Raw genomic sequence first — 71,722 nt, 5'->3', positions numbered from 1 at the left:
AAAAACCGATCTTGATAGTACGTATCTAGATCGGTTCTTAGTCAAAAACCGATCTAGATAACAACTATTAAGATCGGTTTTGTTAAAAAACCGATCCTAATAGTTTCTATTTGGATCGGTTCTTTAAAAAATATAAAACCGATCCTGATAGTATCAGTATCGCCTTCAACAGGATCGGTTGGATTCCGATACTGATATGTGTATATAACCGATCCTGATTCCATATTTTCCACTAGTGCAAACTTTTCAAATAACCAATTTTCTCATCAAAACACCACAATATCGAAAATCCCCACCAAATCTTAACATTATTTCTTATATCCCTTTTATTTATTTAATTTTTTATTTAATTATTTTAAAAATTGATTTGACCAATATGTTCTTTAATTTTAAAAGGAGGTGTTCTTTACTTATAATTGTCTTCTTTCTCTCCTATATTTTATAATTCTTTTTTTTTTTTTTACTTCTAATTGTGAAGGTTTGAAAACAAAAAACAAAGAGTGGAAAAATAAGTGGACCAAAAGAGGAGCAAGGAAACAGAGACATTCCATTTAGATTATTGACAATAACAACGAAAAGAAAGCCAAACGGTTTTGAAACGCATTGTGCTAAGACAAGACAGAAATGGATTAGTGTTTCGCTAAGACAAGATGGAAACAGAGAATTATGAATGGAGCGTCTCTGTTTCGTTTATCTCCATTCGTCCCCTTATTTCCCACTCTGTTTTTTTTTTTATATTTTCAAACAAAAATATTTAGAAGTAAAGGATAGGAGGAGAAATATAGAGGAGAAAGAAGACAATTAGAAGTAAAGGACAACAATTTTGTGGGGATATAAGAAAGAATTAAATAATTAAAAATAATTAAAAGGATATAAGAAAGAATGTTAAGATTTTGTGGGGATTTTGAATACTCTGGTGTTTTGATGGGATATTGGGTATTTCCAAAGTTTGTATAGATACACTAGAAATTTTCTCTTAAATCTATGTCTCTCAACTTTCCTTAGAGAGACAAGGTGTGCGCCACTGTTCTAAGCTCGTAGTTCAATAGTTTTACTTTTCACATAGAATGTTTATTTTGATTTTTTAACAATGATTGAGTGGACAGACCATTATCCTTGAGCAAAATGATATTATATATATGGGCTGCCCCACATTAATCTTTTCATTCTTTTTGTAGCATTGTTTAATGCCATATTGCCATACTAACTCCGCAAAGGTGCAAACAAAAAAAGTGACCAGCAACAGAGTATGGACTGACAGACTCTCACTGAATAGAGATCATTTTCAGTTCAATTCAATTCAACTCACAAATTTAATGGCGTCCGGATTGTTTTCTTCCATCCAATCCCTCTCCACCATCCTCCTTCAGGCCATTCGTGGCACCCCTTCCACTTCGCACCAGCGCAATCCACCATCCCCTGTTACCGACCAACACAAAAATGTTAGAGATGATTTGGAGAAGCTGAGTCGGATGCTTAGGAGGATCCAGGCCGTTCAACAGGACGCTGAAGAGAGAGAGATTCATGACAGATCTGTTCGACTTTGGCTGGAGGAGCTGAAAGGTGTGGCCTACCAAGTAGAGGATGTGCTGGACGAATTCTACTACGAGGTACTCAGATCCATCGTCGAGAGAGGAGATGCTGCTATTGAGGCCTACCATAGGGATGAGGGTATGCTTTTAATTGTATCTTTTGGTACCTTATGCCCCTTTCTTAAGTATATTATTTGGTACTTCCATTATTGCTCACAAGTTGTTCGATGAATTGTCCGGTGACTTTTAGCACACTTCTTTTGTTGTACTGTCTCTCATATATGTATGCTAACTCATGTGAGTTGAGTTGTTTTATGTTTAAATTTAATGGCAATAGTGTCTAAGTGTTAAGATGATGAGATACAGCTGCCATTGCTGCTTTGACCTTGTATGATAAACTAACTAACATGTACATATGTTTATTATCCACACAGCAATCAAGATTTACCCTATGTTATCTCTTTAATTTTTAATTTCACTTGAAATCCCTTCAGACCTTCCTCAAGATATTCCTGATTTCTTCAAAATATTGTGTCAGACAGCTCAGGATCACAATACTTATCATTGAAACCAGCTGACCTAAAAGTAAAACCTCAGATATTAGGTTGATCTGGATGGAAAGCTTCCAAAGCCTAGAATGGTAAAATATGCCCTTTTAATAATTATGTCTCATTGTATTTATTGTTGAACACAACCTGTTTCATGAACAGTCCGAGAAACAGTCATAGTGTGTGGAGATGTTTTGCATTTATCTCCATACATCACTACCCAGTTGAACTTCAACTGTGTAAAGGGTACAATGCTTATTGGCATAATTATAGATATAGGACTACCCTTTTCATTTTATCCAAATTTTTTTTTAATAATTAATTGTTGTGGTAAATGCCTTTTTTTTTTTTTTTTTTAACCTCTAATGGCATTTGCTACATGTGAATTCGTTATAGATTTCTCTTTGAACTCCAACAGGGAATAAGAGCAAAGTTGTAGAGAAGTACCCATCATCAGCCCTTGCATCTCCTTCATCTTTTATTACAAAGATCTCTATTCCGAGTGGAATGGCTGAGAAAATCAAGTGTATTACAGAGAGGTTTGAGGAGATATCAAATGATCGCCATGCTCTTCAGTTAATGGAGGAGGATGGGACCCGACTAGTTATTGGTCGACAAATCCGATCACCAACCAGCTCTCATGTGGATGAGAGAGCTATTTTTGGTAGAGAGAAGGAGAAGGAGAATATCATTAGCATCCTCAACCCTTTAAATGATCCAGAATTTATGGTTCTTCCAATTATTGGGATGGGTGGGTTGGGCAAGACCACGCTTGCTCAACTAGTTTACAATGACTCCATGTTCTTGCAGTTGTTTGACAGGAGAGCTTGGGTGTCAGTCTCTGAGAATTTTGACCTAGTACGCCTGACTAGAGCAATAATTGAATCGGTGAGTGACAAACCTTGTGAGTTTTCTGAGCTAAGCAAACTCCAAGATGAACTCAAGAAAAATATAAGAGGTATTGGTTTGTTTCTCGTGCTAGACGATGTGTGGAATGAACATACAGAACTGTGGGAACACTTTCAGATTGCTTTAAAAGGTGGTAAAACTGTAAAAATATTGACAACAACCCGGAATACCTCTGTTGCTGAAATCATGCAAACAACATCTCCTATTCAGTTGGGTTTCTTACCAGATGAAAAATGTTGGTCTCTGTTCAAGCATTTTGCTTTTAACAATGGAGAAGCAAGTGAAAATGGAAAATTGCTTGAGATTGGTTATGATATTGTCAAGAAGTGCAGAGGCTCCCCTCTGGTTACCAAGGTGCTAGGAGGCATTCTCCGGTATGATATGGATGAAGAGAAATGGAGAGAAGTTTTGGAAAGTGATATATCCGAAATAGATGAGAGTGGCAAAATTTTTACCCCATTGCAGTTAAGTTACCAGAAATTGCCGTTACATCTCAAACCATGCTTTGTTTATTTAGCCATGTTTCCAAAAGGTAAACACATTGATAAAGACCATGTGGTTAGGCTCTGGATGGCACAAGGTTACATTAATACCAATTCAAGAACTAAGAAAACATTAGAAGAAATAGGAAGTGAGTACTTGAATGAATTGCAAGGCAGATCACTCATTGATTTCTGGGATTACGAAATGTGTTACATTCATGATTTAATACATGATCTAGCAAGATCCATTTCTCAAAGGACAAACCAGCCTGTTTTAGAGGCTGACAATCTATGGATCAGTTCATACAAAATAACCCACCTATACTTAACTTGGGAACATGAATTGTCAGATTTTTTAGCATCCTGCAACAATAAGGTTATTCGAACATATGTAGGGGAATGCCACATAGATGATTCGGCCATTATCTCTAAAATTACTTATGTGCGAGCTCTTGAGTTGAGGAACTGTATGCTACCAGACACACTCAGCGCATTGAAGCACTTGCGTTACCTTTTTATTAAAGATGATAAGATAGAAAGCCTTCCTGAATCTTTATGTCTTCTTTACCACCTTCAAACTTTGGATATGGATCTCCATAATATTCCAGAGTTACCTGAAAACATCAAATACCTTATTAACCTTCGGTTTCTTCGGTTGTGTAGTGGTAAAATCAAGCAGTTACCTGAATCCATATCCCTACTTCACAATCTGGATACATTATCCATAGAATTCTGTAGCAAACTCGAAAAGTTGCCCACGTGCATAGAGCATTTAACAAATCTACGTGTTCTAAAACTATTTGAGGATTTTGTATGTAACCTGCCATCTGGAATTGGTAAATTAACAAATTTTATAACTTTAAATGGGAAATTTGAAGTCATGGGAAGTGACATGACCCGGGGGCTGGGAGAATTAAGGGATATGAATAGGCTTAGGGGGGTGATGTCCATCTCAGGGCTAAAAAACATTGGTAATAGCAAGTACTCTAGGAAGGCCAATCTTGTATCAAAGTCAAATCTACGCAAGTTAATTCTAAACTTTGAGGAAGACGATATTCCTTGCAAAAGCTCTTTCAGATGGCGATACACATATCCATTTTTCTACATAGCTCTCAGTTCAAGTACCAATGCAAAGATTGAGAATAATGAAAAGATACAGGAAGGTGTACTTGAGAGCCTCCAACCTCATGGTAACCTCACAGAGCTTGAAATATTAAATTATAGAGGAAGAAGAGTTCCTTATTGGTTGCTTGATCCATCATTAATGTGCAAGCTGACAACTCTAACTCTGCACTTCCATATGGAGCTTACTTTCTGGCCTCCATTGTTGGATCAACTACCACATCTCGAATCTCTCAAAATAAAAATGAGTGGTGACACCGTTACAAACGATTTGTCCAAGCAACCTGCAGCTGTAGTTAGTTTTTCGTCATGCAAAGAACCTTCATTCAAGAACATGCTCAATTTAGCGGACTGGCAAGCAGGTGATGAACCCTGCCTTAAGAAACTCACCATAAATAATTGCTCTAAATTATGGAAAATAACTATTCCACAAAAGGTTGAGGTGTTGGAGGTAAAAACATGTGGTTGTCAAGAAATCAAGTTCTCTTCACCCTCGGAACTTAAAAAGGTTTCAATCTTTAATTGTAGAGAGTTGATCACTATTTATTACAAAAGTGGGAACTTACCTTTTCTTCAGAGTATTTCACTTTCTGGATGCCCCAATTTGTCGATGCTCTCGACCATCCCCCAAGAACTTAAGCAGCTGTATATAGCCGATTGTGGCTTGCAAGAAATAAACTTCTCATCACTATCTAAACTTCAAAAGATTTCAATCTTTCATTGTAGAAAGCTTCTCTCGATTTATTACAAAATTGGGGACTTACCTTTTCTTGAGAGTATTTCACTTTCTGGATGCCCCAATTTGTCGATGCTCTCGGCCATCCCCCAAGAAATGAAGCAGCTGCATATATCACATTGTGGCATTCAAGAAATCAACTTCTCATCACTATCTAAACTTCAAAATATTTTGATCTTTAATTGTAGAGAGCTTGTCTCAATTTATTATAAAATTATGGATTTACCTTTTCTTGGGAGTATTTCACTTTCTGGATGCCCCAAATTATTGATATTCTCGGCCATCCTGGAAGAAAAGAAGCAGATGGATTCAAGAAATAGTGGTTTTCAATCTGAGATTCAAAATGTTTCATGGAGGAGAGTGTCGCTATTTAATTGCCCAAAATTAAGGATTTTCTCAGCCATCCCAGCTGTAGAACTTGATATGCTGAAGATAATCGACTGCGGTATTCGTGAAATCATTTTACCATCAAGGTGTCAACTGTTAGAAATCCATAACTGTCAAGAGCTAATATCAGTTCATTGGAGGGATGGGGACTCAATTTCTCTTCCGCAAGTAAAATTTATTGATTGCCCGCAGTTGAAACTCCTAAAAATTCCAAAAGAAGTTGAAGAACTGCAAATAAAATCTTGTGGTACTCCTGAGATCTTTTTTTCCTCACAATCTATGGTGCGGAGTGTTCATATCTTTGGTTGTCGAAAGCTGTCCTCGGTTCATTGGATGGATGGGGACGTACCATTTCTCAAGGACATCTCTTTTGAGGGATGTTCTGAGCTCATATCACTTCAATTTCTGCAAAGAGATCTCCCATTACTTGAGAAATTTGCCATTAAATCTGGTCCCCAATTTCACGACGTTTTAACAATTCCATGTCAACTGAAAGAATTAAAGATAGTTGACTGCCGTTTTCCTGAAATCCACCTTTTTCCACAATCCAAGCTTCAGCGCTTAATCATCCATGAGTGTGCAAACCTTACTGCAATTAAAGGGCTGCACGTGCATATCAGAACCTTAAAAACCTATACCTAACCCTAGCTGCTACAGTGCCGCACCGCTCCTCTCTTCTCTTCCGCCACTAGGTCTTATCTTCTTCTAGAGTTGGCCGGCCACCAAAGGTAGCATCTTTGTGTTGATTTGGCCGGCGTGGGGGGCCTCTACCCCACGATACCCGAGAAGCGGCTTTGGATCGAGGTTTGATCGGGTTTTGAACTCGAATGTTGATGAGATAGATCAAGATCGGGTCAAGAAGAAGAAGAAGAGAGGGGAGATGATGTGGATCTAAAATCTTGAGAGTGCAAGATCGGGTCTAAGGTAGAAGTAGGAGGGATTCGGACTAAGATTGATACGTGAGGCGTAGATCTGAGTCTGATCAATGTCAGAGGAGGAGACCGGGAATGAGGTGACCGGGAATGCATTCGCAAAGGCTTGTGCGAAGCTAACCCCTGATGAGATGGCTATCATGGTGCGAACGTTGGCCGTGTACCAAGCTCCTGTTGACAGCAAGCCAAGGTCATAGATCTTGTCACGTCGCGTGGAGCACGCTCTAGAAGTGAAGGATCTAGAGGGGTACTTGACTGAGGAGGAGAGCCAGATTAGGCTCCAGGCTGGTGCAGGTGGAATTCCAGAAGTGAAATCAGCACTAGCGGTCTGCAACTTAGGTAACACAGGGTTCAAAGGGGAGACTAGGAAGTGTTATAACTGTGGTGAGGTAGGTCAACTTGAAGCAGACTTGTCCTAAGCCACCCAAGGAGAGAGATTCAGGTGGAAGGGGATAGTCTGGAGGTCAAGGTCGTGGCCGTGTAGGTGCAAAAGGAGGCTACCGAGCAATTCTGAAGGTAGCAGGGGAAGAGGAAGAGGCTGATGTGGGCTTTACTGAAGAGGAGCAGACACTCTTTGAGATGCTTAAGAGGAAGCAGAAAATTAATGGGAAGCGTGTAGTAGATGATGCATTCACTTCACCTTCAGACATGGGTAACTTTGCTTCCTATACTCACACAGCCACAGGTACTTGTGAGACACATGCTCTTGCCTCTATTTCCACCATTAAATTATCAGAATGGATAGTCGATTGTGGTGTAACCCGACATGTGACTGGTACTCCTGGAGAGTTCTCTTCCTATACTCACCTAGTAGTCCCAGATAGTATTCAGACGGTCGATGGTACAGTCCAGCCCGTGGTTGGTAAGGGTACTGTGAGATGTACCGATTCAGTGACTCTGACTAATGTGTTGCATGCTCCTTCCTTTCTCGTAAACCTGGTGTCCATTAGTGCTATTATTCGTTAGCAGAAATGCATCGTGATCTTTGATATTATGAAGATGGTCTTTCAAGAGAAAGGGACAGGTCGGATACTTGGAACTAGCACATGGCGTGATGGGTTGTGGTACATGGATAGAAAAGGGATGGACACAGTGCTGACATCTGTGGTCGATAGAGTGGGGGCAGGAGGATCTGGGGTGAGTGTGGAGGATGAGTTGCTTTTGATTCATCGGTAGATGGGGCACTCTTCCTTCAGCCTACTGGAACGTTTGTATCCATCAAAGTATGAGAAAGCTGACAAACAGAAACTTGTGTGTGATGAATGTGAGTTTGGGAAGCATACAAGGAGTTTGTATGTAAGCTCAGGAAGTAGGAGTTCTCATGCCTTTGATCTGATACACTCGGATGTATGGGGGCCTTACTCCACAACTTCGATGAATGGGTATAGATATTTTGTGACTTTCATCGATTGTTATTCTCGTGTCATATGGTTGTACTTGATGAAGAACAAGAATGATGTACTTGGATTTCCATAAGGCGGCTCAGACTCAGTATGTATCAGTTCATGGGATACATCATCAGACCACGTGCCCTTACACACCAGCACAAAATGGAGTGGCGGAGAAGAAGAATAGACACTTGTTGGAGGTAGCCCAGTGCATGATGATCTCCATGAATGTTCCGAAACATTTGTGGGGACAAGCAATCATCAAGCCGCACTATTGATCAACAGAATGCCATCTAGAGTGTTGGAGTAGCAGACTCTGTGTGTGATGTTGAAAAGAGATAATGGGGGTATTCTTCCTCCAAAGGTATTTGGTTGTGTGTTCTTTGTGAAAGACAACAGATCAACAGTGGGAAAGTTGGATTCCAGAGCGGTGAAATGCATCTTTGTGGGTTACTCTAGTACTCAAAAGGGATATGTTTGTTGGAGCCCGGTAGAGAGACGATTATTTGTCAATATGGATGTGATATTCCGAGAGAGTGAGCCATACTGCCCCTTGAGAGTGACCTCGCCCTTTGGTGATTCGCTTGATACTGGTAGTATGAGGCGAGAGGGGGAGAGTACTGATGGTGAGAGGCTGGTACATGTGGGGATGATGCCTTGCCCTGTACATGTAGGGATGATGTCATGCCCTGTTTTGAGGAAAGAATCGGCTGAGGAGCTGGGACGATTGGCTGAGGAGTCAGGAGAATCAGCTGAGGAGCTGGGAAAATTGGCTTAGGAGCTAGGACAATCAGCTGAGGTGCCGAGATGATCGACCGAGGAGCCTGAAAATGAGGAAGCTGAACCCGAGGGTGGTAGAAATCAGACTGAGGGGGAGTCGAGATACCGTGAAGTGTATGTGAGGAGAAAGAAACTGGATGAGGGAGCCGTGCCTACAGTGCCACCTGTGCCAAGTCCTCCGTCCCTACCTCTTGAGACACTTACACCATCCACCTCAGACTCAGAATACATAGGTGATATAATTCATCTCTCTACTCCTCCCACTCCCCTATCGATAAGAAGGACTCCTCGCAAGAATACAGGCATTCCTCCTGACCGATATGGTTTTTCGCATGAGATTGCCCAGTTTGTCTCTTACTCACACATATCACCGGTACATAGAGCGTTTTTTGCATCATTAGACATTGTCTCTATCCCTAAGTGTTGGCAGGTTGCTAAGGGAGATTTGAAATGGAAAGCAACCATGCTAGAAGAGCTCGGGGCCCTCGGGATATTTTTTAAGATGACAAAAATAAATTCTCATACAAAATGACAAATTTTTATTAAAAAGATAAATCAATGAAAAAAATATATATATTTAACAATATTCATGGATATTAAAATAAAATTGGATCTAAATACAATATAGAATGAATCTCTCGTCTCTCAAAGTGGTCGCCTGCAGTCCTTGTGTGGGATCCAAAATAAGAGAAGAAAGAGGTGCCTTGTGCCTTAGCATGGATCATGTCATAGAATGAAAATTTTCTTCTTTTATAACTCTTGTGTGTGCCTATATCTAAAAGTAATTTTTTTTAAAAGGAGTGTTTGCAAAGAAGTTCATACTTCTACATCTTATGATGATGGTTAATTACCTGTGGAGGAAATATGACAGAAATAATATTCTAAACAACATGTTTCTAAGGTAAGCTTACTTGAGATATAGTTTGACAGTGAGATATAGTTTGGCAGTGAGATATAGTTTGGCATGTATATGTCATTGGTTGTATCAAGCAATATTTATCATGATGAATACAACCTAAACTGATTGTTCATTGTAATGCTTAATTAAGATTAGCATGTTGCCTCGATAATACAACCTAAACTGATTCCAAAAGCAAGTACAGTATTAGCTACAAAAAATTTACCATTGGTATGAATCTGTACCGGGCTCTACACTAATTCATGATCCTATATAACTTAATGAATGTTAAAATTTAAAAAAATACTTCTAATCATGGTCAAGATGAGATCAGCTGACTGTAAAATCAGAAACTTCTTGGGGCCATTTTCGTTGCTGAACTTGTGGAGAAAATAATCCATTAAAGAGAAAGGTGCCACTGCTTGCATTCTAAATTTGAGAGTACTAAGAACCAAAAGCTCCATTCTTTGTATAGTTCTTGCTTCAAACAGAAATTTGCATCACCAACCTATCAAATTGAGACCCAAATTATAAAAAATTCACAAAATAGTAAAATCAAAATGCAAAATAGAATGGTGCAAGTCAAAGAACCTGCTGCAAATCCAAGAGAAGTGGAATCAGAGTTTCTTCCATTTTGGATGCCAGAAATAAACATGCAACTGTAAAGAGCTGTATCATCCAAGCATTACCTTCCTACAAAACCGACGTAACTTTTTCGATGTAAATGGGGTGATTTTTTATGGTAAAATATGTAAAAAAGTGAAATATTTTTGAGGTTCTTACAGGTATTTCATAAACAGAGAGAAATCTATCTAGATAGTTGACAGAGAGATAAGCATTTGATGTCCCAAAATTGAAGTATGCATGAGGTTTATCATACAAATAGATTAATTAAATTTCAATTCATCATTCAGTGCTACAGTCTGTGATTTTTTATAATTTTTTGTGTTAAAAGCGGTAACTTAGATCCTTAAATAATCAAGCACAAATAAGTTCTCTGGTAAAATCAACATAATTTATAGGAAAAAAATTAAAAAACACCTTCCAAATCCAAGCAATGGCGTCTCTCCTAATGGAGGCATCCAGTTCCCCAAGGGAATATGATCAAGCTCTCTTTGCAAATCGTGAGCAACGCACTCCTCGGACTGGAGAGGAAAATCGACGAAGAAATTTCCATAAAGAAACCGCCTATTTCCTAAAACCAACCCGGTCCCAAGCAATCAATCTCTCCAAGAGAATCCATCTCATGGTTTTCCTGATCGCCATCGACAAAACCCAAAAAAATTGCTATTATCCTCTGCACAGAGGAGAATAGAGGCAAAGCAAGAACTGCACACTAACCTGCGCAAATGAGTCACTGAGAGAATGCGCCGGGTCGGTGGACACCACCAAGGTGGGATGGCCGTTGTTTGCAAACTTCAACGCATGAGAAGCCGCGCAACTCATCTTTCCAACACTTCATTTTCCTCCCAGCATGTAGTACTTCATCATCATGCTAGCCGCCATCTCCTCAAACCCCTTTGCCATGTTGGCTGGGGTCGCAATATATAGCCCGAACTAAACAAAAATTCAATTTAAACAAGCTAAATATATCTGTAGATTGAAAAAAGAAGAAGAAGACAGAATTAGCAAAAAATCTTACCCTGGAGTTGTAGCAGTCGAAAGTCTCGAGGTGGAGATCTTGCCATATAAATAAAATTAGAAAAACCATCTCATAAAACAGCAACAAATGAAGCCCCTGTATCTGTTCTTGTCAGCCATATCAACAAAACCAGAAAAAATAGTAAATCAGCAATCAAGACCTCACAAGTGTCCTTATCAGAAAACCGTATCAGTATCACAGACCATACCAGAAAAATCAAAAACCATACCAGAAAAACCAGAATTGCAGGAGAAATATTGAAACAGTTGTAACGCCTATAATTTTTACCACGATAAATATTGAAACAAAATTATTACTCTTAATCAACCTCATTATTAAATGAGGAAAGCTATTGTTGGGATACCTTTCTTCATGCAGAGAGTAAGGCCACCTAACCCAAAATTGCATGTGAAAGGAGCAGAAATTTTGATGCAAGTGTTTGCAAACCAACAATCATCATTTAACAAAGCAATCCTAATATAGTGCTTGCATTTACCAAGAAGTCTTACAAAGTCTATTTAATATCAGCATCCCTAATATAATGATATAAACACATCAAATGTACTTAATACACTGAAAATCACAAAATCTTTGCTTTCTGTTCATCAAACTTACTATTTTACAACCCTATTCGTTGTTTTGCCTTGTGTTGATCAATCATTGCCATGATCCATACTATGTAATCACACCCAAAGCGTAATTTGCATAGCATTGAACATTTTAATGAAAATTCATGGCAAAATTAGAGATAACAACAAGTTTACAAAAAATCTAAAGAAGCAAAAAAAATCTAAAACAAGGCAGTTTGACATCTTACTTTGAGATGGCGATAGTTGAAATGGAAAGAACTGAGAGCGTTTAGGAGAGTGGAAATCGCGGCAGCATTATGTCGCTGGAACCTTCCTTCTTCTTCTCCTAATCACCGGAGGCGGAGAGGCAGCGGTTAAGAGCGAGGTGGCGCAAACCCTAGGCCACTGTCTCCACCAGAGTCCGATCAATCAAGAATCGTTGTTCGCTGTTTCCTTCTCTCTCGCTCGCTCTCTCCTTCCGATCAGAAAAAGTTCGCTCCGAAGGTCGTTCGCTGTCTCCTCCTCTCTCGCTCGCTCTAGGTTTTTTTTTATTTATTTTTTTGGAAGGGGATCGGGGAGGGAGACGATCGTTCGCTCTCCTTCTCTCTCGCAACTCTAAGTTTTTTATTTTTCTTTTGTTTTCGGAAGAAGGGAGCGGGGAAGGAATCGGGGAGGGAAAGGGAAAAAAAAAGTTGCTGGGGGTGCAGCAGAGCGTTCCAGCGAAAAAATTTACAAATCTTAGATTTAATCTGCACGATTTTTGATTCAAATTGAACGGTGCAGAGCGAAAATGGATGTGGTAATACGTATGGCTATACATGTGGCGGGTCCAATTTGAACTAAATTTAGACCTCTACACATATAAAGGATGTATTTAATCAAAGAAAGGCAGATTTTTTGACTGGAGGTTTCAGATTCAATCCGAATTTACATAAATCAATCCCGGCCATTGGAGTTTCAGGACAGCCTAATCAATTTAAGATGCATAATATAGAGGAGATATATATTTATTAATCAATGAACTTAGAAAAGAACAATATTGAACGCAATAAATAAATACTAATTTAATCATATATTTTCAGAAATTGTCTATGCAATATTAGTCGTGTTCAAATATTTAATTCATGTAATAAATTCTACAATTATGTTCTGAAAATTTATTAGAAGTTAATATGGTATATATGTACATTAATGATTTCTACGTGCAATTTTTATCGAAAGGTGAATAATAAAGAGACCTAGAACTTTTATATTTTGAGCTTTCTAATTAAAATCTGAATGTATAAGTTCTACATATGCATAGGAACAAAATAAACTCACCAAAATAAAAAGTCTAATATATATAGATATAGAATTATAAGTTAATATATAAAGAAATATAAATATATATATATATATAGAGAGAGAGAGAGAGACCATGCGAGATATTAGATTTTGGACTCGGAAACACGTTGATGTAATTAATCAAGAATGATAACTTGATGGATTGCCATTTGATATAATCTAGCTATGAATATATGGAAGGCCCTTCTCAAAATGCTCAAATTTACATTTTAAATGAAGAATAAAAGCATACCACAAATTTGCTCCTTAAATCCACTAACTTCCATGATTCCTCTGAATGAATCTAGCCAATTAAACAACCAAAAGGACCATGTAAAGTTTCTTATAAATATACCATACAGAGAATGTTGCCCATTAGAATACACAGCGCCTCTATTTCTTTTTAAACAAAAATGAATAAAGATTGCGGCAGCCACCATGCTTCGATCGTCATGCGTTGCCCTACTGAACACCAGCCACAACTGTCACCCTATTTTCATAAATTATAATGGGTAAGAGGATATATGTTTCTTTCATTATAGAAATGCTTGCTATACCTTGCAAAAATTTCGGATTTGATCCTTTCCTTTAATTGATCCTTTCCTTTGTGGTTAGTGGAGAAAAGCCATCTTTCTATTTTTTTCATGATTCTCAGAGTATTTCATTTTTGACTCTGCTCCAAAAAGCAACGGATTGATAGATAAAAGGCTTATATTTAATTTGTTTATACATTTAGTTATTTATTTTCATTGCTATCAGATCGATACAATTATTATTATTGTTATTATATTCCTTTTTCTGGAGGATCAAAGTTTCGAAATGAATTTATTAAATATTCCCTAAATAAAACTTTTTGGATTCTTATTAAATTATTTGTCTAGATTTAATTAATAGTACTATAATATCAAAGGATTAAACTAGTTAAAGTTTAGAAGTTAGGTCTAATAATCTGTGAAAATAATTGTAAATAGTATTAAAGAACTTTAGAAAATACGGATGACAAGTACTGTCATCAAACCATATTAATTAGAAGTAATATTTACATGACTTAGGTTCGGGTTTGAAAGTACTAGAAGAAAAGAAGACCGATTAGGAATCTCCTACAGCAACAGGTGCGGGTTTCCTAGACTTTATAAAACTATTTTACTTTCCTTTTGTCATTCAATTGTTTATTATTATTGCATTGGTTGGATTTATGCATGTTGTTGTCGAACCATTCGTATGACTTGAGTAGACACAAATAACTTGCATGAAATGATAGGATTCATATATTGACCAATGACCTTGCATGAATAGAATGTGTTGAGCATGACATGAACTGTATGATTGAATAAATGTGTATAGCAGTGGCTAAGATATAATTGGCACTGAACCGAAGTGGTAGGGGTTCAAATTGCGTTGGGAGCCAACGTTATTCATTACTCTAGAAGAAATCTTGTGCCGCCCCGTATAATGCATGCAATGAATCTTGGGCCCTATCGGAGTAGGAAACAAAATTCATTATTCCTAAAAGGAATATTCGGCCATATCGGACCAGGGAACCAAAATCAGTAAGCACGAAACGTCTCTCTACCGTATTGCATAGTATTGACCAGTATCGGAGACCGTATCTAGTGGTTAAAGATATACCACGTAAACCAATACGTCAGATAGCGTATCGGATACGTATCGGTGCTGTATCGGACGCGTGTCGGTATCTGATACGTATCGGACGAAGCCTAATCTGAAGTATCCAAGTAATATAGGTGTACATGCACTATACCCTCACGTTAAATCTGACTTCGTTGGTGAGACTGCAGAGTTTAGGGTTGCACAAAAATTCATCTTCGACTTTTTTTTTTCAAGCTAGCATGTATTTGTGCATAATGTTGCTTGACTGGTCGTTCTAACTATTCCTTAAGCTGGTTTGTGCCTTTTTACACTTGCTTACTTGAGTCGGTTAGATTTTTAAAATTGAGAGTGTTGAGGAAGAAAGAAATGTCTTGGTTAGTTGTTTTTTAAGGTCTAACATCTTTTTTTCTTTCTTTTTTCTTCTTCTTCTTGGTTCGTCCCTTCGGAATTGAATCCTCTTATGATACCAGGTTGAATTTTGAGAAAAAATAACTAATTTTATTGATTTCTCATATTATTTCAATCTCTTATAATATGGTGCGCGCGTAGTTTTAATATAATAGAGCCATTAAAATATTTTCTTAATACATATATCTCCATTCCATTATTAAGCACGTTGGGTGTCCGATCCGCCAATGGCTATGATTGAAAAATGAATTTCGGATTTAATCTCAACCCTTCAATTACATAATATGTCTTATGTTGATTAAATGCATCTGAATAATGTGTAGAAGTCTATATTTAACTAAAAACATACTCGCCACACGTACTGCTACATGATGTATTACAATTAAAATTAAATAAACTCTGAAATTGAGCAATATAATTTGTTTCATTATTTCATTCATTCTTTATTTCTCCCTCTCCAATTTAGTGATATAATTATGTTTCCTTATTTCATTCCTTATTGCTCTTCTATGTTTCTATAGCTATTGCCGTGAGAATTGTAGGAATTTATCAATTTTGTTTCTATACATGACAGGAAGAATGGAAAGAAAAAAAAAATTAGAAAGGTCACCAAAAATATAAAATCGTTGATACTTAAAATACCAATGTATTTTTAATTTCAGGTTTCTTCGTTCAGTTTGCTTACGTCATGGTTATTATATCTAATCAACTGTATCAATTATTCTATTTTGTACAAATTAATTTAAAATTAGAAAGCTATTATTTGAAATCATTGGTACTTAAAATACATAATCATCACATCATCAAATTATTACAAGGGATCACGATTCAAAGTAATTAAAAATACATAATAATATAATTCTATTCAAAGATCATGTTCCCCAATTTTATAATAATTATTAATTTTATTGAATGTTTTCTTTTCATAATTTTTTCTCTTATTGTATGTCCCGTTGCAACGCACGGGCATGATACTAGTAGTTTTATATATATGTTAATTAATACTAATTGATCTCTAATATCAAATTGATATGCTATCAATGCAATTTATATATAATTGATTATTCATCTTCAATACTTTCCATGCAAAGTTATAATAACACCAGGTTTTGTTCTGCTGGATTAATTAGTCCAAGCTGAACTGCAAATTACCTTGAAGTGGTATTAAATGTAGATTTATCTAATCCAAAATTTATGGTTTACTTGTATGCTCTTCGATGAGATATCAACAGAGAAAAATTTGGGTTCATAAGTTGTTGATGACATGCTAGTTGGATAAAATCGATTAGTACCAGTAAATTTGTGTTTTTCTTCCTAAACAGTGATACTTGTGCAAACAATGCCTTAGCAGCCCAAACATGTCTCATTTAAGCCCAACCTAAGCCCAAAGATGGCAACATTTCCCAGAAAAAGGACAATGAGCCTCGATCAAAACTACCCTCCCATCTTATTTACAATTAATTTTAATGGACTTGTAGTTCTCTCTAGTCTCCACGTGGTAACAACTAAGGCCGGATCCAAACTGAAGGGTCAATCTGTAATTAGATTATTAATGGACCCACACAACCAAGAACCAAGTCAAATATGGGAAAAAAATTGTCTTTTGAGTTGCAATCCAATCACCATTTATATAGGACTTCTTTAAGTTTATCAATTTTTTATTTCCTGTAATGATCATATATTTATGAGATTTTATTATTATCACTGTGTATGTTTATTTAATTGAACAGACTTTAAGTCATGTTTCTTCTGAAGTTATTCTTTTTTAAGTCATGTTTCCTCATGTGATGGGAGCAGGGCCTATGTTGGAATTCTGTCATTTGGTGGTCTTATTTGCAATATTTCATGAAAGTATAATTTGCTTTGAATAAGTATATATTAACTTGGCTGTCTTAATGTTATTGGCACTGGTGTTGAAGTCCCATTGGCTAATTGTTCTGTTTTAAGTTTGGTTTTGGGGACTGAATCAGCAATTGACCACTTTGTCAAGATAATCATTTGTCGTATTATGGCATGATTGATCATTATATATTTATATAACAAATAGATGCAATGTCATTTAACTTTAGTTATATCGTTTACATTGTACAATTGTAGTTGGTCTTATGTCGTAGACTAGAAAATAATTTTTATTAGTACCACTCTCATAATTTAACACTGGCGGTAGTTGTGGGATGATAAATAATAATAAGATTGTTTGTGGAAAGTCCTCTTGATGTGCTATTAGTATATAATATATATAACTTTCACACGTTTGGCGATATCATAGTAACATTTCTATATTTATCGCTAAAAAATTAAATGGGTAATCAAATCTTGTACATATAATTTTATATTTGTTACAAACCCATTATTTTAAATATTTATCTATTAATAAACATGTTATTTCATTTTATTTGGATATTTTTCAGTAGAAATTATTGTACTGTCATTATTCATATTAAATAATTTGACAAATCAATCAACATTTTATTGTAACTTGTCTATACTCAGTGATGTAACTAGAAAATTTTGATAAGAGACTAAAATTTAAAATACATAATTCATAGCTGGGATTACTTGTATTAGGGGATAACTTGTATAAAAATTTTATGAGGGGATTACTTGTATAAAAACTCTATAATAACAAATTAGATTTGTAACCACCATATTACAAACACACATGTGATAATTTACGAGGGGATTACTTGTATAAAAACTTTTAAGTACTGAAATAAAACTTCAATTAATTTCAATCATACATGATTAAAAAATTTAAATCATGGAAGTAGCTGAGCACCCCTTTATTATACATAGATCTGCCCCTGTCTATACTATGATTAATTACCTATCATACCTTGTACAATTTTCAACGACCTAATGATGTTATAATGTCCGATCTATGTATTTTACTCTTTAATATAATTACTTTTTTTTATGTGAATTTAATTACTTCAACTGAAGCTGTGTCGAGTGCCGTTATGTATTTTTATGCTTTAAATAATTACTTCTTTTTATGTGAATTAAATTACTTCAACTGAAGCTGTGTCGAGTGCCGTTAGAACTCAACAGAGCTCCAACGAAAGTTTGTCTGAGCCTGTCAGAGATTATGTGAGGTGAAATTTTTTATTTATTTTTTAAGTATTAACATGTTAAAAAAATATAGTCACGTACCAAATAGTTATTAACAACTACAATATATCAGATTTTTTTTTAAAATTGGATATTTGATCATGAAAATTAATTGTTGAATGTATATATTTATTTTTTTCTTGCTGTGTGAAATATGGATCATTCAGCAAAAAATATTACATGAATCATTTGATTCTTTTTGCAGCATTGTTTTATGCCATCTTAATTTCCACGCAGAAATGCCTTATTCAATCAGTACTTCTTTCTTTAGTATTTCGATTGGGTCCAGTTCACCAAATTAAATTGAACTCAATTTTGGCTTGGAGCTAGATTTCTTCACATGGTTGGTGTGGCAATAGATGAAGGACAATTAATAGTCCGCTGTATTTAGACAGAAGCAAAAACAAAAACAAAAAATTTAGAACTAGCTAGGGTGTTCAAGAGATTTGGTTTCTCAAAATTTTGACGAATTGACTTTAAATAATGAATATAAATTATTTAAATAAAATTAATGGGTTAAAAATTGATAAAAAAATGAATGTATTAAAAGTTAAAGCTCATTTTATAAATCTTATTTTTTAGACCACTTCATTTAATATTAAATTAATATGAAAATTTATAAATTTTACATATAAACACATCACTAGTGAAGCAAATTGATTTTTAATGATTTAAATCTATCGTTTGTGTTTATCGCCACTATTTTAAAGAAGGGTGTCAACATTCGATTAATGATTTTTACATGGTTGTGTTTGTATGTACTAGGTGAAGAATACATCAATGTAAAGTTAGTGGAGAGGAGAGACCCGAAGCTACATAACATAGCCGTTGAAACAAGTCTCAGAAGAAGAATAAATAAAGGAAGAGTTTCTTTAATTTTATTTTTCCGTTGTGGATGCAGGGAATGGAGGGGGGGGTGCTTTCTTTGTTAAGCACCTTTTTTCAAACTCTTCTAGATGATATGACCTCAATTAGAGATATTGGTCGGTTTCCAAAAATTCAACAATTTTCTTAATTTTTTCTCTAGTTTTGAATTGTTGTCACAAAATAGTACTGGTAAATCCCTAGTAAACTGATCAAGTGGCTAGAAATGACAATAATAATAGAATAAGGTAGGGAAATGTCATATGAGGCGCTTTCAAACAAATTTAAAATAGGTGGGGTTGTAGTATGCCGTAGTGGTCTTTGACTTTGATTTCACCGTCGGGAGACACTTGTAAGACACGTGATTGTTTTCTTTTCTTAAGTAAAAATTGTGGTTGTTTAATTCAAATCTGACGTCTCCAAATAAAAACCGTTCTGAAACTTCCAGGTTTTTATTTACTTATCCAATTTGAATTTTTCTTTTGAAATAGAAATAATAGAAAAGCTTAAATGGAACAAGGACAGTTTGATCAAAAATTAGAAAAAAAAACAACTCCACTGGATCAGTGGTTCGGTGGAGGATGAGAGTGCCTTACTCCACCGAACCAATTGCTCAGTGGAGCGATCAGTGAAGCCACCCTAGTTTTCTAAATGAAATTTTATTTTAATATAAAAGTATTTCTAGAAAAATAGATTAAGTATTTTAGAATTTGAATGTACCAGAAGGATCATCAAATAAAATAGATGAAATATCTTAATATTTTAGACCGGATTTTTTTGTGTTTGAAAAAAATAAAAATGGATATTTTGGATGAAAATTAGTTGTTAGTGTATATATTTTTATTTTTTTGCTTAGATTGGTACATATTTTGTGATATATCTTTTCATATACACCTAAAATCATTAATACGCGATGGGATATGCAACTCACATCCTCCTCTAAGAACCTGTTGGCAGACCATATACCAAAACATATTACATAAATATTTAATATTTCGATTATTTTTAACATAAGTAAAAGTATATTGTAAAATTGCATGGAAAAATAATGTGAGTCGGCTAGAAAATTATCTATGCTCATACAGTGTGTGGGCCGAAGAAAATGTCATATGAGGTGTCAAGGACCTTACAACAGTATGTGGGCCCAAGATTACTTAAATCCCCAGATTATTGAAATTTTTATTTATACCGTTTTGAAAAAAAAATGTTAAATGAAATAATCACAAATTCTAATAAATACTATTTTTAACACAACCGTAGTTTCGAACCGTAAACAGAAATTGAGTGTCAGCAGTTTCCGCATTTTCAGTTTGAAAATGTGGACACATTTTTTTGTTTGCTCAAAATTTTGGTTTTCTTGGTCAAATCAATTACTCTGACACGGCTTTGATTTTCTTGGATTGGCCCACAATTTTCTTGGAATGGCTTTGATCAAGGAAAAAAATAATTTCGTCTGCAGCTTCAAGGTACGGACATCTAATTTTTGTCATGAGTTTGAATCTGAAGCCGTGTTAAAAAATAAAATTATTTGATTTAACTTTTTTTTAGATGTTAAATATAAAAATTTCGCTCCAGATTATTACCAGGGAAGGAATTTAGCATCCTGTCCATATATTATTTTCTCGTCTTCAAGAGATTGATCATGCTTTTGTAAAGCTTTGTTTTTGTTGCTCTTGGTAATGGATACGGTGATCGATCATAGAGATCACTTTAAAGTATTACTGTTGAAATATTTTCTAATTATTGGTCTAGAGTAATTTTTCGAATGGGTATGGTTCAAATGTCTTAGGTCTTTCATATACCTCAATCGTGTTTTACATTTTTTTTTTTCATTTTCAAAATTCAAACGGTTGATTTGAACTATTCCACGTCATAATCTTAACATTAAATTGTCTTGAACACATAATTTTATATTTTTAGAAAAAAAAATTACTATATGTACATGTTAATAATTTTTTAAAGCGATGAAAGGAGCTAAAAATGCGCATGTGATGAAAGGAGCACAAATTTTATATTCATACATCCATATTTATTTTATTGTATTTGAGGATATGCAATAATTGATCATGATTCTTTTTCAGATGTGCATGTTTTTAATTTACATTACATACTTTAGCTACACGCTGGGTTTCACACCTAGAGGTTTGACACCACCCGCCTAGGGCTGCCCGTGTCCGGTCCGTTCGTGACTGTTGCCTGGAGTACCCGTGTCTGAGCCCGGGTATAGACGGGTAAACGGGTATGAAACGTACGGATCACATTTTTTTTGGAAAAAACCCAACTCTACTCGGACCAAGATGAACCCGTGCTCACCCGAACTAGACTGGGAACCCGTGAACCCATACCCGTTGTATCCGTACCCGTGCCCGCACCCGTGTATCCCACTCGTTGTACCCGTACCCATTTTTTTAATTTCAAAAGTTTAAAATCTCCCCCCAACTGGTCAAATCAAACCGGGCAGGCCCGGACCGGCCGGACCCCTACCCGCTGGTTTTTTTTATTATTATTAAATTTCAAATTTTATTCTCCCTCCAATTAAAACTCTATAAATACACCCTCTTCCTCTTAATTTTTTTACATTCTCTCAATCTCTCAATCTCTCATTCTCTCAATCTCAATTCTCAAATTTTATTATTCTCAATTTTTAAATTTATTGTTTAAAAAAAATATAGTTGTAAATTTAATTCATTCTACAAATACGCAAACGGAATTATGAAGGTATCAAAATTACGAAGTTCAGCACCTCCCGCAAGATTATTCCGCGAGATTTAAAGGTTACATTTATTTCATGTTAGATTAATTTATTTTTGTAGAGTAAATTTAGTTTATGCTAGATTTATTGAATGTTAAGTAATTAGATTTGTTAGATTTATTGAATATGTTAGATTTATTTAGTTTATGTTAGATTTGTTTTAGATGTGAAGTAATTAGATTTGTTTAGATTTTAGAATATGTTAGATTTTATTTTTTGAAAAATTCGGATTTATTTTTAATAGGTTAAAAATATAGGTTAGATTCATTTTTGTGAATATGTGAAGTAATTAGATTTGTTTTGAATATGTGAAGATTTTATTTTTGAAATTCGGATTTATTTTTAATAGGTTAGAAAAATAGGTTAGATTCATTTTTCTGAATATGTGAAGTAATTAGATTTGTTTTTAATATGTTAGATTTTATTTTTGAAATTCGGATTTATTTTTAATAGTTTAGAAAAATAAGTTAGATTTATTTTGAATATGGTACATTTTATGTTAGAAAATGTTAGATTTATTTTTAAATAAATTAGATTTATTTTGGAAAATATTAGATTTATTTTGAATAGGTTATATTTATTTTTGAAAATGTTAAATTTAGTTTTGAAAATGTTAGATTTATTTTGAATAGGTTAGATTTATTTTTGAAAATGTTAGATTTATTTTTAAATAGATTAGATTTATTTTTGAAAATGTTAGATTTATTTTGGATAGTTTAGATTTTTTTTTTAAATGTTAGATTTATTTTTAAAAAACAGAAATAAAAACAGAAAAAATATGTTGTTTCAGCCTCTGTTCCTAGCCAGAACAAGCTGTTTCGGTCTTTGCATAAAATACAGCTTCTCTGCAAAGGCCAAAACAGCCTGTTCCGACCAAGAATAGAGGCCGAAACATCATATTTTTTCTGTTTTTTAAATTCGGATTTATTTTTAATAGGTTAGAAAATTAGGTTAGATTTATTTTTCTGAATATGTGAAGTAATTAGATTTGTTTTGAATATGTTAGATTTTATTTTTGAAATTCGGATTTATTTTTAATAGGTTAGATTCATTTTTGTGAATATGTGAAGTGATTTGATTTGTTTTGAATAGGTTAGATTTTATTTTTTTTAATTTGAAATTATTTTTAATGGGTTAAATAAATAGGTTAGATTTATTTTGTGAATATGTGAAGTAATTGATTTGTTTTGAATAGGTTAGATTTTATTTTTTAAAATTGAGAGAATCGGTGTAAGAATTTCACGCGAGAATGTCGGCTTCTATTTTTGGTCCCGATATGCCACCACCTAATTATCTTGAAAGTTCCTTTCAAATGCCACCACCTAATTATTCACAAAACTATCCACAAAATTGTCAAAGAAGAGACCAAATTCTAGATTTAAATTATCAACAACCCCCCCGAATGAGTGCACCGTATTATACTTCAAACTATCCAAATGCCTACATTCCACAATAAACACTTCAACCAACACCACTGTATGTATATGGAGGCACTTCTTCTGTAGCATCGAGTCAATTCGTTCCCCCTATAGAAAGTACTCCTTCGAGAAGTGTATCTGAAATTCAAGAAGCTGTCCCTCCTTCGACAAATGTCCCTCCACAAGGTCCAGCTGGTATGATGTGACCAAAGATGTGGATGGCTTTTTGCAAATCCTTTATTGTAAGGTAAAAAATTGCAAGAAACCTTATTTTGTGTATAAACAAACTAGTGGTATAACCAGCTTTAAAAGACATGTCAAAATGCACGAAAGAAAGGGTGAGGTTCCAAGTGAAAATGCTGAACCGATACAAATCCAAACACTTATGAACCCGGATGGTACCAGAACCAATCCAAAATTCGATGAATTAAGAATGCTTAGTGAATTGGCCCGGTACATTACCCACAAAGAACAACTAATAAGTGTGGGTGGTTGCACGAGTTTTGCCCGGTTGGTCATTTGGGGCTGTGCTCAACCAATGTTCAAGAGGATCCATCATAGAAAGATGGTTAGTGAAATAAAAAAAATAGTTTACCACCTTAAAAAATGATCTCCGAGGTATATTTGCATATCAAAATAATAATGTCTCAATTACCTCCGATATATGGACTGCCGGTAAACATGGCCTTGGGTGCTCTTGTGTTAATGGGCATTGGATCGATGATCAGTGGGTATTACAAAAAAAATATTAAGTTTTCGAGTGTTGGATTCCCCGCACACCGCAAATGTAATTTTCAAATCCATTATTGAGGTATTACAAGAGTATAACCTTAAGAGGGATATGACTAACAAGGTTTTTTCTATATCTTTCGATAATGCTAGCAACAACTGTAACACCGTGAACTTTTAAAATTCAGATTTAATTAAAATAATAAGTGGTTAAATCAAATAATATATATATACGTATATACGAAATTAGTGACGTGGATGGTGAAAAATAATTATACGATTAATTGTGTTAAGAAAGAGGAACAATAGGTGTTATATAAATCATTTAAACAATATCGAACAAGTGGAGGGTTTATTTTGCAAAAAGACCACTTACAAGTGGGGGCCCCTTGTCATTCCCTCCTCTTCCCCTCCTTTCTTTCCTTTCCTGCGCCCCCTCCCCTTTTTCTTCTTTTTCCTTTGTTTCCGCCAAGAGAGAAAGAACGAGAGAGAGAGAGAGTGAGAGAGAGACACCCCGGTGACCATTTTGCCCGAAAACCGAGATCTAGGAAGAGGAGCTCAAATCTCGCACATCCATCCGTTCCATTGGTAATTCTCGTTTCTATTTCTCTCTCGTTTCGTGATTCCTCGTTTTTAGTGTTTCGGTGAAAACCCGTAGAATCGTACCAAATTGATTATTCCGTGCCTTTGTTGTTTCTAAAGTGTAAATTGATTGATTTCGTGTTCCAAAGTGCAACCAAATTTCCAATTTACGGATTTTCCCAAATTTCGTGATTCCTTGTTTTTAGGGTTTCGGTGAAAACCCGTAGAATCGTACCAAATTGATTATTCCGTGCCTTTGTTGTTTCTAAAGTGTAAATTGATTAATTTCGTGTTCCAAAGTGCAACCAAATTTCCAAATTACGGATTTTCCCAAAAATTGATTAGGGTTTAAATTGTAAAAGTGCCGGAATTTAATAAGTTGACCTATGGATAGATCCTAACGAGCACGGCTAGCGGGATTGACGAGCTTACCGAGTCGCGAGATCGCGGACCCTCTACGTGCCCTACATAACCAGGTGCGGGGGTTCACGGGATCTGTTTTGGGGTTTATTCGTAGAACTAAATAACGGTGCATATTATTATATTTATGTTGATTGCTTGATTTAAATAAACTGTGCATAGCATGTTGAATCTCTGATTGAAAGCATTTGTTGCCGCATTGCATTAATTGTGATATTAGTGTAATTGAATTGTATAACTGTTATGATCCTCATGTTGGTACGGTTTGTCGATTGTTGATCTGTCATTTTGAATAAGTGAGTGGAACCACAGTATGACTTGGATTGATTGTGTGAAGTGAACAGTGTATCATAGTGGAAAGTCTAGCTAGCTACTAGACTTTCATCCAGGACCCTTATGCGCATCTGGAGAATGGCCCTAGTGAACCCAGTACCGGTTGGGTAAGGGAAGTGCAGTGTAATTTTAGGTAGAACTGTGGTTCAGTGGTTCAGTGATTCAGTGAAAGTGTCAGTGATTTCTTTTTGAGAAAATTGATATTCTGTTGCATATTCGCGAAATATGCTCGTGTATATTTTAAGTGATGAATTGATGAAATTGTATGACTTGAAACCAGAAATTAGAACTGTTAAGCCGAAGGTGATGGATAGTTGATATCTGTACCTCATAACCAGACGTATATATATATATTATATCTGTGAAACCAAATCTTTCTGGAAATTCGTTGATTGATGTTGATGAGATGTGAATTGAAATCCGTTTGAATCTATTCCCGGTACATGTGCATTTATTATTATTGGTGAATAATTAAATAGAAGCTCTATTGCTAGTGTATTTAGTTCTGGTGATGGATTTCTCACAAATCCAGTAGCCCTGTTAAATTCCGCACTGAGAAAACGGATGACAGGTTTTCTCACCCCCTCCCCTCGGGGAATTTTTCCCTTTGAACTGATATGTGCAGGTAAACGCGAGTGAAGTGGGACTCGGGCTCGACGCGTGAGTTAGGCCGAGCTAATAGGTTATGCCAAACCCTTTATGTCCATTTTGAATGTGTAGTTGAACCCGTAGTCGGTTATTTTGATGTATAGGTTGTTATCGAACCGTGTTATGTTATAAAACCCTAACGGTATGTTTTAAATGGTTGTTATGATTTAAATGTTGAAATTGCATGTTAAACGTCATTAAAATTTCTAGTGAATGGGGAATAATTGTTTAATTATACGGAGATTTGATCGGGTTTGAAACCGGGGTGAAATTTCACGAAAATGGGCAAAGGAATGAAAAACAGTACCCTTATTGCGGGCCGCAATAACCCTATTGCGGGCCGAAATGAGAGTAGACAGAGGGAAATTCGCAGATTAAAATCCAACCAGGTCATTGCGGGCCGCAATAAATTCATTGCGGGCCGCAATGAATGGTGGCAGAGGCGATTTGCAGAGACTGGAAATGTTGGGATACATTGCGGGCCGCAGAGGATAGGTTGCGGGCCGCAATCAATGAATAAAAATCAAAGTACTGCGCAAAATGAAATCTGAATGGGCCTTGCGGGCCGCAACCATTTTATTGCGGGCCGCAAGATTCAAGTCAGACACTTTGTGAAACCTGAATGGGCCTTGCGGGCCGCAACCATTTTATTGCGGGCCGCAATAGGTCATGCAGAAATGCTTATTTATTGGTAACAGAGTCAAATGGAATTGGAATCGAATCGGATTTGTTTTAAACCTAAAATAAATAGTAATTGCATGATTTAAATATATTTGTGAATATATTTTAAAAGTATATAAATCATATTTGTATAAATATGATTTTCAGACTAATTAAATGGTAAGTTAGATTGGTTGTAATCCGTTATTATGTTAAGTTTACATCGTACTTGCCTTGTGAGTATATAGGAGATTATATATTCACGGCGGAACTGCACGACCCCCTGTTCCGGGGTGTGACAACAACATTGCTTCCATTTGAAATTTTTAAACGGTCACTAAACCCGATTATGAATGGTGAAATGTTTCACCAAAAGTGTGTTTGCCATATATTTAACCTCGTCGTGAAGGCGGGTCTTAAAACAGAAGCCGTAAACCTATTGATAATTAAATTTAAAGATGCCCTCAACCACATTGTTTCAAACCAAGAAAGAAAACAACAGTATGTGACCTTGTGCGTCAACTATCGACTGAGCAAGTTGAAAGTACCTTGGGATATAGATACCCGTTGGAACTCAACCTATAGGATGTTGAACCGATGCCTTCTTTACAAAGCTCCCATAGGGGAGTTTTTTAGAGGCTCCACCCCTGAGGGAATGGCATTGGATCTCACCGATGGAGAATGGGAGCAACTAGAAAGGCTTAAAGATTTCCTCGGAACCTTTTTTGATACAACCGTCCAATTATCCTGCTCGTACTCACCGACGTCATTTGAGTTGGTCAAACATCTCTATAGAATATCTAAGGTGTATCGTGGCTTGGAAGAAGCATAAATCCACAATAAATCTCTCACGCCGATCGTAAATGCCATGAAACTAAAATTTTTAAAATATTGAGAAGATATATCCCTCTTGGCCATTATCGCAAGCTGCCTCAACCCGGCATACAAGAAGTATTACACGATCAGAATGGTTGAAGCGTACAAAGAGAATCTACATTTAGTCACAACCGGGGTGGAGGCATACGTGGATTCGAAGTTCGCTGAGATGTTTAACTTATACAACTCAAGAATAGGTGACAACCAAAACCCGTCTTCCTCCAGTGCCGCCCCTAGGTATGAATATAATTATACATGTGTTTTAATCTTTATTATTTATAATATCTACATTATTTGTCCACCAATTTTTTTATTTTTTAATAGTTCCACTTCAAAGAGCACTAGTAGTGGTGGATTGTTAGCAGATTTCCAGTCAGAGAGCCAACTGCACACAGCCTCAAACGAGTTATTAAGCTATACGTCGATGATCAACAAAAATGAAGATGTTGACATCATGATGTGGTGGCCCGCGACGTATTTTCCGTACCCGTGTCAACCATCCTTTTCGAAAGCTGTTTTAGTTCAGTGAACAGGATCCTCTCCGATAAACGCAGTAAGTTGGGTGCACATGTTTTTGAGAGACTTATATGCTTGAAAGATTGGATTGAGGCTGACGAGCGCAAGCAACATCGAGATCAAGAATCATTATCCGGAATCGATACTGAAGAAAGCGGTACCGAGCCCCGGCCCGAGGCTAATTCGGATTCAGACGGTGCGGAAGAGAGCAAACAATGGTATATGAATCCAAACTACTAGATAGGTAGTGTCAGTATAAATTTCTAACCTCTTTTAATCTTTATGGTTATTTTTTAAATTATAATTTCTAAACATTTCAATTAGTTTTTAAATTATTAATTTTACAGTAGAATTACTAATAAAAAAAGTTAGAACTCCGCCTACGTTATTTTACATAGCCGGTCCTAAGACCGGAATAAAGGAGGAGGGTAACTTTTATTTTTTAATCTATTATTTTAAAATAATTTATATTTATTTTTAAAGTAATTGATTTAAGAAATTTTTTATTTATATTTTATTGTTTTAAAGTAACAGCTTTAAGAGATTTTTGATTTATATTTTATTTAACCTATTAAAAATAAATGAACATTTAGAAAATATATTATCAATTTAAAATGAACGTTTAGATATATTATCAATTTAAAGTAATTGATTTAAGCAACACTGTTTTAAAATAATTAGTAATTTTGATTTATATTTAAAGTAATTGATTTAAGCAACATTGTTTTAAAATAATTAGTAATTTTGATTTATAATTTATTATAACAAAAATTATATCATTGTTTTAAAATTTATAACATTGTTTTAAAATTACAATTTTGATTTAAATTTATAACATTGTTTTAAAATTATAACATTGTTTAAAATAGATGGAACAGTTGGGTCGGACTGCAACACTACTCATGCGGTTCCACTATTATTTTTCTCTGTGCGATAACAACCACAGAAAAATCCACGCGACATATAGAAAAATAGTGAGAGCGCACCAATAATTAATACAGTCCCACCGCATGAGAGAACCAAACAGGGTAGTAGAATTATTTTAACCCTCTGCCTAAGGGTTTTTTATAAAATATATTACCATCTAACATACATCATTTCCAAAAAAATAACTCCACTTGGGTTATTTTAATGCTTGAAGAAGCACCATTCCCAATAAATGGAATCTAAGGCTCATTTTTTTTCGTATTTTTTTTTTTTTTGCTTTTATCCTTTTTCATATTTTGTAACTTGTTTTGCATTTTTCTTTCGATGCAGAAACAATTTTTAGTTGTATAAAGTATTAACTTGTTAAAAAAATTATAATGACATGCCAAAATAATTATTAGCAACAACAACATATCAGGTTTTTTAAATTGGATACTTGGTGATCAAAATTATATATATATATATATATATATTTTTTTTTTTTTTGTTGTTGTTGTGTGATAGATCATATAGCAAAACCAGCCTAGAACTAGGCTGTTCAAGCTCACCAAGGAGTTTGGTGAACTTAACTCTAAAATCAATTAGATTAGTTTCAAACAATAAATGCAAACAGTTGAAACCGATTTACTTCACCAGTGATGAATTTATATGTAAAGTTTTTAAGATTTTGAATTAATTTTGTTCAAAGTCAAGTGGTCAAAAAGTATTAAAAAATGAATGCACTAAAATTAATTTATAAACCTTCTAATTTTGACCACTTGATTTTGTACTAAAATAATTTGAAAACTTAAATCTTTGCATGTAAATTTATCACTTGTGAAATACATGAATTTCAACAGTTTGAATTTTTTGTTTGAAACCAATATAATATATTTTGGAGTTAAGTTCAGCAAACACCTTGGTGAGCTTAAGAACACCCTAGTTTTACTTGCAAAACCATATTGGAATATGTAACTGAGAAAAAAATTTATTCATAAAAAAAATTATAAAATAATATAGGAAAGAGAGAGTACATTCAAAGGATTGGTACAATGATCTAAACTTTGGATCAGAAAAAATGTCTACCGATCCAAAGCTTTCTTCTAATAAAACAGTCTGGGAACTCCTGTGACAAACAAGATAAGAAATTTGAAGGTAATATTTTTGAAGATCCAAAGTTTTTCCAATCCACGGAAGTTGAAGGCAACCGGAAACTTAGGATCAACATATTTTCTACTGTTTTTTTTATACATCGAAAATCTAAAGTACTCTCTCTCCTTTTATATTATTTTATAATGTTTTCTATGAATAATTCTCTTGCTACTAGCATTCTCGTCTAAGACGCTGATGACAAAATGCATATAGCAAAACATAAATACTACATAAAGACTTAATTTTTTGTATACCTTTATAAATTTTTCTAATTTCTTATTTAACCCTAAATATTTTAATTTACCTAATTTATTCGTTAATTTTTATAACTCTTTCTTTTTTTATCTATTATACACTAACTATATATGGAGTTAATCATAGTTAAATCCTGATTAAATTAATAAAAGACAAGAATACTCTTTTCTATTTTGTTCTATTTTTATTTTTGTAAGTTTATTGTTCTCTTTTTTCCCATGCACTCATGTTTTCCGTTTTCCACTCCGCCCTTCGGATTGTTGTTGTGGTGATCTGCCTTCTTCAGCAGTCTTCTTGTGTTCTCGGTCGCTATTCCACTTTTTAGTAAAAAAGTCTCCTTTTCAGGTATAAGTATATTCTTATGGTGAATTTTGTCAAGATGGTAGTTTTGAATTAATTTGCATTACCAATAATACAAATATACCCCACAATAGGTGATTCCTTCTTCGGGTGCCAAAAATAATTTGATTTACACAGCCATATTAGGATTGTTTTGCAAAATTTGTGCAATGAAGTTCTAACATTTGCTTCAAATAAATAATATCGTACCATCTTTATATTTCTTTGAATTAGAGGATGCATTACAGCATTAGCTCTTTGATGAAGGTTTGTGTACAAATAAATCAGACAATATTAAATAGTGAAGAATTAACTTTATGGTTAAATAGAAAAAGAATATCAAAGGTTTTTTTTTTTTTTGAAGAAAGAATATTAAAGTTGAGGTATATATTTGACATAACAAAGAGTAGAAGGGTAAATAGAAAATTGGAAAAGTTTTGAAAGATAAATTGAAGAACTTGAGGGATATATTTGATATATTTGATTCTTTTTGTAGCATTGTTTAATGTCATATTGCCCTGCACTATTATCATATTCTATGATTCCACCAATGCAACCTTTTTTATTATTTTCCAAACGGTTCACATGGCTAGAGATGCCAAGTGGTGGTACTATATGGACGGGGACTTGATTTTTTGTGGCTTAAGAAGAACAATGAGAGTGTTGTAATAAGAAAGAACTTAAAATTATAGTAGGAAATATCGGTATTCGGTATCGGGATCGGTCACGGCCAATGCCGATACGTATCGGACCAGTATCGGCCAATACCATAGATTGGAGCTTAACACACTATCGCGAGTATCGGACCAGTATCGGATCGGTCACGGCCGATACCGATACGTATCGGCCGATATTTCCTACTATGCTTAAAATAATAGTAATGATAATAGCTGTCCCCGACCTGCAGCATGATTCTCTAGTAGGAATGTGCCACAGTGAATAAACCCACGGGTTGCATGCATATCAGATCCGCAACTTCAGGGAATAAAGAAGTGAAAATTAATTTGCACAGGTCTTCTAGTCAAGCAATCAGCCACAGAGTAGAGACTGAAACTGAACACACACAGAGTTTCAATTCAATTCAATTTTATTCAATGGCGTCTGCACTGTTTTCTTCCATCCAATCCCTCTCCACCAAGCTCCTTGAGGCCATTCGTGGCCTCCCTTCCACTTCGCACCAGCAGGACCCACCATCCCCTGTTACCGACCAACAGAAAAGTGTTAGAGAGGATTTGGAGAAGCTGAGTCGGATGATTACAAGGATCCAGGCCATTCAACAGGATGCTGAAGAAAGGGAGATTCACGATAGCTCTGTTCGTCTGTGGCTAGCAGAGCTGAGAGGGGTGGCCTACCAAGCAGAGGATGTGCTGGACGAGTTCAACTACGAGGTGCTCAGATTCATTGTTGAAAGCGGAGATGCTGTCATTGAAGCATATCATAGGGACGGCGGTATGCTTTTAAGTTTAATTGTATATTTTGGTATATTGTGGGCTTTTTTAAAAAAATTATCTTTTGGCACTTTTATCATAGCACTTTAAGTTTATATGCATACACACATGAGTTAGCTCTCATGTGTATAACAACTCATGTTAGTTGGGTTGTTTTACATTTACCTTTGCTGCCATAGTGCCTAAGTGATAAGATGATAACACACACCTGAAATGTTCTATTTCTTAATTCTCACTGCCTAAAAAAAAGGTTATAGATATGGGACTTTAATCCTTAAGCACTCCATTAAATACAACACACAAAAAAAAATAGAAAACCTAAAAAAATCTTTGGGGTACCTAGACTACTCGAGGAATTTGTGAGAGACAGATGGTTTTTTTTTTTTTTTTTAAAAAAGATAAATATGGGATGACTAAGAGAAATTTTGATATACATTTCTACAGGGACTAAGAGAAAATTTGATGAGATGTCCGGCCTTGCCTCTTATTCATTTACTACCAAGGTCTCAATTCCAGATGGCATGGCTGAGAAGTTTAAGGGTATAATAGAGAGGTTTGGAGAGATTTCAAATGCTCGTAGGGATCTTCATTTGAGGGAGGAGGATGGGACCCGAAGGATTGTCAGTCCACAAATTCGATTGCCAACCAGCTCTCATATGGATGAGAGAGCTATTTTTGGTAGGGAGGAGGAGAAGGAGAAGATCATTAGCCTCCTGGACCCTTCAAATGGTCCAGAATTTATGGTTCTTCCCATTGTTGGAATGGGCGGGTTCGGCAAGACCACACTTGCCAAGATTATTTACAATGACTCTAGGATTTGTCAGGTGTTTGATAAGAGATGTTGGGTATCTGTATCTGTAGATTTTGATTTAGTGCGACTAACCAAAGCTATTGTTGAGTCAGTGAGTAACAACCCTAGTGAATTTTCTGAGCTAAGCAAACTTCAAGATGTTCTCAAGGAGAAGATTAGAGGTTTAAGCTTGTTTCTCGTGCTAGATGATGTGTGGAATGATAAAGGAAACCTGTGGGAGTGCTTTTCAGTTGTTTTTTTTTGTGCTAAATTTGTAAGAATTTTGACAACGACTCGCAATACCTCGGTTGCAAATATCATGCAGACAACATCACCTTTACAATTGAGTTCCTTACCCGAGAAAAATTGTTGGTCACTTTTTAAGCATTTTACTTTTGGCAATAGGGAGACAAGTGAAGATGCAAATTTGCACGAGATTGGTCGTGGTATTGTCAAAAATTGCAAAGGATCACCTTTGGCCATAAAGGCACTTGGAGGCATCCTCCGTTATGAAATGGATGAAGAGAAATGGAGGGAAATTTTGGAGAGTGATATTTCAGAAATAGATGAAAATGGAGAGATTATCCCAGCATTATGGTTAAGTTACCATAAATTGCCACAACATCTTAAGCCATGTTTTCTTTATTTATCCATGTTTCCAAAAGGTACACCATTTGTAAAAGACATGGTGGTTAATCTCTGGATGGCGCAAGGGTATGTTAATGGCAATACAAGAAATTTGAAAACATTGGAAGAGATCGGAAGCGAGTACTTCGATGAATTGCAAGGCAGATCACTTGTTGAAAGGGCACTTGTTGATGGTGGGCTTTTCTGTACGGATTTCTTCCCTGCTAATTTTTACGTCTTGCATGATTTAATGCATGATCTAGCAAGATCCATTTCTCAAGAAGCATACCGACCTGTTTCAGAAAATGTCCAACAATGCAGTAGTCCATGCAAAGTATATCATTTGTATTTGACCAAACAAGATAAATTGTTGGGTTCTGTTTTAGCACCTGGCAACTACGGGTCTATTAGAACAATTGTAAATGAATGCCCAACACAGATTTTTGACAATGCACTCTCCTGTGAGATTGGTTGTATGAGAGCTCTTCATTTGAGGTATTCCTTGTTCCAAAATACATTTGGCATATGGAAGCACTTGCGGTACCTTTTTTTAGAAAATAGTCAAATGGAAACGCTTCCTGAAACATTATGTGTTCTTTACAACCTCCAAATCTTGGATCTGAAAACCTTTTATCTTCGGAAGTTACCTGAAAACATCAAAAACCTTATTAACCTTCAGTACTTCCGCCTGAATAGTAAGAAAATCCAGCAGTTACCTGAATATTTTTTCCTACTACGCAACTTGCGTACATTATCTTTAAATTGTTGTATGAAAATTAAAGAGTTACCAAGGGGCATAGAGCAGCTAACTAGGCTGCACTTTCTATATTTACCTGAATCTCTTATCTACATGCCACCTGGGATTGGAAAATTAACAACTCTTAAAAGTTCACTATTTGGGAAATTTAGTGTCATGGATCATGGAATGATTGGGGGGTTGGGAGAGCTTAAGGATATGAATGATCTCAGATGGGGGCTTTGCTTATCAGGGCTAAAAAATATCAGTGATGCAGAATACTCCAGGAATGCCAATCTTGCATCAAAGCCAAATTTATACGGCTTAGGTTTAAACTTTCAGGAAGATCCTGGTTGTCTAATCGTTACTAAATTACCCAAACTCCATTTAGATGTGCAATCAAGTACAAATTCAAAGAATAAGAATGATGAAAAGATACAAGAAGCTGTACTCCAGAACCTCCAACCTCACGGTAACCTCCGACGACTTTTAATATTAAATTATGGAGGGCGGATTTTTCCTTCTTGGTTGCATATTCCATTACTTCCCAAATTGACACATCTTGTTCTTAACTTTTGTACTGAGCCTAACTTCATACCACCATTTGGTCAACTTTCATATCTCAGAGTTCTCGAAATATCAGGTAATACTGAGGTTAGAAATGTGGGAGATGAGCTCCGCACATATTCACTGTTAACAGAATATGGTCGTTCCAAGCAGCCCAGGGAACCTAGTTACCCATCACTTAGAACTCTCTCATTGAACAACTTGCTCAATTTGGGGGAGTGGCAGGCACATGATGGTGACTTCCCACGTCTTGCAGATCTCACTATAGAAAATTGCCCGAAATTAGAGAAAATTGGAATAATTCCGCAGAAAGTTTGGAGAGTTACTTTCATGTACTGCCCAAAATTGAAACTCCTAACATGTCAATCAGTAATAAAAACACTGACAATACATGAGTGTGGCTTTTGTGAAATTAGGTTTGGGTCAATATCCGAGTGCCTAAAAATCTCAAAATGTGTAGAGCTAATCTCAATTGATTGGATGAACAGTGGCTCAACTTCTGTTTGGAAAATTTCTTTTGAATACTGCCCAAAATTAGAATCCATAACCATACCAGTTCGAACCTTGAAACTGAAGATACACGAGTGTGGCTTTCGAAAAATCATGTTATGGTCAGTATATGAGAACCTAACAATCTCAAACTGCATAGATCTACATTCAATTAATTGGACGAATGATGTCTTAAATTATGCTAGAGTAGATTCCGCGAATGATGTGTTACACTCCATGATCCAGAGGGCTGAAATTTGTGACTGTCCCAGATTATATTTGGGCAAAAGATATGTCTATCAGGTACCAGATCACCATACCATGAGCACTTTATTACCTTTTTTATTACCCTATATTCTTTAATTACACTAATCTGTTTCACTCATTACTCATGTTCTTTACTTACACTAATCTATTTCACCCATGCAACAGAGAGATCCAAGGATTCAAGAGATGAATTTGTGTGGGAATAATGAGATCCATCTGTCAGATTCCACAATTCCACTTTTAGAAAATCACTTTTCTTTATTCTTAACAAAAAAAGATTTTCAAGAAGTGGAATCATTAACATGTGCACCATCATTTGGGATGAGCTGCCAGTGTATAATGCTAAATATGGCTTCGTTGGTGATACTGGAGATCTATAGATGCATAAAGGTCATATCAGTGACAGGGCTGGATAACCTCAGCAACCTAAAGTGCGTGACCATATCATATTGTCCAGAGTTGTGCAATTGGAATGATAAAACACTACCACTATCACTCAAATTCCTGGAATTGGATTCTTGTGACAAGCTGAGCTCCTTTCCGTTGCTATCGGTTCAAAGCCATTCGAGCACTCTCAAGGTTCTTGTGATAAAGAAGTGTCCAAGGCTGGCCGTGTTGGAAGGTTTTCATGGCCTGATGAAACTGAAAAATGTGGAACTACTACACTGTAGGAACATAAGCATCTCTCCTGAGAGCCTCCAATTTAGGCCTCATATTATTATTGGTAATTGTCCTCTCATGAGAGACTGGTGCCAGAGAAACTGGATCACTTACTACGAGGTCAAGGTACAACATTAAAAATAAATTATATTAGATTATTTAGAGGCCAAAAACACTTGACTATATATATTTATTAGTATCAGATCCAACTGATACCAACATCTTGGGTAAATTTTCTGGAATTCCATGCTTAAGCCTTGATTGATTCATAAAGCATAAAAATGTATACCTAAGTTGCAGAAGAAGACAAAAAAAAAATAAAGAATAGGAAAAGAGGTGATTTCCAGTACTAGAATATACCCAAGTTGCAGAACATGATTAAACAGCTCGTATTATATTGATGTCCAGCATAAAATCCTCTAGAACAATTAATCTTTTGTTACCTGATAGTCATGTCTAATTTTCATTGGCAGATGAATCCTATTGGTAATCCCCAAGATGATGAAGAAGCGGAACAGGGAGGTGGTGGAGCAACAACTAAAGATTAAATATGCTGGTAAGGCCATGCAGAAGACTTATTGAACTGTGGTCAAATATTTTCTGACTTAATTTATGCAAGGATTAGGCATAATATAGAAATATATTCATAATTCTTGAAAATTTTATAAAATTATGAAGACTCCAGTATGCAAATATGTAATAGTTACGAGTTTTAAGAATTGCAAACTACTTCAAGTAAAAAGCATAAGATGAAACCAGCAGTTATAGTTGTTACTGGTTAGTGGTTAGGCGGATTCAGCTTAACATAATTACATACAATCAAAGTGAATTCAGTGTATATCAACTATTTAAGATAATATTCCATAACAGAACTCTGTGATCACTTGAATTGAAATTAGACTTAATGATTTTGCTAAACTAATAGGACAGCTGAGCATGAAGTCAGGTTATATTGATACTTATTTCTACCTTCCATCATTTTGAGTTAATTGGATTAAACTAAAAGGGGAAATTATTGCACACTCGAGTGATGCTTATTTCCTAGAACGCTATCGAATTAAATTATGGATTCAACTGATATTCACTTTTTGTAAGGGTAGTATTTTTATTTTTTATTTATTTATTTTTCTTTATTGGGGGGGGGGGGTGTTAATATATCAGTAACATTCTCAACTAGAGTAACATGATTTTTTTTTGTCTTTTATGCAGGATCAACCATTCTTTTGAAGCAATTGATCTCAGATTGTTTAGACCCACCTTCATCTGTAATAACCATTTTGTTGCTTCAGCAGGTATATTGCCTAAACCATGATAATTTATATGGTCAAGATTAATTGGAGGAAGTTTTGTTGCCTTCGGAATGCATGCTTTACAGCTTTAATTTTCATTTAGAACCATGATTCATATAGCAATTTTTATTTGGTTTATCATACCAACTTTAGACACATGGTGTTTCGTGTTGCTATTATGTACCAATATTATATAGTTTCACCATACCTAGATCAGTACAGAGTGCCTGGATTTATACTGAATACTAACAGTTAGACCCATATTCTGATGTATTGGTCATTTGTGAAATTTGCCCTTCACTAACCTCACTACTGGGTGTTTTGGTCATTTGTAATGTTTACTACATTATCTTGTTAATGTTATCCGCACGTCTCTCAAACCCTGGTAGATGCTATGACCTCAACTTGGTCGGTGTAAAAAATTTCAAGAATTTTCTTAAATTTCTCTCTAGTTTTGAATTGTTGTGGCGAAATGGTACTCGTAAATGCCTAGTAAGCCGATGAAGTGGCTATAAGTGAAAATAACAATAGAATTTTGTGGTTCATTCCAGAATGTTATATATTCTTCAACCGTTTCTTTCAATGAAATTTTTTTTTTAACATCAATTTTATATTTTGTTTTGTTTGCTCTGTTTCATGGTAAAATTCCAGCTCCATCTCAATCGATAGTATATAGTGGAGGGGCTGGGGTTGCCGCAGGGCTTAATGTTGGAATTGTGCAATTTGGTGGGCTTATTTGTAATTTTCTATGAAGTGTAATTTGCTTGAATATGTATTAACATGGTTGTTTGGAACTGGTGATGCAGTACCATGCTAATTAATTGTTCTGTTCTTAGATTGATTGTGGGACTGAATCAGAAAGAGCAGCTTCTTAGTTTCATTTACTGTCATTTTATGTTTGATAGTTGTAAAAAATTAGAAACTCTGGTTCGATTTCGATCCAGTTTTTTTATTCGATCATTTAGTATTTTTTTTTCCTTTTGTCTTCAGTTAGGATGTATTCTGTAATGTTCGATTGGATTAGTCCAAGCTGAACTGCTAAGTTTTTTGAAGTGGTATTAAATGAAGATTTATGCAATCTAAATTTATAGTTTACTCGTATGCTCTTCAAGTACCAGTAAATAAGTTTGTGTTTTTGTTTGAAAGAGTGATACATAACGCAAACAATGCCTTAGCGGCTGCCTCATTTAAGCCCAACCTAAAGCGTGTCTGTGCAATTGGTCTAAAATAAATTCAATGTCACAACATTTCACATAAATTGATGACTTTTGGGCCTAAGGGTTAATCGGTGATTAGATTACTGATGGGCCTATACAATCAAGAACTATTTATGTAGGACTATTTAAGTTCATGAACTTTTCAGTTCCTGTAATGATTATTTATGAGTTTATATTGTGATGATTGTATATGTTTATTTAATTGAGTACCATTTTTAATGTTTCTTGTTAAGTTATTTAGTTTTGTATTCAACATTATTCATTGGATTAACGTTCTCAACAATGGCAAAATGCATTTACTCATTAATAAATAAATAAAGGTGTAAGAGATAAAATAAAATCATGCAAAACTACAATTTTGTAGTAACATAGTGCACAAAATAACATCTACTTTATATCTATCTATTACCTTTGAACAAAAGATAATACGTGGAAAGAGGTTGCACTTAATCTAGATTTCTAGTTTTTTTTCATCTGCTGGATACCTTTCGATTGTTTTTATTTAATGCTATAAATTTAAAAAAAATTGGGAGAAATTGTTTAAAAGTATTGACTTGTTAAATAGGTTTTTATTTTTTTATTTTTTTGGCAGCGTTGTGGGTGGAAACTGGTAAATTAGGGAGTACTTTTTTAATTGTAATTAATATTTTTAGTTATATTCATATTCATATTTTGAAGTTTGTCATCTGTAACTCTGTAAGAATATTGAATAAATAAAAAAAAAATCAAATTGAAATTATCCATTTTTATTATTGCTTTGCAATTATGTTTTATTTTTTTTTTAGGTTCTGTTGTTTGTATCTAAGCTCATTGTGGGAACAATCTATGCATCGATTGTCTATTGCAACTAGAGCAATATATATGGAGCATGGATTGTATCAAAGGTTAAATCTGGTACCAGATATACCAATTCAAAAAGGAATTTGAACCAGAAATTTGAAAGCTGGATTCATAACATAATAACGAAGAGTGCACGATTTTGTAAACGGAGAGTCGAATGCGCTGTTAATCTTAGATGCAATATGCGGTTAACGATTTGAAGCAAATTTGACAGGTTATTAGTTTTTTTTTTTTTAATGGCTCTAGTTGTAATTTTTTAACTTCATTTAGTAAAGATTAGTTTGGGTAAGTTTAGCAGTTTACAATTGACAGGATTAGTTGATGTCCTTTTTGTAATTTACAGTTTGAATGTGCTGGATATTGATAGTGGAAAAAAAAAAGAAAAAAAAAAGATAAGAATTAGATGCTTCCTAACCCCCAAAAAAAGAACCACGGTGCTTCCTTCAGGCTTAAGTAAAGGCACTTCAAAAAGATTATGTATTTGCCTTTTCTGAAAAATAGTTAGAAGGTTGTTTTCACAACATAAGATGAATATGTACCTGTACTTATTTACTTTTTCTTATCTAATGTTGACACGTAATATAACGGGAGTAAGCTATACTATATATGCCCATGTTTGATTGTGGCAAAATTTATAAAATAAGTATTGTTGTAATCAGATGCAGCTATTATTTTTTAGTCCAAATCTTCTGAGGTAACACAATATTTATGTTTAGATCTGCATCGTCGGATCAGAATCCTAAAATGGAAAATGAACATAGAGTATTTGAAAGGCGCGCTGTGTGGGGGATAAAAAATGCTATATACCTGGTCCTATCAAATAAATAAGACAAACTATTAAGAATAAATAAAATAAACTATGTACCTGCCTCATTTAATAGAAGCTATGTTAAATAAAAGAGAAAACACTAATGCATTTTTTCTACTTATGGATGCATTACAATGACAAATTTCAAAACAAACCGAGAGAAACTATCTAGAAAAGGCTAAAACACAAAGTGAAGACTAAACACGTACAAGATATAATTGAAATCTTGACATATCATTGATGTGTAAGTAATATTACATCTAATATCCAGAAATCTTGCTCTTGCCCAAACTGCCTTATTCTGGAATAATTCTTTGTAACAATCAAGCCCGGATCCAAAATTGAAGAATTTTGGGCCTAAGAGTCAATCTGTAATTAGGTGTGGGCTCATAAATAATCTAATTTGTATGGGAAAAAATGGTCTTTTTAAGTTAAAATCAAGCAGCATTTATATAGCACTTATTAAGTTGATCAATTTTTCATTTCCTATAATGATAATTTATGAGATAATATTGTGATAACTTTGTATGGTTATTTAATTAAACAATTTTTAAGTCATGTTTCTTCTTAAGTTATTCAATTTTGTATTCAACATTTTTCTTTCAATTGTTTAAAAAGTCTTGACTTGTTAAATAAATATTTTATTTTTCTAGCAGTGTTGTGGGTAGAAACTAGTAAATTAGGGAGTACTTTTTAATTCTAATTAAATTGTTTAGTTATATTGAGATATGCGGAGGTGCAATTAATCTTAGATGAGATATGCGGTTGAGGATTTCGAAAAAATTTGGAGTAGGAAAATATTGGTGCACTGGGACCTGCTCTATTTTAAAATATATAGGATAATGATAAGTGTCGAACACTATATTATTATTCTTATACTAAAAAGTTAAAATAAAAAGTTCAAAAATACTTGAGCCGAAAAGAACGTAAAACCAAATAGAAGTGAAAAACTTAAATTAAAAATGACCTGTTAAAAGAAAACAAAAAAATAAAATGGTAATTTAAGTGAAAGAAACACTTAGAATTGTTATTTCTTTATCTTAATTCATATCAGATGATATAATAGATAATTTTATTAAGATGAAAAACAGATGGTCCCGCTACTTCGTAATTAACAAAAATTTCAATATTATATTTTTTTAAGAGGAGGTTCAAATGCATTCATTTTTTGTATCTTCATCTTGCCTCACATTTTAATTTTATAATACATTTTTTTTTTGGAAACAAATCTGTCAAAATAAAATCACTATATATATGATCTATATTATTTTCTCTACATGTATATAAAAAAAACACTTTTGAATTTTTTTATATATGAATTAAAAAGTTTAAAAAGCAACATTAAAAAATTGTCCACATCAGTGCATTTTTGCAAGCTCTTGATAGCAATAAAATCGAAGTTGTTTGCTCTGTTTATTTCAATGAAAAAATTGTATCATGAATCTTATATTTTTTTTATTTTGTTGGCTCTGTTCATAATAAAATTCCATATCCTCTGTAGATAGTGGAGGGGTTGTGATTGGAGGAGGGTTTAATGTTGTAATCATTCCATTTGGTGGAGTTTTTTTGTAATTTTCCATGATTTGAAATTTGCTTTGATTAAGTATTAACTTGGATGTATTACTGTTATAGGCACTGGTGGTGCAGTACCATGCTAATTGTTGTGTTTTATTGTATTTCAGGATATACAACACTTTATCATATATGCTTATTTTGAAGACTTGCATGTAATAAATTACATTAAATTAATTATTTGAGTTCAATAGTAGTATTTTTTTTCTTTTATCAAAGGATCTCGGTATACTCCAACATCTTTTAGATACTATCTTCGAGAATTAAATCTAGAAAAAAAAATTTAGTGTGTCTATATAAATTTTTGAAATATCCAATTTCCCTACCAAAACACCATAATATCCAAAATACCCACCAAATATTAACATTCTTTCTTATATCTCTTTTTAATTATTTAAAAAATTGATTTAACCAATATGTTCTCTGCTACATTTTATCGTTTCTTTTTTTACTTGTATTGTCATGTTTTCAAACCAAAAAACAGAGAGTGGAAAATAAAGGGACCAAGGGAGGAGAAACCAAACAGAGACGCTCCATTTAGATTTATTGACGATAACAACAAAAAGAAAGCCAAACGGTTTCGGAGAACTCCAAATTCGAATGAGATTTCGAAAATTTTGAAGGAGAACTCCAATTTCGAATGCCATCATGGGAATAGATTGGGTATACATACCCAATTTTTAGAGATTAAAAAATTGTTTTGTTTTTACTTTTAGGCAGTTATAGTTACTGGTATTCGATACTGGTATTTATTGAAATGTATAAACTGCTGGTTGTACATCCTAATCCTATGGGCTTTTTGCCTAAACAAAAACAAAAAGAAAGCGGAGGAGAATATATAGGACCCAAGCCTTCAGAACCAACGAGAAGCCCTTGTTGCGTTTATTTTTAGCAGTAGTGCATGGGTACATCTAATATAACAATTTTAAAATAATTAAAATAAGAGATTAAATAATTAAAAGGGATATAAGAAAGAATGTTAAGATTTTGTACGGAATTTGGATATTATGGTGTTTTGATGGGGAAATTAGCTATTTCAAAAGTTTGTATGGATCATTACACAAGAAAACTTTCCCTTAAATCTATGTCTCTCAACTCTCTGTAGAGAGACGAGGTGTGCGGCACTGTTCTAAGCTCTTAGTTCAATAGTTATACTTTTAACGTAGAATGTTTATTTTGATTTATTAACGAGTGGACAGACCACTAAGCAAATTAAATAAGCTTACGATCAACCTAATTTTGCAAAGTGAGGGGATTAGGAAGTTGAGTGGACAGACCATTATTGAGCAAAATGATATTATATATATGGGGTGCCCCCCACATAAATCTTTTGATTCTTTTTGTACCATTGTTTAATGTCATATTGTCATCCTGTCCCGATCATTATGTGTTGGTGTGGCATGAGAGCAAGAATAATAAATAATAGCTGTCCCAACTTGCAGCATGGTTTCCTATGCGGAGTGTGCCTCAAATTATATGCAAGCAAAAAAAAGTGAAAAAAATAATCTCCACTAGTCTTCATTCTATCAAGCAACCAACGACAGCAGAGACGGATTTATGTATAGGTCAGAGGGTGCTCAGCCACCCTATAATTTTAAAATTCTTAATTATGTATATTAAATGTTTGTTGGTAATCTAGTGGTTTAAGTTTTAGTTGTTATGTGTAAGGTCATGGGTTCAATTCCTACAATTTTTTTTTTGTTTTTTTTTCACATATTACATTTTATAGATTAGCCCCCCCTCCCCCCCCCAATTTAAATTTTCTAGTTCCGCCCCTGAACGAGAGAGCATGTATGTCAGTGAAAAGTGATAATTTTCAGTTGCATTTGTGCTAGATTTTGAGTTTTTTTTATTTCGATGCGATATTTTTTTTTTTTTTTAAAAATGCTATATATACAAAAAATCAGGAGATAAATTGTTTAAAATATTGACTTGTTAAAAAAACTTATTGGTGTATATAATTTTATTTTTTCTTAGATTTGTCGATATTCTATGAGATAAGCTTTTATATACACACAAAATCATTAGTATGTGACGGAATATGTAACTGGGAAAAAAATTTTATTCATAAAATTATATTATAAATTAATATAGAAAAAGAGAAACAATACCCTCGTTTTCAATAACATATAAGAAACAATATCTTCGTTTTCCTAATCATCCATAATATATATACATATAACATAAAAGAAACGCTTTAATTAATTAAATACATGCATTAAAGGAATCGCAGGCTCCTTGCAATTCTAGATCTCACCCTTAAAATTTTAGAATGCACGAATCTCAACAATATTTGTTTTCTCTACACGGATCTCAAAACGCTTCAATTAATTAGGTGCCTTTTTGCTAGGTTTCGAGTTTTATTTCATATGCGTGCGACATTTTAATTTTTTTAAGTGCTAAATAATAGAATCAGGAGGAAAAATTGTTTAAAATATTGACTTGCTAAAATACTTACTGACGAGACAATAGTTATTGGCATCAAGAGTACTATATCAGTTTTTTTAAAATTGAACATTTGAATATGAAATTAGTTGTTGGTGTATATTAATTTTTTTGCTTAGATTTTTATATAATATATGAGATTGGTTTTTCTATACACCATTAGTACGTGACGGGATTGGTAGAAAAAAGAGAAAGAGTATTTTTTATTTTGATATATAATATGATTGGTAGAATTTTTACTGATTTAAATTTTGGATCGGAAAAGAAATTATTTTATCGAAAGTTTGTATAATCAACAAAAAAAATGAATCGGGAAACTTTTTAACAAATTAAAGTTTGGATCAAAACAATTTCTACTAATATTTCTATACATTGAAAATCAAAACTACTCTTTTTCTTTTTTCTATATTATTTTATAATATTTTTTAGGAATAAAAAGCATTCTCCTCTATAAGACCCAGTTAACGGACCACACAATAAAACATATATATTACATAAATTATTTGATTCTTTTTTTAGCATTGTGTAATGCCATTTTGGCCTGCACAAGTGTCGTATATACTATCAATACATCTTTTTTTATTATTTTCATTGGGTTCTGTTCAATTCGCATGTGGTGGTTTCATATATGGTCGGGGACAATAGTCCGTTGTATTTTGAAACAAGTGAAAAATAAATAAAGTGATTCGGATTGGCCCCAATTTCTTTAGCATGCGTGATTCCCTAGTCGGAGTGCGCACCAACTCCGCAACTTCGTAGAAGAATCATGTGAAAAGTAAATTTCACAAGTCTTTAGTCAAGCAAAGAGTATAGGGACTGAATAAACTGAACACAAAGAGAGAGAGAGAGAGAGAGAGTGTCGTTTCAATTCAACTAATGGCGTCGGCACTGTGTTCTTCCATCCAATCCCTCTCCACCAAACTCCTGAAGGCCTTTCGTGGCACCCCTTCGACTTCGCACCAGCAGGATCCATCATCCCCTGTTACCGATCAACAGAAAAGTGTTATAAAGGATTTGGAGAAGCTGAGTCGGATGCTTGCGAGGATTCAGGCCGTTCAACAGGATGCTGAAGAGAGGGAGATTCATGACTGCTATGTTAGACTGTGGCTGTCTGAGCTGAGAGGTGTGGCCTACAAAGCAGAGGATGTGCTGGATGAGTTCTACTACGAGGTGCTTAGATCCATCGTGGAGAGTGGAGATGCTGCCATAGAGGCTTACCATAGGGGCAGGGGTATGTTTTTTTTTTAATGTATCATCTCCCAAAAAAAAAAAAAACATGGCCATATTATAGTTTGCTTAAAATAGTCTTAATTACTATTCTTTCCATTTTATTTTTGGGCCATATTATAGTTATCATATTTTATGAATTCATTTCTGAGTCTAGTTAACATCAATTTAATTTTAAATTACTACAAAAATTATCTAAATCACTAATTTTATTGAAGAATTTTATTATTATTATTTTCAATTATGATTTTATTTATTCATATATTTTTTTTAACTTCAAGTTAAAAATATAACATGGATATCATGTAGCTAACTTATAAATGTGATGGACTTTAGTAATATTCATTTGTCTTCACATTTTTTTTTAAATAACATCATTTTTTCTTATTTTTTAGTACAAAAAAACCTTCTCGCAAAATAATCCGAGTTTCCAATCTAATTCAACCAATTCCTACCGAATCATCCAATTCCGATTCCGATTTCGATTCCGATTTTTCCTTCTCTACATTTATCTTTATTGCCATAGTGGCTAATTGGTAGATAATAACATTTACCTGAAATGTCGCATTTTTTAATCCTCATTGCCTAAGAAAGTTTATATTTATGAAAATTTAATGCATGTGCAATCCCTCCAGAACAACAACAAAGAAAATATATATATATATATATATATATATATATAACGTAAAAAAATTCATGGGGTAATTTTTCTTCACTGCACAAGGATAGTTTAGGAGACTAAGACAATTTTTTTTTTTTTTTTTTTGCGAAGAAAATGGGGATAACTAAGAGAAATTTTGATATGCATTTTTATAGGGACTAAGAGAAAAATTGCTGAGATGTACGCATCATCCTCCCTTGCTTCTTATTCAGTTACTAATACCAAGGCCTCCATTCCAGATGGCATGGCTAAGGAGATCAAGGATATAACAGAGAGGTTTGAAGAGATTTCAGATGCTCGTGAGAAACTTCATTTGAGGGAGGAGGATGGAACCCGACTGGTTAGCAGTCCACAAATCCGACCACCAACCAGCTCCCATATGGATGAGAGAGCTACTTTTGGTAGGGAGGAAGAGAAGGAGGAGATCATTAGCCTCATGAATCCTTCAACCAGTCCTGATTTTATGGTTCTTCCCATTGTTGGAATGGGCGGGTTCGGCAAGACCACACTTGCCCAACTTGTTTTCAATGACTCTAGGATTCATGGGTTGTTTAATAAGAGATGTTGGGTATGTGTATCTGAAGTCTTTGATCCAGTGCAACTAACCAAAGCTATTGTTGAGTCGGTGAGTGACAACCCTTGTGAGTTTTCTGAGCTAAGCAAACTCCAAGATGTTCTCAAGGAAAAGATAAGTGGTCATGGCTTGTTTGTCGTGCTAGATGATGTGTGGAATGAACAAAAATATTTGTGGGAGTGCTTTCGAGTTGGTTTACTTGGTGCTAAATTTGTAAGAATTCTGATGACAACTCGCAATACCTCAGTTGCTAAGATCATGCAGACAACATCACCTGTTCAATTGAGTTCCTTACCCGAGGAAAATTGTTGGTCACTTTTTAAGCATTCTGCTTTTGGCAATGGGGAGACAACTGAAAATGAAAATCTGCATGAGATTGGTCGTGGTATTGTCAAAAAGTGCAAAGGCTCACCTTTGGCGATAAAGGCACTTGGAGGCATTCTCCGTTATTATGAAATGGATGAAGAGAAATGGAGGGAAATTTTGGAGAGTGATATATCAGAAATAGATCATGAGAAGGGAGAGGTTATGCCAGAATTGAGGTTAAGTTACCGGAAATTGCCGCAACATCTAAAGCCATGTTTTCTTTATTTATCCATGTTTCCGAAAGATTTTAAATTTAGAAAAGAGATGGTGATTAGGCTTTGGATGGCGCAAGGCTATATTAATGGCAATACAAGAAATTTGAAAACATTGGAAGAGATTGGAAGCGAGTATTTTGATGAATTGCAAGGCAGATCACTTGTTGATGGTGGGCCTTCTTCCTACATCTTGCATGATTTAATACATGATTTAGCAAGATCCGTTTCTCAAGAGGCATATTGGCCAGTTTTAGAAAATGACCATGGATACAATGGTGTATGCAAAGCATGCCATCTGTACTTCACCAAGAAAGATGAATTATTGGGTTTAGTGCCCAGCACCTACAGGTCTATTAGAACTTTTGGAAAATGCTCCATGTCAGGGGAGTTTGACTTTTCAATCTTCTCTGAGATTGCTTGTGCGAGAGCTCTTCTTTTGAGAGATTCCTCATTGCCAAATACATTCGGCACATTCAAGCACTTGCGCTGCCTTTTTGTTTCAAGTATGCTAATCAAAGTGCTTCCTGAAACTTTATGTCTTCTATATAACCTCCAAACTTTGGTTCTAGAGTGCAATAATCTTGAGGAGTTACCCAAAAACATGAAAAACCTTATTAACCTTCGGTGCTTTGAGCTATCCAGTTTTTCAATCCAGCATTTACCTGAATCTATCTTCCCACTTCCTAACCTGCAAACATTATCGTTAATTTGCTGTAACCAAATCAAAGAATTACCGAGGGGCATAGAGCAGTCAACTAGGCTACACATTCTGGGTTTACCTTCGTTTCTTACCAACGTGCCATCATGGATTGGAAAATTACCAACTCTCCAACATTTATGGGGGGATTTTAAAGTCATGGATCATGAAATAAATGGGTGGCTGAGAGAGCTTAAGGATATGAATAAGCTTAGGGGACCATTGTGCATATCAGGGCTCAGAAACATTGTTGATGTGGAACTCTTCAGGAATGCTAATCTTGCATCAAAGCCAAATTTACACGAGTTAATTTTAAACTTTCAGGAAGATTGTGTTATGAAGTATTTCAGAGATGATGAAGAAAAAGTATATGAAGCACTCCATCTCCATTTAACTTTCCGTTCAAGTAATAATGCAAAGAGTGAGAATGATGAAAAGATACATAATGTTGTACTCGAGAGCCTCCAACCTCATGGTAACCTCACAGAGCTTAGAATATTAAATTATGGAGGGCGAAATTTTCCTTCTTGGTTGCATAATCCATTACTTCCCAAACTGACAACTCTCACTCTTAACTTCTATACTGAACCTAACTACTTACCACCACTTGGTCAACTACCACATCTTAGATTTCTGGAGATATCAGGTGGAAATCTGGGAGATGAGCCTAGAACATATTCATTGTGGGTCGAATATGATTCTTCCAAGCAGCCCAAGAAACCTAGTTACCCATCACTTAAAGAGCTCTTATTGAGGAACATGCTCAATTTGGTGGAGTGGAAAGCAAATGATGGTGACTTCCCATATCTAGAGAAGCTCGTTTTAGAAAATTGCCCAGAATTATGGAAAATCCCAACAATTCCACCAAACATCAAGGATGTTACTTTCAAAAACTGCCCGAAATTGAAATTCCTAACATGTCCATCAGTAATAAGCAACTTGGAGATTATGAGGTGTGGCTTTTGTGAAATTATGTTTCATTCAGTATCTGAGAACCTAACAATCTCTAACTGTTTAGAGCTAAAATCAATTAATTGGAGCTACAGGGGCTTAAACTCTATTAGACAAGTTAGTTTTGAGAACTGCCCAAAGTTGGAACTCATAACTATTACAGTTCGAGCTTTAAAACTGAAGATACATGAGTGTGGCTGTCGTGAAATCAAGATTGGGTCAATACCTGAGAGCTTAACAATCTCAAACTGTGTAGAGCTTATCTCGATTAATTGGAATGATGGGGGCTTAAATTCTGTTAGAGAAGTTAGTTTTGAACATTGCCCAAAATTAGAACTTGTAACTTTTCCAGTTCGAGCTTTAAAACTGAAGATACATGAGTGTGGCTTTCGTGAAATCAAGATTGGGTCAATACCTGAGAGCTTAACAATCTCAAACTGTGTAGAGCTTATCTCGATTAATTGGAATGATGGGGGCTTAAATTCTATTAGAGAAGTTAGTTTTGAACATTGCCCAAAATTAGAACTTGTAACTTTTCCAGTTCGAGCTTTAAAACTGAAGATACATGAGTGTGGCTTTCGTGAAATCAAGATTGGGTCAATACCTGAGAGCTTAACAATCTCAAACTGTGTAGAGCTTATCTCGATAAATTGGATAGACATAGACTTAAATTCTTTTAGAAAAGTCAGTTTTGAATACTGCCCAAAATTGGAACTCCATGTTCCTGTGAAGCATGTGTTATACTCGACCGATAGGGCTGAAATTTATGACTGTCCCAGATTATATTTGGGAGAAAGATATGTCTACCAGGTAGATGAGCATTTTATAATTTTTCCATTTCTCTACAATTTTTAAACACTATGTTTTACTCATTACTCTACCTTCTTTAAACTAATTTATTTTACTTATGCAACAGAGAGACACAACGATAAAAGAGTTGAATTTATCTGGGAATAATAAGATCTATCTGTCGGATTCCACAATTCCACTTCCAGAAAATCAGTTTAAACTATTCTTAACAAAAGAAGATTTTCAAGAAGTGGAATCATTAACATGTGCACCATTGGTTGGAGTGAGCTGTCAACATGTAATTCTAAATCTGGCTTCGTTGGTGATACTGGAGATTATGTGGTGCACAAAAGTCATATCAGTGACAGGGCTGGATAACCTCAGCAACCTCAAGTGCTTGAGCATATCATACTGTCCAGAATTATACAATTGGAATGATAAAACACTGCCACAATCACTCGAGTTCCTGAAACTGGATTCTTGTGACAAGCTGAGCTCCTTGCCATTGCTATCTGTTCCAAACCATTCAAGCACACTTGAGGTTCTTGTGATAAAGAAGTGCCCAATACTGGCTGTGTTGGAAGGTTTTCATGGCCTGACAAAACTAAAACACATCGACATACGACACTGTAGGAACCTAATCATCTCCCATAGGGCAGAAATTTATGACTGTCCCAGATTATATTTGGGAGAAAGATATGTCTACCAGGTACATGATCACCATGGGATGAACATTTTATAATTTTTTTCATTTCTCTACAATTTTTAAACACTCTGTTTTACTCATTGCTCTACCTTGTTTACACTAATTGAATTTACTTATGCAACAGAGAGACACCACGACAAAAGAGTTGAATTTATCTGGGAATAATGAGATCTGTCTGTCAGATTCCACGATTCCACTACTGTCAGATTCCACGATTCCACTACTAGAAAATCAGTTTAAACTATTCATAACAAAAGAAGATTTTCAAGAAGTGGAATCATTAACATGTGCACCATCGGTTAGAGTGAGCTGTCAACATGTAATTCTAAATATGGCTTCGTTGGTGATACTGGAGATTATGAGGTGCACAAACATCATATCAGTGACAGGGCTGGATGACCTCAGCAACCTCAAGTGCTTAAGCATGTCATTCTGTCCAGAATTATGCAATTGGAATGATAAAACACTGCCACAATCACTCGAGTTCCTGAAACTGGATTCTTGTGACAAGCTGAGCTCCTTGCCATTGCTATCGGATCCAAACCATTCAAGCACACTCGAGGTTCTTGTGATAAAGAAGTGCCCAATGCTGGCTGTGTTGGAAGGTTTTCATGGCCTGACAAAACTAAAACACATCGACATACGACACTGTAGGAACCTAATCATCTCCTATAGGGCAGAAATTTATGACTGTCCCAGATTATATTTGGGAGAAAGATATGTCTACCAGGTACATGATCACCATGGGATGAACATTTTATAATTTTTTTCATTTCTCTACAATTTTTAAACACTCTGTTTTACTCATTACTCTCCCTTGTTTACACTAATTTATTTTACTTATGCAACAGAGAGACACAATGGTAAAAGAGTTGAATTTATCTGGGAATAATGAGATCCATCTGTCAGATTCCTTGATTCCACTTCTAGGAAATCAGTTTAAACTATTCTTAACAAAAGAAGATTTTCGAGAAGCGGAATCATTAACATGTGCACCATCAGTTGGAGTGAGCTGTCAACATGTAATTCTAAATCTGGCATCGTTGGTGATACTGGAGATTATGAGGTGCACAAACATCATATCAGTGACAGGGCTGGATAACCTCAGCAACCTCAAGTGCTTGAGCATATCATTTTGTCCAAAGTTATGCAATTGGAATGATAGAACACTGCCACTATCACTGGAGTCCCTTCAACTGATTTATTGTGACATGCTAAGCTCCTTGCCATTTCTATCAGTTCAAAACCATTCGAGCACTCTCAAGGTTCTTGTGATAATGAAGTGCCCAAGGCTGGCTGTGTTGGAAGGTTTTCATGGCCTGATGAACCTGAACACTGTGAATCTACTGCACTGTGAAATTTATGACTGTCCCAAATTATATTTGGGAGATAGATATGTTTACCAGGTATATGATCACCATGGAATGAGCATTTTATAATTTTTTCATTTCTCTACAATTTTTAAACACTCTGTTTTACTCATTACTCTACCTTGTTTACACTAATTTATTTTACTTATGCAACAGAGAGACACAATGATAGAAGAGTTGAATTTATCTGGGAATAATGAGATCTGTCTGTCAGATTCCACGATTCCACTTCTAGAAAATCAGTTTAAACTATTCTTAACAAAAGAAGATTTTCGAGAAGTGGAATCATTAACATGTGCACCATCAGTTGGAGTGAGCTGTCAACATATAATTCTAAATCTGGCTTCGTTGGTGATACTGGAGATTATGAGGTGCACAAAGGTCATATCAGTGACAGGGCTGGATAACCTCAGCACCCTCAAGTGCTTGAGCATATCATTCTGTCCAGAATTATACAATTGGAATGATAAAACACTACCACTGTCCCTCAAGTTCCTGGAACTGAATCATTGTGACAAGCTGAGCTCCTTTCCGTTGCTATCGGTTCAAAACCATTCAAGCACTCTCGAGGTTCTTGTCATAACGATGTGCCCAAGGCTGGATGAGTTGGTAGATTTTCAGAGCCTGATGAAACTGAAAACTGTGGACATACGACACTGTAGGAACATAAGCATTTCTCTTGCTACTGAAAGCCTCCCATGCAGACCTCGTATTAACATTGGTGATTGTCCTCTGATGAGAGATTGGTGCCAAAGAAACAACATCACTTATGATAAGGTATGGATACAAGTCATGCAACATTAAAATTAAATTAAATTATATTATATTAGTTAGAAGCTAGAGACCCTAGACTATAAATTTTAATAGCAGACCCAACCATACCAACATCTTGGGTAAATTTTCTGGAATTCCATGCTTAAGCCTTGATCAATTTATAAAGCATTAAAAATATATCCAAGTTACAGAATTAGACAAAAAATGAAATAAAGAATAGTAAAAAGAGGTGATTTCCAGTGCTAGAATATATTTGGTCGTTACATGACCAAACAACTTCAATTATTCTGATGTCCAGCATCAAATCCTTTAGAACAATAGCTTACATGCATATCATGTCTAATTTTCATTAGCAGTTCTATCCTCCTATTGGCAACCCCCAAGATGATAGAGAAGCTGAACAGGAAAGTGCTGAATCAACTTAGATTGTAATCCTTTTGTTTTTTGACAATACAAAACAACACCGTTAGTGGTTGTGATCTCCGGAGAAGTAGGAGTACGTCTAGCTCACTAACAGAACTCCATTAACAAGTTTGTGCGTTTCTTACTCTTACTCTTAACTTTACTTTATTGTTTTTGAATTTGTTTGTGCATCTTGCTTGTTTTATCTTGTTGGATTTTGATTTTACCATCTGCTGCAAATTAAGCAAAACAGTTGAATTTTTGTTAAGGCAACCATTCACCCTTCCTTCTGGGTGTTTTGGTCATTTGTAATATTTTCTTTGCTGTGTTTATTAGTTCTTTTCCCTTTTGTCTTCAGGTAGGTCATTTTTTACACTGTTGTTTCTTTTCATGTGAAGTGATAATCTTTGCACGGCTAAGAAAGAGGTACCATTCTTGCCAAATTCAGAATGTAAATTAATTATTTCCTAACTCTTGAGTGAGAATGTGAAAAAGAACAAGTTGCATTCCAGGAAATTTGGAGGGTAAAATTTTCCATTCCATTAAAGGCACAAATTTTTATTTGTTTTTCTGTCTGTATTTGTTAGGTTGATTTGCTGGGTGATGAGGTGGATGCGTTAACATATCTTTTGGAGAATGCAAACAATAGATACTGGTAATATACCACATTATATAAAACTTGATTAATTATGAGTTGTCAGCTTCCAACTAGGTTGCTTAACTTCATTTGAAGACTTGGAATTGATTCTGATTTTTCTTTTTCTTAGTTTGAGTAAATTGTGGTGTGGTTGGTTAGTGGTTACCCTTGCAATGGCTGGTTTCTCATTACAGGACTGTTATTTACCAGAGTTTATTTGCTGTAGTTCAACCTTGTTAATAATGTATGTTCTTTTTATTTACCAGAGATTAACCTTGCAATGGCTGTTATGTTTTCAAACTGATATGTACAGTACCAATGATTGATTGCTGGCAATGGCTGATAAGAACAGGTTTGATCATTTGTTTTTTGAACTTATAATGGACTTTTGTTATCCTGTAACGGCTGAGTTGTAATGTATTTTTTTTGTTTTTCGACATCAAGTGCACCCATAATAACTGCTGTTATTGGGTCTGGCGTGCTATTGTTATAATGTGAAGACAAAATGATTCATTTGGTGGTGAGCTGCTCTCTTCTCTCTTAGAAATAAACCTCTTTTCCAAGTTTGTTTGTAAGATTTGCTGATCTCTTGTACCAATCTACCGAATACACTGACAATATCGTGAATTAGCGTATGTAATTGTAAAAGACTCTTTGATATAGTGATTTTGCGTCGTGTTCCCGTGGTTTTCTCCCGTAAGGGTTTCCACGTAAAATCTTGTATCTCTCTTTTATTTTATTTTGCTTGTTGTATTGCCTTCTTGTGTATCTTTCATATTTCTCTATTTTTTCGGTGTTCGACGAAATTACTCTTTGAATTCTTCCGTAACCGTCTCCAATAGATATTGGGTACCGGAATTGCTAGAATTGTATCAGATCTAAAGGTGTATAAGCTCTTTCTAGAAAAATTGATGATTTGCGGGCATATTATTAGAACATAATGTTTTTGCTTCTTGTTTTAAAAGATCAGCCCCTTCAATTTGAAAATACTCTTTCAATTATTGTTATATTTTAATTATTGTTCAGGGGTGGAGCCACATTGTTGTGTACTCTTGGATTTGACAATCAAGTTTCTGGTATTGAAAATTAAGCCTAAATTCATATGTATGTGGGCTTTTGCCTATCCAAGAATGCCTATTACAGAATTCAACTTGTACTTGTTTTTGAATTTGTTTGTGCATCTTGCTTGTTTATCTTGTTGGATTTAGGTTTTAACGTTAGTTGCAAATTAAGCCAAAGCAATTCAAATTTTTGTTAAAGGCAAAGTTATAATAATACCAGGTTTTGCTGAATAACAAATCACCTTGAAGAGTATTAAATGTAAATTTATGGCTTACTTGTATGGTCTTCAATGCCATATTAACATAGAGAAATTTGGATTCACAAGTTCTTGATGACATGGTAGATGGATATTATCAACAGTACCAGTATATTTGTAATTTTGTTCTAAAGAGTAATACTTGCACAAACAATGCCTGTGATTCTCTTCCTGTGGTAACATTTCATAAACAAAAAGACCATGACAGTTCCAACAAAACTATCCTCAATTTTATTTACAATTATTTTTTATGGACTTGTGATTCTCTTCCTGTGGTAACAACCTAGCTTGGATCCAAATCTGAGGACATGTGGGTATAAGGGTTAATCCGTAATTACTTTGTTCTGTTGGATCTGTTTCATGATGACAAAATTCTGTCATTTGGTGGGCTTATTTCCATGAGTGTAATTTGCTTGTGAATAAGTATTAACTTGACTGTATTAATGTTTTTGGCACTGGTGGTGCCTGCTTTACCATTGCTAATTTCAGTAATATTAAGTACATTTTACATGTATATGTTGAACAAAAGGTGATTTTGCTTTTTGGATTAGCATATTTTTAAAATTTGATTCACAGCGTGATTTAATTTCTCGAATTGCCATGAAAATCTCAAGGGTTTTAAGCAAATAGAAAACAATTTTATTCTTTTAACAAGCTCAAGTCATTAACACATTACAAAAAAAAAATGTATCATCCATGCATCACTTCCTCACATCCATCTATTGAAAAATCATATATCCAATATATGCAAATTTTATTCAATCGAACAAGTTACCAAGAATTAGCCTCCATAACGGGTCTTGAGCGATTCGGTTGGCTCTTCTTCCATAATACTGGCTCCAGTAGTCGCCAAGTATTGCCAGATCGTTGTTTTGCGATCACTTATATAGGTATGGTCCAAGAAATTACTATATGCTTCCTCACCCAAATTTTTGGCTGCTAAAACACTGTAACCAATTTCAGAAGTCTTTTACCAGCAAAGAGGATAAAATATCAGAAAAGACCCTACTTTTTATTATTTTTGCAAAGGAACACTGCTTTAAGTCTTTAACACAATAGTCTTGTCAACTTGATACATCCATTTACTAACTGATAGCAAATATTTCAATTCAAGTTGTTTGTCATTTTTCTGGACTGACTTCTTGTTTAATGTTGCTAACATTTTAAAAGACAATAAAGTAGCAAAACTTAGATATAAATTTAATAATATTGAGGGATATACATTGAATTGTAATGGTAAGAAGAGTTCTCTGAATGGAGAATTGTACCAGTGTCTTAAATAGATACGGCAAGGTAAAATGTCGTCTCTCCATATCTTATGGATATTGTATCGGCCATATCTCTCATGATAAATTTCTTTACTGCCTGTTGATGTAATTATTTGAATCATCAATTAGTACCATTTTGACAGTAAATAAAAAAAATAAAAATTTGAAAACCTGAGCTTTGTTACCTTGGCATCTTATTTGAAAATACTCCTCATCACTGTAACGAGCACAGAGAACCTTATAATAAAATATCAAGAAATGAAATCAAAATCGATTATGTAAATGAAATATTTTTACATGGCTAGATTTCTAAAAGCACGTACTGCTCGATTTGAGAAAGGCATCCCGTCTAATCCTTCAGGAATTACCTGTTTATTTTGAAAAGTTAATCAAATGAATAACACAAAATAATGAAAAGTGAAAGAAAGAAAGTAAGAGAAAAGCATCTTACAGCTAAAAATCTGAATTCTTCTTCCCTCTTGAGAAAAGAAGGCACCTACAAAATATAACATATATAAATATATTCAATTTAGAATCATAAGAAGTTATTAGCAACATGCCCCATGAGGTATTGCACTGTTTGAGTTTCAATCCAGACCGTCCGATCAGAATCTGGGCAAATCCGGCTCAAGCCTGTAATGCAAGGGACCTCTTTAAGATCCGTGCTAGTATATAACAAACAGTCCGGATTCAAACTCAAAAAATAGGTACCTTAGGTGATATGGATTCCAATTTACAATTTGTTACCTCTTCTATCTTGATCTCGAAAACAGTTACAATTAGAAATTCCCCTACACATGATTCCACACTCAAACTTGATATCTCCTGAAAAGAATGAAAAACCCATAAGCAAGCATAGAAAATCTGAATAAAAACCAAAAATTCGATCATACACCTCATGAAATAACTAAATTTGAAGAAGAATCACCCCTCGCTCGAAAAATATAGGTGCCACGTGAGCAAAGACACACCGGAATCCATGCAATTGCGCAACCCTGAAATTCTTCAGATCAGGAAAGGTGCTCCTAGCACTTCTTTCTGATAAGAGAACAGTACAGTAGAGTGTCAGTATTCAATTACTAATTTTGCAAGGTTGTGTATGCAAAAGTTACCAGAGAGGAGAGATCCGAAGCCACAGATGGAGATGTAGCCATTGGGAGAGGCAACGACTTCGAAATCGGCGATACTGTTCAGCTCGGTGAGATTACCGCCTGAAGCATCAGCCTGAGCCATGATTTTGCGGTTGTGAAAAAGGTGGAGAACAGTAGGGGGTACGGTGTCAGGTGGTAAGCTGACCTTTATTTTCACCGGCAAGAAGAGGAAGGATGCTCCGGCATTGGATCTTAATCGAACGGCTGTGAACGATCGACTGCTCCAGCGGAGAATACAGGAGCTGCTGCTGCTGCTATGAGTAATAGTTTGCATTGATGCTGTTCGAATCAGAGAATTAGAATGGGAAATTTACAATGGGAAATTTACAAGGGCTTGGTGTGCTTTCTAAGCCGTTGATTTTAGATCCGACGTTTATAAACACCTATCCAGTTTGCTTATGAAACATAATTTGTACGAACTGTCTGATTTAAATCGAAGGTCCCAATCCCTTTAAATCAGATGCAGAACGCTACCCTACAGTGTAGAATCAGATCTGCGTCGTCCTTTTTTAATCTGGCACGAATCGTAAAGCAGACCCCATGACTCGGGTAAATATTTTAACAGAGTAATTTTAGCTTCATGCAGCGCACGGATGGTAAAATCAAAACATAGCTGCATATGGTTAATGATCTGCATGAAGCTAAAACTACTCTTTTAAAAACTTTACCCTATAATTCAAACAGGCTCCGAAATTATTTTTGATCCGCTGGAAGCCCATTTAAATTCATATTATCTACTGTAACTCAAATTTTGAATTTAGATCTGAACCGTCCGATTTGTTTTGACACAAATATTAAAGGATTCCTGTGCATTTCGTCTCATGCAGGATTGATCCAGATTCTAATCAGAAGGTCAAAATCGAAACTCAAAAATTAACTTACCTCAGAGAATCGGACTCAGTTCCTTCTAGGATATCCTAGTACAACAATCTCTCTTTTTAGGGTTTTGGTGGAAGGAGAGGAGAGCGGTTCAAAAATGGCGAACCAGACCGACCTGCTTACTCGGAACGTGCACGGCACCAACCCTCAAAATCTAGTAGAGAAGATTGTGTGATCGAAGATATACCAAAACTGGTACTGGAAGGAACAATGCTTTGGGTTGACGGCGGAGACGCTAGTCAACAAGGCGATGGAGCTCGATCACTTTGGCAGAACCTATGGTGGCGCTCGTAGATCCACTCCTTTCCTCTGCCTCATCCTCAAAATGCTTCAGATCCAACCTGACAAAGACATCGTCGTTGAGTTCATCAAAAACGAGGATTATAAGTATGAATCTACAACTTTTCTTTTTAGATTTGTAGTACTTGTACTGATGGATTGATTGATGTGTGATGTATAGGCAGTGTTATAAAATGCGGTTTCTATGCAGTATGCAGAAGGCTACTGCATACCGCATATACGGTATACAGTCGCATATGCAAATTTTTATGCGGATTTATATATGCGAATTTTAAAATAAATATTCATATATATTTGAAAGCATAATCTCACAACAGAAATAAAAATACACATGTTTGTAGATATAAGAATATAAGAATACACAACAACAAGATAATAAAAGTATATATATTTTAAAATCCACTGATTCAAAAATCCCACAACAAGAATTTTATGCGGATCATATGCGGTTCATATGCGGATCATATGCGGTATATGTGGATCATATGCGGTTCATATACTGATCATATGAGGTATGCAGTCAAAATTATGCGGCCGGATATGCGGAACCGCATATTAGACAGCACATTAATTTTCTATATAGTTCGGAACCGCATACGCATATGCAGCCGCATAGGCCGCATTTTGTTACATTGTGTATAGGTATGTAAGAGTGCTTGGAGCATTTTAATTACTTGCGCCTTACTGGTACTGTTGCTGATGTTTACGAATATCTTGAGCCACTGTATAATGATTACCGAAAACTCACGTCATTATTCTGGCTCCGTCTCTATAGATAATGGAGGGACTGTGATCAAATCAGGGATTAATATTGAAATTGTTTCATTTGATGGGCTTATTTATAATTTTCGATGTAGCGTAATTTATTTTGAATAAGTATGAACTTGGCTTTATTAATGTTATTGGTATTGTAGTGCAGCACTATGTTATTGACAATGCAGAGATAAATAATCCAACTTTTCACTAATTAACTTGAGTTTTTTAATTTGGAATTAATTAAATAATTTGTTCATGCATCGAATACTTTTTTTTTTTATATTGTATTTCAGGATGCATAATATTTAATCATGTTGCTTTTGCAGATATGCAGGTAATAAATTACATTAGTTATTTTTATCTCGATGCTGGGTTTTACCTAATCTAATCTTAATGACCCTATGGAAACTATATTACTTGAGGAATTTTTTTTAGCACTTAAAAAATTAATTATGTGCGGATAAGAGAAATGACAATTTTTTTCTTTTAAAAACAGATGAGACAATTTGGTCGGACTGCAACATTGATGCGGTCTGATTTTTTTATTAATAGAATGATAAATAAATAAATATCAAAATAGAGGTAGAATTTGTTAGATTAATTCCAATTAAGTGGCCTAGATAATGGATGTAAATGTGTTGAGAGTTTTTAGTCTCTTAAGGTCATCAAATAAATTGTGTAACTCTTAGTGTCATGAATATTGAGAGTTTCAATTCTTTTGATTTTTCACTATTAATAGCACACTAAATCTAATCCATCCATTTGGTATTTGATGGACGTACCAGATTAAAGCTAAACAAGTATAAATAGGTCCTATCCCTACCCATTAGAGGTTACACACAAAACATTTCCATCTCAAAGGTTTGTAACATTAAGAGAAAGAGGGTCAAGGGAGAGAAACCATTTATACACCAAGTTGAAGTAGCATGGCTGCATCTTCCGCATCAGGTAATTTTATGTTTGTGACAATTATATTGTTCAAGATCCTAAGGATTATGTTTCTATGTTAATGCATAGAAACTTACATGTGGTATTAGAGCGCAAGGTTTTGAACATATTAATTCGTCCAATTTATGAGGCACCATAGCAAAGTAAAATAAAATTTATGTAGCCAACTTTATTTTTTAGTACATAATTGATGGTGTAGAAATAATCCGGTTCTCTCTGAAAGAATGTTACCAACTTTTGTTTAATTTGATTTGATTCTGGAAACAGTATAGTAGAAATCAGGAATTAATACTTTTATGAGTATTTTTACTTTACTATGCATAAGTCAAGGAATATATATATGGCCTATATATGAACCATTTGTGAATATTAACAATTTGACCTTAATTCGATCTGAACCTTTTATGCATCAGGTTCAATGTTATCTAATATAAATAATATAAAACAATGGTATAGTTATGTTATATTTTGATTTATTAATTGAATTCATGAATCAACTAAGGCACTTGAACCGTACCATACGTTTATTATTTGAATTCAATGATTGTTTTATTGCCTGAACGCTTAGGTTATATTATTGCTCGTAAAACTGATGCCCATTATGCAATTGAATATTTGTGTTATCCCTTAATTGTATTGCTTGTATATATATACCTGAAATAATTAAATAGCGTTGAAGCAATAAATATTATGTTAGATATGAAAATATTATTTTATATGTATATGCATGATCTTATGCTTTATAGTTTGTTGTCACCAAAGTGGCCAAACTAGAATGATTCAAAATATATATATGAAATATTATGGATCAAAATTTGTTATATAGTTTGTTGTCACCAAAGTGGCCGAACTAAAATAATTTATTATATATATATTTTGGATATCATGCATAAAATAGTCACTTATCCATAATAATGTTAGAATGCCTATTATAGAAAAGAATATGGATAAATTGACGTTTACTTATTTTAGAACTTCGGGAATTACCCAAAGGTAATTTATAATTCTATGATTAGTAAGCATAAAGTAGGTAAAAATAATATTTTGGTCAAATGTATTTTGTATATCCAAAGATAACATGTATATTTGGCTAAACATATTTAATTACCTAATAAAGTTTTTATGGCATTTTCAATGGTTTGCCCTAGTAAGAACTGTTGCGATACTACGAATAAAACAATGTTTAAGGCAAGTTCTGTCTAGGAAAATCGGAACTCGAAGAGATCCATTGTGATCCCTGGTTTTCCTGGGAACTTACCTGGTTGTGATTTCGTGTGTAATAGTAACTGGCCCAAAAGGCAACCATTGATAAAATTATGATAATATATTATAGTATCTACCCAAAGGAGAATTATAATATATTATAGCATTCTTTGTATTAATTTTCAGCTGTTTCACTTCATTCGCATGCTTCTTCTGTTATTATGTTTAATGGATTAAACTTTTCTGAATGGTGCGAACAAGTCAAATTCCACTTAGGTGTTTTGGATCTTGACTTGGCACTATTGGAAAAACAACCTACTACTATTACTAATGAAAGCAGTGAGGAAGAAAAGTTACATCATAAAGCTTGGACACGGTCTAACAGATTAAGCCTTATGTTTATGCGAATGACTATTGCCAACAACTTTAAGACTACTATTCCACAAACAGAAAGTGCTGATGAATATATTAAATTTGTGGAAGAAAGATTTCGTTCTGCAGATAAGTCACTCACTGATACTCTTATGGCAGAACTCACGACCATTAAGTTTATTGGGTCGCGGAGTATGCAAGAGCATATCATTGAGATGACAAATATCGCAGCAAGGCTAAAATCTTTGGGGATGACTGTAGATGACTCATTCTTAGTGCAATTCATTCTTAACTCTTTGCCTCCTGAGTATGGACCATTCCAAATTAATTATAACACTATTAAGGACAAGTGGAATATTAGTGAATTGTCCAGTATGCTTACTCAAGAGGAATTGAGATTAAAGAAACAAAGGAGTCATTCTGTCAACCTCGTTGGTCAAGGAGCTAGTAAAGGACCTAAGGAAAATGCTAACAAGTATAAGAAAAGGAAGAAATTGGCTGCTAAAGCTTCACATGCCGATAAGAAGGAACAAAAGGCAGATAAGTGTCATTTTTGTAATAAAACTGGACACTATCAGAAAGATTGCCTGAAACGAAAAGCTTGGTTTGAAAAGAAAAGTAATATTAATACTTTTGTATGTTTCGAATCAAACTTAGCTGAAGTTCCTAATAATACTTGGTGGCTTGATTCTGGTGCTACATCTCATATATCTAATATATTGCAGGGATTCAGTTCTATCCAAACCATAAATCCAAATGAAAGCTTTTTGTTGATGGGAAATCGTATGAAAGCTCCTATTGAAGGCATAGGAACTTATCGTTTAATTTTGGATACTGGTCATTACTTAGACCTGTTCCAAACTCTCTATGTACCTTCAATTTCTAGGAATTTGATTTCTCTCTCAAAACTTGATGTTTCTGGGTTTTCTGTTAAGTTTGGAAATAAAGGTTTCAGTTTATTTAAGAATACTTGTCTAATTGGTTCTGGTATTCTTAATGATGGATTATATAAATTGAATCTTGATAATGTTTTTACTGAATCCTTACTTACAGTTTATCATAATATTGGAATAAAACGTAGCATAGAAAATGAAAAATCTGCTTTTTTGTGGCATAAACGTTTGGGTCATATTTCCAAAGAAAGGATGGAAATATTAGTAAAGAATGAAATTCTTCCAAATTTGGATTTTACTGACCTTGGTATATGTGTGGATTGCATTAAGGGAAAGCAAACCAAACATAACAAGAAAGGAGCCACAAGAAGTAGTAAGCTTCTTGAAATTATACACACTGATATATGCGGACCTTTTGATGTTCCATCTTTTGGTGGAGAAAAGTATTTTATCACCTTTATCGATGATTATTCACGTTATTGTTATATTTATTTAATTAAAGAAAAATCTCAAGCGGTTGATATTCTTGAGATATATGTCAATGAAGTTGAAAGACAATTAGAGAAAAATGTGAAAATTATAAGGTCAGATAGAGGTGGTGAATACTATGGAAAATATAATGAAACTGGACAATGTCCTGGTCCATTTGCAAAGTTCCTCGAGAAACATGGTATAGTTGCACAGTATACTATGCCTGGCACACCTCAACAAAATGGTGTAGCAGAAAGGCGTAATCGGACATTAATGGATATGGTTAGGAGTATGATGAGTAACTCGTCATTACCTAAATCAATGTGGATGTATGCACTAAAAACTATTGTTTATCTATTAAATAGGGTTCCTAGTAAGTCAGTTTCAAAAACTCCATTTGAGTTATGGACTGGAAGGAAACCTAGTTTAAGACACCTTCATGTTTGGGGTTGTCCAGCAGAAGCACGAATTTATAATCCACATGAAAAGAAATTGGATTCTAGAACGATTAGTGGTTACTTTATAGGTTACCCAGAGAAATCCAAGGGTACATATTTTATTGTCCTAATCATAGTCCGAGAATCGTAGAAACCAGAAATGCAAAATTTATTGAGAATGGTGAAGTTAGTGGGAGTGATGTAAGACGAGATGTGGATATTAATGAGATAAAGGTAGATATTAATTTACCTGTAAGTATTCCTTTATCCACATACACTCCAAGTGTAGTTCCAATTGCTGAACAACAATTTGACAATATAGAACAACATTTGATTAATGAAACATCCCACGAGGAAACTAACTCACAATCATCTAATGTAAATGAATCACAAGGAATACCATTAAGAAGGTCTCAAAGAGAAAGAAGATCAGCTATTCCGAATGATTATGTGATTTATTTACAAGAAGATGATTTAGGAATCAATAAAGATCCGGTTACGTTTTCACAAGCTATAGAAAGTATTGAGTCTGATAAATGGATTAATGCCATGAAAGATGAGTTAAAATCTATGGAACAAAATAAAGTCTGGGATCTCGTTGAGTTGCCAAAGAATTGTAAACGAGTCGGCTGTAAATGGGTCTACAAGACTAAGTATGACTCAAATGGCAACATTGAACGATATAAAGCTAGACTTGTTGCTAAAGGTTATACTCAAAAGGAAGGCATAGATTATAAAGAGACATTTTCACCCGTCTCAAAGAAAGACTCATTGAGAATAATTATGGCTTTGGTGGCTCATTATGATTTAGAGTTACACCAAATGGATGTGAAAACGGCATTTCTTAATGGAGATCTTGAGGAGGAAGTTTATATGGATCAACCTGAGGGTTTCTCAATTGAAGGAAAAGGTCACATGGTGTGTAAGCTTAAGAAGTCAATATATGGACTTAAACAAGCTTCCCGTCAATGGTATATTAAGTTCAATGATACCATAACATCTTTTGGTTTTCAAGAAAACACTATTGATAGGTGTATATATCAAAAGATCAGTGGGAGCAAATTTATAATCTTAGTCCTATATGTTGTTGATATCTTACTTGCTGCTAATAATTTGGGCATACTACATGAGACTAAAGATTTTCTCTCTAAGAATTTTGATATGAAAAATATGGGAGAGGCATCCTATGTGATAGGAATTGAAATATTCCGTGATAGGTCACAAGGTTTGTTGGGATTGTCTCAGAAAGCTTATATTGAAAAAAATTATAGAGAGATTTCATATGGATAAATGCTCAGCTGAAATTGTTCCAATTCAGAAAGGAGATAAATTTAGTCTCATGCAATGTCCAAAGAATGATGTAGAACGTAACGCGATGGAATCTATTCCATATGCTTCTGTTGTTGGAAGTCTAATGTACCTGCAAACATGTACAAGGCGAGATATTAGCTTTGCTACTGGAATGTTGGGCAGATATCAAAGCAATCCTGGCATTGATCATTGGAAAGCTGCAAAGAAAGTGTTGAGGTACCTACAAGGAACAAAGAATTACATGCTCACATATAGGAAATCCAATCAACTTGAAGTGATCGGATATACAGATTCAGATTTTGCTGGATGTCTCGACAGTAGAAAGTCTACTTTTGGATATCTGTTCCTTTTATCTGAAGGAGCAATATCGTGGAAAAGTGCTAAACAATCTGTCATTGCTTCATCCACAATGGAGGCAGAATTTGTGGCATGTTTTGAAGCCACAATTCAAGCATTATGGCTGCGAAACTTTATTTCAGGACTTGGGGTTGTCGACACCATTACCAAGCCGCTGAAAATTTATTGTGATAATTCAGCAGCAGTTTTCTTCTCAAAAAACGACAAATACTCTAGAGGTGCCAAGCATATGGAATTAAAGTATTTTGCCGTTAAAGAGGAGGTTCAAAAACAAAGAGTGTCTATTCAGCACATAAGGATTGACTTAATGATAGCAGATCCTTTAACGAAAGGTTTACAACCAAAGACATTTAAAGGACATGTACAAAGAATGGGTCTTTATTGTAAAGATGAATGTATTTGACACTCTGAGCTCAATAAAGTGTTTTTGACTCTTATTTTTCTGTTACTTATGATAGTGTATACACGTGATGTTTTCTTATAACAGAAAAATGAATATTATGTGGACCATTATGAAATTTATATAATCTAAAGACCTATTTTGATAGATTGCAGATATTGTAGTATATGGAAGGAAATATGCTTCTTAAAATAGTGTATGACCGCCATAACTCGTATTTTGTGAAATATTAAAATATGGTAATTACTTATGAGGATTAGTTACTTTATGCGCACTTATGAAGGTGCTATTAAGTGTTGAAGTTATATTATCAGGCCAAGTGGGAGAATGTTAGATTAATTCCAATTAAGTGCCCTAGATAATGGATGTAAATGTGTTGAGAGTTTTTAGTCTCTTAAGGTCACCAAATAAATTGTGTAACTCTTAGTGTCATGAATATTGAGAGTTTCAATTCTTTTGGTTTTTCACTATTAATAGCACACTAAATCTAATCCATCCATTTGGTATTTGATGGACGTACCAGATTAAAGCTAAACAAGTATAAATAGGTCCTATCCCTACCCATTAGAGGTTACACACAAAACATTTCCATCTCAAAGGTTTGTAACATTAAGAGAAAGAGGGTCAAGGGAGAGAAACTGTTTATACACCAAGTTGAAGTAGCATGGCTGCATCTTCCGCATCAGGTAATTTTATGTTTGTGACAATTATATTGTTCAAGATCCTAAGGATTATGTTTAGTCTATGTTAATGCATAGAAACTTACAGAATTTTGTAAAATTTCATAATATAGGAAGAACGTGATAATTTATCATGTCTGATGGACATTATAAATCATTACATCTAGCTAATTTAAACCATAAATTATCCTACTTGCTAATTAATTAAAAAAAATTCTAAAAATGATAAACTATCACGTCCAGCTAAAAATGCACTTTTCTTCTGTTTTTGCTTTTGTGCGTGATAAGTACATTTTTTTTTTTATACCTAGACATGGCCAAGTGGTTGTATATAAAATGGTTTCATATATATATAGCCAATACCAACACACCAACGCATGCTATATTCCTTCATTCGAGATCAGTGAATCTATGTAGAAAGGGGAGGTAGCACAATTGGCTAGAAAAATGTCCTAGAGTTGTTATACCCAAAGGTCGAGAGTTCGATTCCCCCTCACAAACCTTGGTAGCTACTACCAAGTTTTCAAAAAAAGAGATCAGTGAATCTACAACATATATTGGATTATGAGCTCAATTAAAGAGATAAAAAGGAAACCTCTTCTGTCGCACAAAAGAAAATAAATACTTCTGAATGAACGTGATAGACGGTCAGAAATTTTCATTTCTTTATTTAGTTAATTAGTAAGTGCGAGTTTATGCTTTAAATTAGTTGGAGGTAATGGCTTATAATGTCCATTGAACGTGATAAACTATTATGTTTTTTCTATATTCTGAAATTTTACGAAATTCTACCTCTATTTCGATATTTATTTATCTTTTTTCTTATTAATAGAAAAATCGATTGATGCGGTTCCACTATTTGTTTCTCTGTGCGATAATAATCACACAAAAATCAACACAAAATATAAATAAAAAATAGTAGGACCACACGAATATTAGAGTTTCACCGCATGCATGAGAGAACAAACAGGGGTAGTACAGTTATTTTAACCTTCCAAGAGACTTCATTTCCAATAAAACAACTCAACTTGGGTTATTTCAAAGCTTCAAGAACCACCATTCCCAATAAATGGTTTTTTGTTGTTGCAGATTCCGTATTTGTTTTTACTTTTTCCTTTTCCCAGATTTTGTAACTTGTTTTGCATTTTTCTTTTCGTGCAGAAATAGTTTTTAGTATTTTTCGTTGTTTAAAGTATTAACTAGTTTAAAAAAATATAGTGGCATGCCAAAATAGTTATTAGCAACAACAATATATATCAGATTTTTTAAATTGTATAGTTGATGATCAAAATTAGTCGTTGGTGTATATATAAATTTTATTTTTGATGTGTTATATATAACAATAACCATATTAGATCATCACATGCATGGTTTGTTGTGGCAAGATAAGAACAACAATTAACAATTAATAGTCCATTGTAATACAAAGAAGCGACAATTAAAGAAGAATTATTAGTCGTACCGCAACATTTTTTTTTCTCTGCCATAACAATCACACAAAAGACCACACGAAATAGAGAAAATTAGCTAGTGTGACCGCATCAATAGTACAGTTCCACTCTTTTGAGAGAACCAAAGAGGGGTAATTGAGTTATTTTGATCTTTAAGAGACATCATTCCCAATAAAACAATTCCACATTGATTATTTTCAATCTTCAACAGGGAACATTACCGTTCGTGCTACGAGATTGTGCACTAATTAATGGTGTGATTTCGATCAAAATGAGATTTTGTGGTTGTGCATGAGTGCATCAATAACATCTAAAAATACTTAAACCGTACAAATATATAGTACAGTTTAATTTCCTTTTTTTTGTTTTCTTTTTAAAAAGTGAACTGAACCAACTTCCATTAAGAACATAATTAAGTTTTCTTGTTTTCTAAACAATAGTACAGTTTAATAAAGCTGTCCCTATTAAAACCATCGCAATGGTGTGGTTCCATTTGTTTTTCAAAATTTCGTCAGTTTCCTTCTCTTTCCTGCAGAAATAATTATTTTATTTCTAAAAAATATCCTACTTGAGGGATTCAAGTTGTCAACTATTTTGTCAGACTAAAAATTCAACAGTCTCGCAATTGCAGTCAAGTTCAAAATACTTTATTTTTATATCTATTTTTCATTTCATCGTATTATAGCGTGATTGACAATTATATATTTAATTTATATAGCAAATAGACACAATGTCATTTTATTTTAATTATATCATTTCTTTGTACAATTGTTGTTATGTAGTAGTCTAAGACTCTAGAATTTAATTACCCTCATAATTTAAAAATAATGATAGTTGAGGGTTAATAACTATAAAGATTGTTTGTGGCGAGCTAGATCTCTCGATGTGCCTCGTCATTTTTATCTAGTGTCTCATTATTTACGGCCATTTTTATTAATAACCCAAAAAAAAAAGGTATTTACCAAAATAACCTCAAATTTTGACTTTTTTCAAATCTAACCAGACCGCCAGGATCACTGGCAGTCCAGTTCTATACCAGACCGCCAGCAACCCGGGCGGTCCAGTAGGAACCAGACCGCCAGTATCCCTGGCGGTCCAGTATGCTGGCTTATAACCACTCTGTCACTCTCTCCAACACACAGTATCATTTGTTAAACCACAGAGAAGAAAGAGAGAGCGATTTTGGCGATTTTGAAGCGATTTTAGGCGATTTAGAGGCGATTGCTACAAGTATTTTATTTTTTATTTAATTATTTTCTGTTTAATTTTTAATTAATAATTATTATACCCGCAGTCTGTAAATACTATAAATTAGTCTTTAATTAATATTATAATTAACTTTTAAATTGCAAAAAATAATGAATCTATTATACTGTAATTCTTATGAAATTTTTTTTAAATGTAGTTTGTTAAGGAAAAAATGCTGGTTGCACTGTACGTGGGCGATAAGCTAACTAAGGGTGTAGAGGACGTGTATTACTCGAAAGATGCCTCATTCGGCTTGCAGGTTAATGAAAGAACCACATTTATTGAACTTAAGCAACTAGTATACGAAAAGACTGGTGTAAACCCCAACCGGTATGACTTAGAATTGGCTACCCGAATTGACACACAACGGGCTGGGGCGGATAGACCTTACTTTGTGAGTTTTCCTATAACAGATGAGGAGTTGTGGAAGGCTGTGTACCAACAATTTGAGTCTAGGGGGGTCGCGATGATAGACTTATATTCCAGGAGGGTTCCCCAGGCCGGGGCTAGACCTTTTAGTGCGGCTGGGGCTGGACCTTCTAGGGCTCCCCCTGCTGGACCTTTAGGTTATGACAATTCGGCTTATGACAGCCAGGGGTACCACGTAAACAGAGGAGACAGAGAGGGACGCCAGGATTCGGGACCATTAACACCTAGCGGACCGCCAGGATTACTGGCGGTCTGGTCCATAGTGGACCGCCTAGGTCCCTGGCGGTCTGCTATGGAAGTGGACCGCCAGCAACCCTGGCGGTCTGGTCAGATTTGAAAAAACTCAGAAATTGGGGTTATTTTGGTAAAAACGTTTTTTTTTGGTTATTAATAAAAATGGCCGCATTATTTAACAATATTAGTATACACCCCTTCACACTGTAGGCTATAGTCATATTTCTATATTTATAGCTAACAAAATCTGTAATCAAATCTTGCACATATGTTTTTCATTTTATATTTATTTATTCATAAAATGTAATTTCATTTTATTTGGTTATTTGCACGTGTCTATTATTGTTACTATATATCATTATTTATATCAAATAATATGACCAATAAACATTTTATTATGACTATGAACAATTAATTACCTTTCATAACTTGTACAATTTTCGAAAATAATGATGTTATAATAATCAGTCTATGTGTCTTATTTTATTTTTTCAATTTAATTACTTGAACTAAAGCTGTGTCGAGTACCATTGGAGTTCGTCAAAGGATATATATGCTAAATTGTTATTAGCAACAAATTAGCAAAAAAAGCTGTGATATATATGCCAAAATAGTTATTAGCAACAACAACATATCAGATTTTCAGGAGATAGATCAGATGGGATTTCCAGGAGATATGGTCTAGCAAGGCTCCCCCTACTGTCAAGTTGTTTGCCATTCTAGCGATTCGTGACCGTATCCTTACCAGAGAAGTGCTGCAACGGAGAGGTTTCCAATGTGAATATCACTGCGAGATGTGTGATTCCGGTCACATAGAAACGGGGGTACACCTGTTGTTCACATGCGCATATGCTAAGAGGGTGTGGGACGCACTAGCAGAACAAACCGGCTCCATTTCAGTTAACCCTCAGGAATCAGTGGCTTTATCTTGGATAGCCTCGAGAGCTCAATCACAGCTAGCTGGACGGTTTGACAAGAATAAATGGGTGGCAGGGTTCCTCTGTTCATGCTGGTTAATCTGGAAACAGAGAAACGAAAAGATTTTCCGAGGGAACACTCTGCCACCAGAGATGCTAGCAGGCAGAATAGTGCTTGAGATGAAGCTTTGGTTAGATAATGGATAATACAACCATTCATTTACACGGCCATACAGAGGAGAGAGCAGGGATAGGCTAGCTTTCCTACTCTGTTTTTTTTGTAAAGATGTAAATAACTGTTATCAATAAAAACGGCAGCCTCTGCCCTTCATTTCAAAAAAAAAAAAAAAAAAATCAGATTTTCAAAATTGGATATTTGATAATTGATCATGAAAATTAGTTGTTAGTGTATATATTTTATTTTGCTGTGTGATAGTCTGATGGACCATATAGCAAAAACATATTACATAAATCATTTGATTCTTTTTGTAGCATTGAGTTATGCCATATTGCCATGCACAAGTGTCGTACGTATTTTATCATTACTTCTTTTTTTATTATTTTTGATCGGTTTCAGTTCACCAAACTGTTCAAGTTGCCATGTAGTCATGCCATGTGTGCGGGGACTTGGTTTGGTGTGGCAAGAGAAAAACAACGAGAGTCCGTACGTAGTAATTAGAAAGAAGTGAAAAAAAATAGAATAAACAATAAGAAGTGAAAAAAGAAACCCCAACACCCCCCCCCCGG

The 71,722-nt window shown here is 34.6% G+C and overlaps 3 protein-coding genes and 3 long non-coding RNA genes across 12 annotated transcripts; 4 read left to right on the top strand and 2 right to left on the bottom strand.

The window, feature by feature from the left end:
• Window positions 1–1,276: 1,276 nt before the first annotated feature.
• On the top strand, window positions 1,277–6,358 carry LOC144554496 (putative disease resistance protein RGA3). Its single transcript, XM_078302811.1, has 2 exons — window positions 1,277–1,671; window positions 2,499–6,358. The coding sequence occupies exons 1-2, from the start codon at window positions 1,317–1,319 to the stop codon at window positions 6,356–6,358; spliced, it is 4,215 nt and encodes a 1,404-aa protein (XP_078158937.1). The 5' UTR covers window positions 1,277–1,316.
• Window positions 6,359–9,332: 2,974 nt separating this feature from the next.
• Window positions 9,333–12,917, bottom strand: LOC144554526 (uncharacterized). Of its 4 annotated transcripts, none has more exons than XR_013511630.1 (6): window positions 11,357–12,917; window positions 11,056–11,271; window positions 10,756–10,969; window positions 10,306–10,407; window positions 10,022–10,222; window positions 9,333–9,591 (listed from the first exon to the last, which is right to left on the bottom strand). It is a non-coding gene; the product is annotated as an uncharacterized LOC144554526 (long non-coding RNA). The 4 variants fall into 4 exon arrangements; XR_013511632.1 differs by having other exon boundaries at window positions 10,756–10,859; XR_013511629.1 differs by having other exon boundaries at window positions 10,756–11,271.
• Window positions 12,918–31,922: 19,005 nt separating this feature from the next.
• LOC144554359 (putative disease resistance protein RGA3) lies at window positions 31,923–52,767 on the top strand. The gene is made up of 4 exons (XM_078302684.1): window positions 31,923–32,277; window positions 32,721–35,788; window positions 52,296–52,709; window positions 52,753–52,767. Exons 1-4 carry the CDS (start codon window positions 31,923–31,925, stop codon window positions 52,765–52,767), a joined length of 3,852 nt encoding a protein of 1,283 aa, XP_078158810.1.
• Window positions 36,913–38,536, top strand: LOC144553967 (uncharacterized). The gene is made up of 3 exons (XR_013511487.1): window positions 36,913–36,968; window positions 37,622–37,704; window positions 38,353–38,536. It is a non-coding gene; the product is annotated as an uncharacterized LOC144553967 (long non-coding RNA).
• Window positions 52,768–52,773: 6 nt separating the features above from the next.
• LOC144554237 (uncharacterized) lies at window positions 52,774–54,551 on the top strand. Of its 2 annotated transcripts, XR_013511583.1 has the most exons (6): window positions 52,774–52,916; window positions 53,270–53,448; window positions 53,674–53,741; window positions 53,903–53,970; window positions 54,219–54,304; window positions 54,397–54,551. It is a non-coding gene; the product is annotated as an uncharacterized LOC144554237 (long non-coding RNA). The 2 variants fall into 2 exon arrangements; XR_013511582.1 differs by having other exon boundaries at window positions 54,219–54,551.
• A 1,383-nt stretch (window positions 54,552–55,934) lies between these two features.
• LOC144554527 (uncharacterized) lies at window positions 55,935–57,464 on the bottom strand. 3 transcript variants are annotated; one of them, XM_078302844.1, is made up of 6 exons: window positions 57,286–57,464; window positions 56,990–57,034; window positions 56,862–56,906; window positions 56,724–56,775; window positions 56,539–56,635; window positions 55,935–56,217 (listed from the first exon to the last, which is right to left on the bottom strand). In XM_078302844.1, the coding sequence occupies exons 1-6, from the start codon at window positions 57,436–57,438 to the stop codon at window positions 56,052–56,054; spliced, it is 558 nt and encodes a 185-aa protein (XP_078158970.1). In that variant the 5' UTR covers window positions 57,439–57,464; the 3' UTR covers window positions 55,935–56,051. The 3 variants fall into 3 exon arrangements, with proteins under 3 accessions (XP_078158970.1, XP_078158971.1, XP_078158969.1); XM_078302845.1 differs by having other exon boundaries at window positions 56,093–56,206; XM_078302843.1 differs by lacking the exon at window positions 55,935–56,217 and having other exon boundaries at window positions 56,250–56,635.
• Window positions 57,465–71,722: the final 14,258 nt, after the last annotated feature.

The sequence above is a fragment of the Carex rostrata genome, chromosome 5, assembly GCF_964058835.1.
Source record: "Carex rostrata chromosome 5, lpCarRost1.2, whole genome shotgun sequence".
Taxonomy (NCBI): Eukaryota; Viridiplantae; Streptophyta; class Magnoliopsida; order Poales; family Cyperaceae; genus Carex; species Carex rostrata.
The sequence above is the reverse complement of the archived record's forward strand: the minus strand, read 5'-3'. Positions and strand labels throughout refer to the sequence as shown.

Coding starts and splice junctions, on each gene's coding strand:
- LOC144554527 (XM_078302843.1), bottom strand. CDS start 57,438: ATGAGGTGTATGATCGAATTTTTGGTTTTTATTCAGATTTTCTATGCT. Junction 56,776..56,861: donor TGCCTTTCTCAAATCGAGCA/GTACGTGCTTTT, acceptor TTTTATTATAAG/GTTCTCTGTGCTCGTTACAG. Junction 56,636..56,723: donor TTTTCAAATAAGATGCCAAG/GTAACAAAGCTC, acceptor TTACATCAACAG/GCAGTAAAGAAATTTATCAT.
- LOC144554359 (XM_078302684.1), top strand. CDS start 31,923: ATGGCGTCTGCACTGTTTTCTTCCATCCAATCCCTCTCCACCAAGCTC. Junction 32,278..32,720: donor AGCATATCATAGGGACGGCG/GTATGCTTTTAA, acceptor ACATTTCTACAG/GGACTAAGAGAAAATTTGAT. Junction 35,789..52,295: donor GCAAAAGATATGTCTATCAG/GTACCAGATCAC, acceptor CTTATGCAACAG/AGAGACACAATGATAGAAGA.
- LOC144554496 (XM_078302811.1), top strand. CDS start 1,317: ATGGCGTCCGGATTGTTTTCTTCCATCCAATCCCTCTCCACCATCCTC. Junction 1,672..2,498: donor GGCCTACCATAGGGATGAGG/GTATGCTTTTAA, acceptor GAACTCCAACAG/GGAATAAGAGCAAAGTTGTA.